A 52,168-nucleotide genomic window follows, 5' to 3' on the forward strand; every position below is an offset into this window, starting at 1 on the left:
TATGAGCGACTAGTTGGCAGGGATCCGACGGAATAAGCGCCGGCGCCGGCGCCGGAGAGAATTTTTCTCCGTTCCATTACTCTTTCATCGTATGATGAAGCAGAATATCTGCATGGAAATATCATATGTACTTCGGTACATTGAAATAATATATAATAATTATAATTAATCATAACTCATGTAGCTATATTAAATGAGCCGTTCAGAGCAAAAGTGGTGTAAGTCAAAAATGGGGTAATGAGGTTTAAAGTAAAAATTCTGTAAAATACAGCTCAAAGTAGCAATTAATATGTCCTTCTTGCTATCCACTGATTACTAATAGCTTAAATAAATTTAATATGAATTGCTACTTTGCGCTGTATTTTACAGAATGTTTACTCTAACCCTCATTATCCATTTTTGACTTACACCACTTTTGCTCTGAACGGCTCAAATGTAGGCCTACATATACATGCAAATGAGAATGATGTGGGGAAAAGCAATAAGAGATATAGTTGTAAAAGAGGTTATGTTAAAAATGACTTTAGGTGTTGGAAAGAGAGTAAAACATACAGGAAGAGGGGAAGGAAAGTGGGAGTAAAAGTGAAGCGAGTCGAATATAGGAAATCAAATTTATAAACCAACAGGCAAATAAGGCCAAGTCCTTTAACCGCGGGATGGGCCAACCACAAACTTCCTGCCGTACGCCACTGATAGGAATGCTGACGGTGTTTCCGATCTGTGTTTTATCATCTCATATATGTGTATGTATTTCTAGACCTTAAGAGAAACCGACAGATTCCCATGCGTTCAGTCGTCTTGGCAACGCAGATCCGACCGGGTTAAGCTCATTTCTGCTAACAAAACGATTCTTCTCTCTTTGTTTCGAATAGTAGACTACTTAAGAAACCTTTTTTTTTTTCCTCTAAATATAAATTGGCAGCAGTTACAAAGAATAATATAGTGTTATATACGGCTTCTATATTGGCGGCATACCTGCCTCTTCTTTCATTTATAAAACTGTAACAAAACCAAACCTTGCGTAAGTTGTTAGTGCAGTAAAGTCCAGCATCTTTTGTCAGTCTTTTCTCTCTCTGAATTACGAGACATCAAACTTACTTCTGACTCAATCCCACTGGAAGCAGAAAAGAGAGACCTTCTTTTGTTCAGTTTTGATAACGAAGAAAAAAGTGATACTTCTATTATCAGAAAAGTCCTGTTGTTGCCATGGCATTGTCTTGTGTTTCATTGCTTTACGTACACTTGCTCGTCGCCATAGTTACCGCTGATAGACGTTTTGAAGGAAGAGGCGGCCGAGCACAAAGAACCATTCTCCAGGATTCAACTCTGTACCAGCCTGATGAACGGAAGCCTCAGGTACGTTTAGTATCAAGCATAATTCCATCTCTTTCTTTTCTTCAATTTCGTGTTATTTCTCTGCAAGTCAATTTCTGTATCATTTTATTTGGTTAGACACCATCTGTTGTGAAATATGAAGTTGTAAGGAAGAATGTGACATTAAATGGAATAGATACTACTCCATTGTTAACATATAAATTCCGCTTTCACGTATAGTCTCTCAATTTCTTTTGCCGCTAAATACGTTAATCTCTATATGTCTTAACTTCTCTTTACCTTGGGAATAATACCCATTGCTGTCAGAGTTCTTTTTGATACTTCATGCGGAGTAGAAGAAACAAAACAAGCTTTCATTATTGGATTGTATTCTTCCTTGTCCCTAAAGGTGGGACAAAGTTATTTGACTTCATTAAATTTACAAATTATACGGTTCAATATATGCAGTCTAATTAATTTAATGAATTTTTACAAGTCCTTATTAAATAGCTGTTGGTATATTGTAGTCACTTCTAATATCATTTATTGTTTATAAAATCTCATTCACTAAAATTAATATAAATATTACAAGGTATGACTACATTTTATATTTCAAAATTTTCCAACACTTTATTTATTGTATTCCATAAATCTTACATCAGCAAGTAACTTTCAAGAAATAAATAATAATTAAACAAAAATATATAATACAAAGTAAACAGTTTAATTCAATTTGGAACATAATCTATAAAATTCATCAGTTGAGTAGAAGGTAAACAGTTTAATTCAATTTGGATTATAATCTATAAAATTCACCAGTTGAGTAGAACGCAAACAGTTGTATTCAATTCGGAATATAATCTATAAAATTCATCAGTTGTGTAGAAGGTAAACAGTTAATTCAATTTGGAACATAATCTATAAAATTCATCAGTTGAATAGAGAATAAACAGTTGAATTTCTTTGGGAACATGCTCTATAAAATTCATCAGTTGAGTAGAAAGTAAACAATTTGATTCAGTTTGGAACATAATCTATAAAATTGATCAGTTGGGTAGAAGGTAAACAGTTTAATTCAGTTTTGAACATAATCTATAAAATTCATCAGTTGAGTAGAAAGTAAACAGTTTAATTCAATTTGGAACATAATCTATAAAATTTATCAGTTGAGTAGAAAATAAACAGTTTAATTTCATTTGGAACATAACCTATAAAATTGATCAGTTGGGTAGAAGATAAACAGATTGATTCAGTTTGGAACATAATCTATCAAATTCATCAGTTGAGTAGAAGGTAAACAGCTTAATTCAATTTGGAACATAATCTATAAAATTCATCAGTTGAGTAGAAAGTAAACAGTTTAATTCAATTTGGAACATAATCTATAAAATTCATCAGTTGAATAGAAGATAAAGTACAGTTTAATTCAATTTGAAACATATCTAAAAAATTCATCAGTTGAGTAGAAGATACGCAGTTTAATTCAGTTTGGAACATAATCTTAAAAATTTCATAAGTTGAGTAGAAGATAAACAGTTTAATTCAATTTGAAAAATAATCTATAAAATTCATCACTTGAGTAGAAGGTAAATAGCTTAATTCAGTTTGGAACATAATCTATAAAATTCATCAGTTGTGTAGAAAGTAAACAGTTTAATTCAATTTGGAACATAATCTGTAAAATTCATCAGTTGAGTAGATGATAAAGCACAGTTTAATTCCAATAAAATTCATCAGTTGAGTAGAATGTAAACAGCTTAATTCAGTTTGGAACATAATCTATAAAATTCATCAGTTGAGTAGAAGGTAGACAGTTTAATTCAGTTTGGAACATAATCTATAAAATTCATCAGTTGAGTAGAAGGTAGACAGTTTAATTCGGTTTGAAACATAATCTATAAAATTCATCAATTGAATAGAATGTAAACAGTTTAATTCAATTTGAAACGTAATCCATAAAATTCACTAGTTCAGTAGAGGTAAACAGTTTAATTCAATTTGGAACATAATTTATCAAATTCACCACTTAAGTAGAAGGTATGAGTATGAGAAATTGAGTTATTTTTATTTTCAACCTTTTTTCATTACCCTTCAAAACTTTAAGGTAATTAGGCAATGCATTGAAGACTGTAATACATAAATAGTGATCTCCTCTTTCATAACAGCTGAGACAGCAGAGTGTAGATGTAGATATGATTTATGCCTTGTACTAAAATGATGTCTCAGCGGTGACCCTTTGCCATGGTAATCACATAACTGGAGATGGGATGTCTAGTGTGTGATTCAGTCATTTAACTTGATCTACCCGCAGTGGCGTGTAAGACGAAATAAGGGGAGGTTAATCCGGTTAAGAAAGAAAGACTAAAATTAAGATTCTATTGATTAGTACTAAATGAATCTCGGTCTTTAACATAAAATATTATCAGGGAAAGATTGGACGGATTCTGTACTTCTAAATTTTGCAAAACCTTTTTGCATGATAATGTGCTGTCTTGCACATCTGTAACTTATTCTTAAAGCTCTCTCTTGTACAAAAAAAAAAAAAAAAAAAGTGTTTAGCTTCAGATGAGTTGCTCCAGAAAATTAATCCACATTTCATTATAAAAATGACAGTATGCAAAATATGCCATTTTGAAGGGATTTATATTACCAATGAAAGATAAGAATCTTGTTACATAACAGGTAGAGCGCAATTCATGAGGAGTAATATTATATTCTATGTATGTTTTCATGATTAAGCGTTTGTCCAATTCTTAGTCAGTAGTTAGTGTTTACAAATTCTATAAAGTAAGTTCCATTTAATATAATATTATGGGAGAATTTAGAACTAAAATGTATACTAAATTTGATTACGCTGATTTTTATTAACATTAAGCGATAGTTTATTTGCACTAAGCCAATCATTCACTTATATTTAACACTGTATTAGAAGTATATACGAAATTATTCTCTTATTCAATTGAGATAATGAATTGTCTATAATTATATTATAATTAAATCCAAGTATGTTATATCAAAACTGCAGCTGAGCAGAACATAGGTTATTATGGAACTAAGAGAAAGAAACCGTGGTTTGATGGAGAGTGTTGCATGGTAATAAAAATAAGGAAACAGACAAAATTGAAATTCTTACAGGATCCTGTCCAGGCGAATAGAGATAATTATGTCAATGAAAGACGGGAAGCAAGTAGTACATTTAGGAATAAAAAGAGAGATTACTTGAAGAAAAAACTGAATAAGATAGAAAGAAACAGTAGGAATAAAAACATTAGAGATTTACATAAGGGCATAAAGGAATTTAAGAACGAATATCAGGCAAGGGTAAACATGATCATGGATGAGAATGGAGACTTGCTTGCGGACACTAAATTAAGAAAGGTACCAAATTTTGGAATGTGATTCTACATATTGATTAAAATTTGCTTAAACTAGTCAATTGATTATCATAAAAAAATGATTTTCTCCGATTTTAATGTTATCCAAATTGAATAAATATATACAGTAAATATACATTATCATAAAAATCGTCTGACATATAAAGAAGAACAACATGTTTATCCTACCAGAAAAAATTTCACATGTCCTTCAGCTGAAACTATAATATGTTACACAGTCGCTGGAATAAATCATAGCCAGAGTTACAGACCAAAGTTATACAAATCTACTTTGATAATAAATCCTGACCTAGGTTATTTTGAGTTTAATAAATTTAAGCAAAAAATTAAGCAAATTATTTAGTATTCATGTACTCTCGTCCTTGTTTATTTTTCTTAATTTCAATATATTATTTATTCATTCAAAGTTATGTTCTGTTCTTGACTTGATTCTCTACTTTTATCTTTATAATAATTGTATTGGTTTTGTAATTTTACTGAATCTTTGTTAATAAATTCTTTAGTACAGAATAGTTATTTATAGTAACCGTCCCAGAACACGAGCTTGTTCAAACGGGTGTGAGCTAAGTCAATAATATGGGTTGTATTTATTTTGCATTTTATGTAGCAATAAATATTAAATACGTAATTAAAATAAAATGGAAATTGTTATAAATAATGCTCATACACTTCTTCTTCTATAATTACCAGCCTTTCTAAGACAGTTTGCTGGGATGAGCGTAATTACTATCATAAGTCAGTGTAGAGGAAGATTTGTGATGTCATTAGAGTACTACTCTATCATAACCAAAACAATACAACAGGTTCGATATACGCGCGTAATACTTGATGCTTCAGATAATTTTATTTTGATTGCATTCGAGCTAGAGGAAAAAGCATAAACTCTATTGACTCAGAATCGCTACTTTTGGTCAAAATTCATAGGATCATGTTAGGAGTACAAGTTTACATTCCATTGTTTAGAAACATTCTTCACTTCTCCCTGATTACATAGCCAGTTCATAGTTTATTGCAATAGGCACTCAAATATTCCAACTTGTTTACTCGTTTCTCTCTCACAAAGCTCTGGGATCTCGCAAGACTTCCCTGCAGGGGAATCTAAAGTCGCGGCCGTTGCTAATTCACAAGTTCCGTATCTCGTTAATTAAGCGATAACAGCAATTAGAGGGATTTCTCGTTACAATTTGTTGCGTACGATATTTTTCTTGCTGCTGTTTCTTCCGTGCGAAAATCTTTCCTGTGAGCCTGCAGTTTGTCGAGTCTATAGCTTTCCTTGTTGCTATTAAACAGGCCTATTCCAATGTAAAATTTTGTTACCAGCCTTTATCTTTCCACACAGGGGCGTATACGCAAGGGAGTTTGAAACCCTTGAAATTAAATTTAATAATAATAATAATAATAATAATAATAATAATAATATTAATAATAATAATAATACTAATAATAATAATAATAATAATAAGTACATAGGCTATTTAGATCTGAATATTTTGTTAAATATAATAGTTTCCTTCTGTAATTTTTCATTGTCAAAATTACAGAACTTACAATATCTTTGCTTGGTGCTGCGGCACGTTCGAATTATAACAATGCTATCTTTATTATACCTCGAAATAAAATGAAAATATAGCTATAAAAATCATCAAAAGAAGTAGAATATTTCGGAATCTTCTTAGAATTCTTAATCTTATTTATTCGAAATGAAATAGTAATTCCAAATGCTGGGGGAAAAAATATAAAACCTATTTACCTTTTTTGTTGACTGTTTTTTTTCATATTGGTTAATAATTTAATAGATCTTCTACCAGGTCGACACAATATGAAATTTAATTCGGAATCTTCTTAGAATTCTTAATCTTATTTATTCGTAATGAAATAGTTATTCCAAATGCTGGGGGAAAAAATATAAAACCTATTTACCTTTTTTGTTGACTTTTTTTTTTCATATTGGTTAATAATTTAATAGATCTTCTACCAGGTCGACACAATATGAAATTTAAATTGTTCTGAAATATATTGAAAAGGTTGTTTTGACAGTTCTGCAGTGCAGATGTTAAATATTGTGCATTGTCGATTTTAAACTCTTTTAAGAATGGTATTCACCCGTTTTTTAGTTTGAGTCCTGAATTTATTGTGAAACGTTGGTTTAAAGTTTTGTGCATTTGACATTTCATATTTTAATAATAATAATAATAATAATAATAATAATAATAATAATAATAATAATAATAATAATAATGACAATAGTCCACGGCATAACGCGTCCTCAGGTTGCGAACAGAGGAAGGTAGCTGCGAATATATTGAATAAGCAGTCAGGGACAGCCGATGAGGGGTGATCCTCCAGCTTGGGGGTTGGGCGAAGGGCTAACAACCCATCATCGTAAAAAAAAACAGCTTATTACGAAACCCCAAAATAAGCCTCGCAATGAGCACGTATGGCCGAATCCAGAAATGCATATTTTTATTTATTTATTTATTTATTTATTTATTTATTTATTTATTTATTTATTTATTTATTTATTTATTTATTTATTTATTTATTTATTTATTTAATTAATACTTTACACTTGAGCTACATTAGGCATTGCAGCCCGAAAGAGCAGAAGCTCGTGCTCGGGCGCAGTATAGAGAGTTAGTTGAGAGGCCAGAGGGAAAAGGACCTTTGGGGAACCCGAGACGTAGATGGTAGGACAAAATTAAAATGGATTTGAGGGAGGTGGGATATGATTGTAGAGACTGGATTAATCTTGCTCAGAATAGGGACCGATGGCGGGCTTATGTGAGGGCGACAATGAACCTCCGGGTTCCTTAAAAGTCATAAGTAAGTGAGTAATAATAATAATAATAATAATAATAATAATAATAATAATAATAACAATAATAATAATACACAAAATTTCAAATACCGTAGAAGAGGGTAAAGTCGATCAAAAGTTTGCAATTTTTTAATGATATTGAGGTTATGCAATGGAGCGAAGTTCCTTAGAAAATAACATTTTGTCGTGATATCCTTCACTTATGAAGACACGTTACAAGAATTGAATTATAATCTATAAAAAAACTGTTTATTTTATTTGATTTGTGATCGAAGTTACCTGCTTAAATAGGGTAAAGTCGATCACCATTGAATTTTTAGTTTAAGATCGATTTTAAAATATTGCGGAGTAACTGTTTATGTTTTTAAAAACAAATTAAGTGTATTACATATATTTTATTTGTTATAAGGGGTGTAAAAATAATAATAATCTTCAATGTATGCCTATAGCATTATACATCTTTTGTTACTGTGATCATACTATTCGATACAATTAGACCTATAGTTCTCCACTGTACAATCGTGACTATGATTGCCAACTTATAAAACATAAAAATACATTTTAATACTTCACATACAAACAAACAAAGATTTAAGAAATCAAAATTTACATTAAAATACCACCCTTCAATTATAATCTAAAATGCAATTCAACATTGCTTAGGTTCATATCAGATGTTATTTCAAATCTTCCCCTCCTCATGTCACTTTAGAAACTACGTTGTTCCCATAGTCAGGTACAGAGGGGTGTACAAAGTATGTTCCTTTGGCAGTGCTTCTCTTACGCAAGAAATTCACCATAATTTCGTCTTCCTCTTTCCCCACTACCCATGAATATAAGCTATAGGCCTACTATGACACTTTTCTGTTTATAAGTGTTAGTTGGAAGTATTTCAATGAACAATTTATTCTTTCTGCTGGTCCTATCTGTTTCAAGTAGGTCGATGGCATGATCGAGTTAACCCTACAAAGGTACAAGTTTTCTTAAAATAATAAGTTTCAATACTAGGCCTAACATTTACGAACTGCAACACTATTATTTCAGGATACAATCTCAACGAAAAGTACTTACGTATACTTCCTCTCTCCTTTCACTGCTGACTACAATTAAGAGTTTGTAAGATTTTATTTTCATTTAAGAGAAAAAGTTGAAAATAACAATTTTCACTTCAACAGTTTATTACACAGTGTTCCCATTGTTGGCATTCGCAGGCTTTTTGTTGTCCCTCTCGCTTACATTTGCAATGTAAGGCAATGAAGTCAGCATAATAAAATTTTAACAAGTAACTGAGAAAATATATAATTTTTCAATAAAAATCGCAAATGATCTATTTTACACCCACTGACTGACTTTACCCACTTCTACGGTACCGATAATATAAATTGTAAACAATTTTAATAATGACCCCCTCGCCCGACGAAGTTCTGCTTACACCACTGTTTTCATGTGAAAAACTATATTATTGTTACTATTAGTAACGTGCAAGTTTTCGTTATTTGTACCATACGAAATATTTTATTGTTATTGTTAGTCCCGTGCGATTTTTGTTAATATAACTTTCCAGATGTCGGGACCATCACAGGATGGCTCCCCCAATACATGTTCCATAAGTTCTCTTATAATTTTTGGTACTATTCTTTTCCGTGTGGTACTATTTATTACTATCATACCCGTGCCATTTAATGCCACTTTATTCTTTCATGCGACTTGTTACTTTTAGTCTCATAAGATACATTTTCTTGTTGACATGCATCATAATGACCGTCAAATGTAATGACTATGTTTATAAGCTATTCCCAACGATCTGCACGGAATTTCTGCAGCTACTGTCCTCAAGGCAAACGCTATCATTGTAATATTATAATGTATTATGGACGAAGGGTAATGTGATGAACGGAGTAAATAAATTAATTGCATACAATATCTGCTACTAGATTTTCCTTACCACGAAAACTATTCGACACTCAATAAAATTACAAAACTAGATAGATAGATAGATAGATAGATAGATAGATAGATAGATAGATAGATAGATAGATAGATAGATAGATAGATAGATAGATAGATAGATAGATAGATAGATAGATAGATAGATAGATAGATAGATAGATAGATAGATAGATAGATAGATAGATAGATAGATAGATAGATAGATAGATAGATAGATAGATAGATAGATAGATAGATAGATAGATAGATAGATAGATAGATAGATAGATAGATAGATAGATAGGTAGGTAGGTAGGTAGGTAGGTAGGTAGGTAGGCAGGCAGGCAGGCAGGCAGGCAGGCAGGCAGGCAGGCAGGCAGGCAGGCAGGCAGATAGACAGACAGATAGATAGATGCATTTATTGATGCATGATAAATTACACAAACTCATGTACACAAGATCTTTCGCACGAGCCCGTACGGCCATTCGTGCTGTAACTATGCACAGTTTGAAACTTCAAAGAAAACAAAAATAATACTACTAATAATAAAATAGTAAAACAACAGCTATTATTATTACTATCGTTATCATTAATTATCACAATTACAACTAATCTAACTTCAAATAAAAATGTCAAAAAAAATAATAAAAATAAAATAAATGTAAGATATGAAAAGAGAGAGAAAAAGAAAACACAGTGAAACATATTGAGACTGCACGAAATAATCCACCTAATATAAAGGTAATACATAAAAAAACATACACACGCGATAAAAAAGACGATAAATACAAAAATAGCATTATCCACTAATTACTTCATCATTCCAACACTAATTAATAACTCTTTCCCTTATTTTCTCGGCTCCCTCCCCCTCCGCCAGTTCCACCCTCAACTGTCGAACTTTTGCCATAAATTTTCCCACACTGTCACAAAATTTACCGTTATTTAACATATTGTATGTTGCCAAGTGCCCCCTGCTAGATGTAATGAAGGACTCTGGCAGGAATCGTTTCCTCAGAGCTTCTGTGGCTTCACACTCCGACAAAATGTGGTGTGATGTCTCGCCTCAGTAGTCACCTCAAAGGTGATGTCAAGACTAACAACTAACAGCTTCCTCTAAGGCCATGAATCACATTCTAGGCGAGGGCAATGTGCATTTCTTAAATACTGGTGAAAGTACGAGTAGAGCTTGAATATTAAAAAGTGTATAAACTGGATATTTTTCCCACCTCTAGTAGGAGAAATAATAGGAATATTTTAATTGGAATGAAGATCGTACGGAATTATAATAAATATCTAAGAGAGGAAAACATGGAACTCCTAGAAAACCCCAGATTTTACCTTGTCACTATGAATTTTCATTGAAAAGACCCAGGCATTATCGAAATACGAGCCCGGACCGTCTGCATGATTTTGAACAAATACAGTGATCAGTTCTCTTCGTGATCATAATGTTCACACTTTCTCTAATAAATAATCCAACAGTATGGCTTACTAATTCTGTTTTGTCTATAAATGTTCTTTCTCTGTAACAAATCATCGAAGAAAACCATATGACCCATTTTACTGAAGATAACGAACAAATTATTTATATTTGTATTACGTTTATATGCCATCGTAATCTGTTTCAGTGTCACTACACCTTTTCCAGTTGTATTTAAGAAAATATCAATTTTGATTTTAGAACTTAAATGTATTTCAGATTAGTCAATTTAATTTCAGATATTATCAATTGTATTTTAGTATCAGCGTATCGGCCCTCACCATGCCTTTCAAATTGTATTTTAGATTTGTCAATTCAATTTTAGATAGTGTCAATTGTATTTCAGATTTGTCAATTCAATTTCAGATAGTATGAATTGTATTTCAGATTAGTCAATTATATTTCAAATGCATTTCAGATTTGTCAATTGTATTTCAGATGGTATCAAATGTATTTCAGGTTTTGTATCTTCAATTTTTTGCTTTATTTTTATCTTATAAAGTATATTGGGTTTCATATAAGGATTTTAAAAAATGTACTGTACTGTGCTGTGAATTACTGTACTTCTTAATGCAGTAATACATTTCAAAGTTATTTATCGAATTATTACATACATACGAACAATATAGTTTGATAGATGTATTACTGTACAGTACAGTACAGTACAGTATTGCAGGGGCGTATTTTGCGGACTACCGGGGCTACCGGCGGTAGCCCAAGGAAATTACAAAAGAAAAAGTTTATAATATAACATAATGTAATAATTTTGTATTACCGTATTAGTTTTACCACAGTAATTAAAATTAAAGTAATTGTTAGATTTATATGCGCTCTCTGCTCTCGAAAGAAACAAATTGTCAAGGCGGCATCACTGGAGAAACCGCTGCTACGAAGGGTAGCCTGTGACCGTTTCGCTCACGTCGCACAACTCCCCGTCCCCCCGCTCCCTCATGTTTCCATCGTGCACTGTAGGTGGGTGAGTTGCCGCTCTCGTGATCGGTTTCTTGGAAGGCGCGAAGCAACAATATGCTTAGTACGCTAGCTCATTAATGTGATTGTGTTCTTGCAGTGCATTATTTTAAATCTGTGATTTGTTCGAGTGTCTAAGAGTTATATTAATTGTGAATTATTAAGTTTTTAATTTCCCAATTAAGTGATATTGTGAAAAATATGGCAGAACAAGTTTCTGGAGAGGTTTGTGTTGAAAATGACTGTGTAATAGAAGGTTTATTAAAAGTGCCTTTTAACCGTCGTACATACAACGAGAAAGTTGAAATTGTGAAAATGGAAAGACCAACTCCTGAGTTAAATTTGTCCATGGACGTAAAAGAAAAACAGCGAGAGTACACACGCCATTTCACTTCAACATCATATGGTAAGTGGAATTGGTTGTGTGGTAGTTCTAAACTGTCTAAACTATTTTGCTGGCCATGTTTGTTATTTAGCCGCGAAACTAATGTGTGGTCAAAAGAGGGGTTTTCTAATATGAACTCCCTTCGAACGGCAGTCCTAAAACACGACAAATCAAAAGCTCATATTTATAGTAGCATGAACTTTGCAAACTGGGAAGACAAGAATTGATTTACAGCTAGATAAGCAAAAAGTTCTACACATCAACCAACACAATGCTCTTGTGAAAAAAAATCGGGAGATTTTACTGCGTCTTATTAACGCAGTCTGCTTTCTAGGAAAACAAGAATTGACTTTTCGGGGTCATAATGAGAGTGTGGAATCAGACAATAGAAGAAATTACATTGAATATTTAAGTTCCTTAAGTGAATTTGACCATTTACTGGCCAATCATCTTGAGAGTTCAACAGTATTCCGTGGTACTTCTCCCGCAATTCAGAATGACTTAATATTTGCTATAAGTGGGGTCATGATAAAGAACATAAAATCTGAAGTAGAAGAAGCACCTTTTGTGGCCATTGTTGTTGATGAAACAAGTGACTGCTCTAATCATAGTCAATTGTCCACTGTTTTAAGATACGTCGACAGTACTGCCAATGTTCAAGAACGGTTTATAGATTCACAAATGTCAGTTCGGGCAAAACTGCTGCTGTGTTATAGCAGAATACAATGTCGGCAATAAGTTAATTGCACAGACATACGATGGTGCTTCAGTTATGGCGGGAAATATTAATGGCTTAATAACAAAAGTTCAAGAAAAGTATCCTCAATCACTATTTTTCCATTGTTACAGCCATGTTCTCAATTTAGTTTTGCAACAGACTACTTTATCCATTCCAGAATGCCGCATTTTTTTCAAAACACTGTCGGGTTTAGCTGCATTTTTCTCATCATCTCCTAAAAGATCAGAAAAACTCAAGGAATTTATGAAAAAGAAACTCCCAAAAGTAGCACCAACTAGATGGAATTTTACATCTCGGCTTGTAAATACAGTAAAGTAATACAGAGAACAACTGACAGCTTTCTTTGAAAATATTATTTGTAATGACTCTGAAGAAAACTGGGATGATGATGTAATTGTGCAGGCTCAAGGATATTTGAATTTTTTCACACAGTTTCAGAATATATTTCTTCTTGAAGTCTATGCTAGAGTGTTCGCACATACAGATGTGCTCTACAATATTCTTCAGACAAAAAGTCTAGACATAGCATACTGCTTGCAAGAGGTATCAAAGTTAAAACATACTATATCCGAGTTCAGACGTAGTGGGTTTCCGTCCATATGGAGTAATATGGAAAATGAAAATTCTTCAGACAATACAATGGAACCACCATTAAAGCGAAGAAAAGGAGATGATGAATTGAAATACAGGCAGCTGTACTACAGCATACTAGATCGTATGCACATGGAAATTACTGACAGATTTTCTGATTATGGAAAGCTTCAGTTCACATATCTTCTAGATTCTCAAAAATTTTCTGCTTATAGAGAAAACTTCCCGAATGAGGCACTAAACAAATTATATCAGTCCTATAACAGTCACTTTGATCAAGTACGTTTTAAAAATGAATTAAGTGTAATATATTCAGCAGAAGTCTTTGATTTTTCGAACAAACCTATCCATGAAATATTATCTGCCATATATGAAAACCAGCTGAACCAAGTTATTCCTGAAGTCCTTAAATTGGCAACATTAATGGTGACAATACCAGCTACGTCAGCATCGGTAGAAAGAACATTTTCTGCGTTGAAGAGAATAAACTCCTACTGTAGATCACCTCATACACAAGAACGTTTATCCGGCTTGGCACTGATGTCAATTGAAAAGTCATTTCTACAGAAACTTCGCAAGCGGCCCAACTGTAATTTCAATGACGAAGTCATCAAAGTATTTTCGTCCCAATCAAGACGTCTGGAATTCACATATAAATAGGTAAGGAATTTTATTATAGGGTTTTTAAAATATATTTTGTGTAATAATAGGGTCAGTGGTAGCCCAGACCCTTAAACCAGTATACGCCACTGCAGTATTGTACATAGTTAATTTAATTTCAGAAGATAAGCAAAGCATTTAAGATTGCACATAGGTAGTCACTTTTATTTCACAAACTAACAAATGTAGGCCGACTTGAGATTTTAACATATATTTAAAAAATGCAAAATGGACTTAAAAACTCCTCAACTTCATTGCATTTTAGCGTCCGACAGGCATATTCTCCATAGCTAAAGCTGCATCATGATGAATTGTACTGTGTTGTGCTGCACGAGCACAATCATCACCAACTTCTGAAATACAAATAATAGTTTCTGAAATAAATTCACAAATCTGAAATACAATTGATACTATCTGAAATAAAATTGATGCTATCTGAAATTGAATTGACTAATCTGAAATACAATTGATACTATCTGAAATTGAATTGACTAATCTGGAATATAATTCATACTATCTGAAATGAAATCGACAAATCTGACATACAATTGACTAATCTGAAAAACAAATGATACTATCTGAAATTAAATTGACAAATATCTGAAATACGATTGATTAATCTGAAATGCAAATGATATTATCTGAAATTAAATTGACAAATCTGAAATACAATTGACTGATTTGAAATACAAATAATACTATGGGAAATTAAATTGACAAATCTGAAATACAATTGACTAATCTGAAATACAAATGATACTATCTGAAATCAAATTAACAAATCTGGAATACAATTGACTAATCTGAAATACAAATGATACTAACTAGCCACCGGTGTGGCTCATCGGTTAAGGCGCTTGCCTACCGGTCTGAAGTTGCGTTCGGGCGCGGGTTCGATCCCCGCTTGGGCTGATTACCTGGTTGGGTTTTTTCCGAGGTTTTCCCCAACCGTAATGTGAATGCAAGGTAATCTATGGCGAATCCTCGGCCTCATATCGCCAAATATCATCTCGCTATCACCAATCTCATCGACGCTAAATAACCTAGTAGTTGATACAGCGTCGTTAAATAACCAACTAAAAAAAAAAAGATACTAACTGAAATCAAATTGACAAATCTGAAATACAAATGATACTATCTGAAATGAAATTGACAAATTGAAATACAATTAACTAATCTGAAATACAAATGATACTATCTGAATTTAAATTGACAACTCTGAAATACTATTGATAATTTCTGAAATTAAATTAATATTTTCTTAAATACAACTGGAAAAAGTGTAGAAGACTTTCGACTATATCTTTTAGTTTCATTCCATATCTTCTCGCAATTTAAAGAATATTTCCGAAAATGGGACTCCACTGTTTCCTTCCAATCTCCTTGTCATGGCCTTTTGATCTGAAAGCGGTGTAATTGTGTCAGCATTGATTAATTGGTCTACTTCATATTTCGCAGTTCGTGCTTTGTATAGAATACGCTTTTCTGTCAGTTGCTAAGCTACAAATGTTGACTTTAATGACATCTATTGGCAGAACGCGAAACTGTTAGCAGATCGCTCGAGAAACGTTTGAAGAATAATACTGGGATTAAAATAATATTTGTCTTAATAATATAGGAAGTAGTATTGCAGATGAATATTAGTGATATTCGTGTAGACATCAAGTCTAGTGTTCTTCGTGTACCTCGAGAAAAATCAATGCATAATAAATATAAAAATAGAAATACAGAAGAGTAAGTAAAAAAGAAAATACACAATATATTTGTGCTTGCTTCGTGTGTGAGAACTAATAAGTACTTTCGATTGTAAATTTGATTAGCTAAGAAGAAATTACATGCAAAGTAAACATACACGCTTTCTACATAATGTCTCTTTCTATGAAAACACACAAGGGTAGTAACTGACACGAGATTAGGTCACTGTTTTTTGGAATGTCATATTTCATTTCTTCAGGATGTGTCCATCATCTATTCAAAAATATAATGTAGTTACAGCATAACTGAAACAAAGATTAAATTATGTTCATCATAAGAAGATACAAGTGAATGACGTATGGGTAATTATGTAGGTATCAACGGCCAAGCAACAACATAAACTAACCAGAAACGTGGGAATTAGGAGGTTTCGGGATGCAACAGCTATGAGCGAATTAAGTTTTACCATGTAATATTAACATAACCCTTTTTAAGTTTAACCATGTAGTATTAACATAACCCTTTTTAAGTTTTACCATGTAATATTAACATAACCCTTTTTAAGTTTAACCATGCAATATTAACATAACCCTTTTTAAGTTTAACCATGTAGTATTAACATAACCCTTTTTAAGTTTAACCATGTAGTATTAACATAACCCTTTTTAAGTTTTACCATGTATTTATTTCAAGCGATTCTACGGTTGAGACTACGTCCTGTCTTAGATAATTTGTTATTGTAATTTAAACTAGAATTTTAACAGTCTTCACTGGGCAGGGGATTGTAGTACCATGTAGTATTAACATAACCCTTTTTAAGTTTAACCATGTAGTATTAACACAACCCTTTTTAAGTTTAACCATGTAGTATTAACATAACCCTTTTTAAGTTTAACCTTGTAGCATTAACACAACCCTTTTTAAGTTTTACCATGTAGTATTAACACAACTCTTTTTAAGTTTAACCATGTAGTATTAACACAACCCTTTTTAAGTTTAACCATGTAGTATTAACATAACCCTTTTTAAGTTTTACCATGTAGTATTAACATAACCCTTTTTAAGTTTAACTATGTAGTATTAACACAACCCTTTTTAAGTTTAACCATGTAGTATTAACATAACCCTTTTTAAGTTTAACCATGTAGTATTAACACAACCCTTTTTAAGTTTAACCATGTAGTATTAACATAACCCTTTTTAAGTTTAACCATGTAGTATTAACATAACCCTTTTTAAGTTTAACCATGTAGTATTAACACAACCCTTTTTAAGTTTAACCATGTAGTATTAACATAACCCTTTTTAAGTTTTACCATGTAGTATTAACATAACCCTTTTTAAGTTTAACCATGTAGTATTAACATAACCCTTTTTAAGTTTTACCATGTAGTATTAACATAACCCTTTTTAAGTTTAACCATGTAGTATTAACATAACCCTTTTTAAGTTTAACCATGTAGTATTAACATAACCCTTTTTAAGTTTAACCATGTAGTATTAACATAACTCTTTTTAAGTTTAACCATGTAGTATTAACATAACCCTTTTTAAGTTTAACCATGTAGTATTAACATAACCCTTTTTAAGTTTTACCATGTAGTATTAACATAACTCTTTTTAAGCTTAACCATGTAGTATTAACATAACCCTTTTTAAGTTTAACCATGTAGTATTAACATAACCCTTTTTAAGTTTTACCATGTAGTATTAACATGACTCTTTTTAAGTTTAACCATGTAGTATTAACATAACCCTTTTTAAGTTTTACCATGTAGTATTAACATAACTCTTTTTAAGTTTAACCATGTAGTATTAACATAACCCTTTTTAAGTTTAACCATGTAGTATTAACACAACCCTTTTTAAGTTTAACCATGCAGTATGAACATAGCCCTTTTTAAATTTATCATGTAGTATTAACATAACCCTTTTTAAGTTTTACCATGTAGTATTAAAATAACTCTTTTTAAGTTTAACCATGTAGTATTAACACAACCCTTTTTAAGTTTAACCATGTAGTATTAACATAACCCTTTTTAAGTTTTACCATGTATTTATTTCAAGCGATTCTACGGTTGAGACTACGTCCTGCCTTAGATAACTTGTTATTGTAATTTAAACTAGAATTTTAGCAGTCTTCACTGGGCAGGGGATTGTAGTACCATATAGTATTAACATAACCCTTTTTAAGTTTTACCATGTAGTATTAACATAACCCTTTTTAAGTTTTACCATGTTGTATTAGCATATCCCTTTTAAGTTTTACTATGTATTTATTTCCAAGTGATTCTACGGTTGGGACTACGTCCTGTCTTAGATAATTTGCTATTGTAATTTAATCTAGAATTTTAGCAGTCTTCACTGGGCAGGGGATTGTGTACTAAGTTACTTTGTGAAGAACCGCTTTGAATTAGGCTTAATTAACCTATAATAGGTTAACTTATTATGATTCGTCATTAACTGTCTAAGATGGATTGAATGATTAATCACTCACTCCCTGTAGACCTAATGGTATTTATCACATTACTCGATCGAGTACTTTCCCTATTCGGACATCATCAGGTCCCTAACTTTTTACATGACTCATATTTTATTATTACGAGTAAAGGAAGGGTCTTGATGATGCTCGAATGGGGGAAAGTACTCGTCCGATTGCTGCCATCTAGCGACAAAATTCCCATGCTTTTTCATTTTTTCTTTTTATTCTAATATTTGTGCGTGACTTGTGTTCTAATCTCACTCATAGCCCTGATCACATGTATTTCAGATTGGCCATTCCCATATTATGAAATAACAACTTATAAAAGAGAACAACATTAGGATCTCCAATGTCGAAAATGAATTTTTTGGTAACGACCGCTAGATGGAAGTACTGCTGCAAACTATTACTCCATGCAATTTATTCCATCAGGGTTATAATGTGACTTCTTTTGCAGTCGCTAGATGGCAGCACAGTGAAATGATAAAAGTAGTTGTCTTGAAAGTGCATTAGGCTGATTAATCTGTTACATGTAATCAGGGAGGGCTTCTTAGTACTATACTCAGATATTTCCCCCTCCGAAGTTGAAGACATTTTCTAACAGTTGATGCAGAATGCGTGTTCTGCCATCTAGCGACAAAATTTGAAATTTTCTAACGGATTACAAGCGAGGCTCAAGTATCTACATGAAGTTCGTTACCTCTTTGGATCCGACAGATATTCCTCACCAATTTAGCATGGAAGTTGAGCCCATATTTTTGGAATATGTATGCGTAGTAACGATATGTAACCGCATATGCACCTCATCGTCGATTAAATGTGGAGTTGGACTGTTGGACTCCTGTTAAAATGCATGATTAATTTACATTTTTTGAATCTCATGAGTTAAGTTTTTTATTCGGAAGTGAAAGTGTTAACTCTCCGAAGAACATAGATATCACTAGTGGTGTATTTCTAAACAAAAAAGTGCCCTGGCTCTGGGATTTCGGTAGTACCGGCTGCAGTTGTCTTCAACGCCGTCGTTTTCTTTCTCTTCCTCCTCCTCTTCTTCTTCTTCATCACTTTTACCACCACCACCACCACCACCACCATTTTCACAGGAATACTTGTGTGATATCAGACGAAAATACATGGGTTCGAATCTAGATAAAGATGTAATAGGCCTCACTATGAAATTGATCAACTATGAAAAAATATTACTTTTTATTTATTTATTCATTCGTTCGTTCATTCATTCAGTGTTCTGCCCAAGGGCAGGTCTTTCACTGCAAACCCAGCTTTCTCTAATCTTTTCTATTTTTTGCCTTCCTCTTTGTCTCCTCATATGATCCATATATCTTAATGTCGTCTATCATCTGATATCTTCTTCTACTCCTAACTCTTCTCCCGTTCAGCATTCCTTCCATTACATCCTACAGTACGCAATTTATTCTTAGCCAGTGACCCAACCAATTCCTTTCTCTCTTTCTAATCAGTTTCAGCATCATTCTTTCTTCACCCACTCTTTTCAACACAGCTTCATTTCTTATTCTGTCTGTTCACTTCACACACTCCATTCTTCTCCATATCCACATTTCAAATACTTCTATTCGCTTCTCTGCACTTCGTCGTAATGTCCATGTTCCTGCTCCATACAATGCTACACTCTATACAGAGCCCTTCACTAGACTCTTTCTTAGTTCTTTTTTCAAGAGGTCCGCAGAAGATGCTCCTTTTTCTATTAAAAGCTTCCTTTGTCATTGCTATCCCCCTTTTGACTTCTTGACAGCAGCTGATGTTACTGCATACAGTAGGCCTATACTCCAAGTATTTGAAGTTGTTCACTTGCTCTACCGCCTATAATTGCAAAATTTGACAATAATATGAAAATTAGAAAAGTACCCTGGCGCCGCTCGATCCGAAAAGTAGTACTTTGTCGCCGCCAGGGTCCGCCAGGCCTCAAATACACCCCCTACATACTATAACACCGTCTTCTAGTTTGCCAAAGATTATGAGTGACATTAAAACGTGGTGTTTTATGTCTTTTTCTAGACGAATCCACGCTTTGCCAGAAAACTCAACGAGATTGGGTCAGTGTTTGAGTTGGCATCCCTGCTGGCTTCCAGAGATCGACGCTTTTGTACCAACAAAACAATAACTAACCTGCAGGAAGTAATCGAAAGAAACAATTATACTACAATACAGAAAGAGGTAACTAGCCTGTTTTAAAGAATACAAGAGTTTAACGGGAATTAGTTAGAATGAAGGGAGATCCTTGCATTCAGAATGTTTTCGGCATTGCAACTACCAAAGTTTCACATTGAATGAATGAATGAATGAACGAACGAACGAACGAACGCATGAACGAACGAACGAAAGAACGAAAAAACGAACGAAAGAACGAACGAGCGAACGAACGAACGAATGAATGAGCTAATAAGAGCTAATAAGATAACTGATATCGTGTCTTCCAATCACGTACATACATGTCCCTTTAAAATTAATTTTTTACCACAAAGTGACAATTTTCACACCTGTAAAACAGTTTACAATTTCGAATAATTGTTTTGAAGAAACTTAAATAAAACTTTATTTATTTTTTGTGTTGACAGGAGTTTCTAATAAATCTGAACAAACAGTGCACTGAAAACATGGATACAAGAAGAAGATATAAAATAGGTAAAAGCAATCTACATTCTAAACATTTTTACTAAGTATAGATGACATCACTTTCTGTTAAGAATTCTGGCACATGAACACTTAAATAATTAAAATGTTATTATGAGGCCTATATTTAAAAAAAATTAAGGTTTTCTTCTTCCTTTCATGGGATTAGGCCATTCGGCCTGTTCCGGCCTGAATTCCATTCTTGTCTAGGTCATCCATGGTCTCTTCATCCTATAGGTCTATAAGGAAACTTAAGTTTTGGCATTCTGTATTCTCCCATTCTTTCAAGATGGTCCTTTCAGTTATTTCAGTACTGTCCAATTTTGTCATTTATTACAAAAATGTTTAATTGGTTTTTTACGTCTACAATTTGGATCTTATCTAATCTTGGATATCTTAATAATGACCTAAGAAATTTCATTTCTGTTGCTTGAATATGTCTATGGTCTTTTTGTTTCATAGTCCAACTTTCAAAACTGGGACGACCATCATCTTATAATAAGCTTATTTAAGGTGGTGCAGTAAATTAGCCTAGATTTATAATTGATGGTTTTTTTAAAAGAAGAACCATAATCCAAAAAATGCAAATTTGAGATATTAAGCTTGTGGTAAGCGTATTGTAGCGGCCATCTACTGAATTAGTTGTTAGGGAAAAAACACCATAGTCCTATGTTATAGGAGTGGAAATGTTCAGTGGTTTTCATAAAACAACAATAGTCAAGAGACTCTTTTTGTGAAAACAGCCATTGCCAGGACGATGGTAACATTTATAAATATCTCATTCATATAATCTTGAAACATATATCCATATAATTTTAACTGGCAGTACTGTTTCTTATGTACGCGGCAAAAGCTACCTCAGAGAAAAATACTTTAAGCCAATTTTTTCTTAAAAAAAAACATTGTCCACAGTTACCTGCATTTACACATCTATTTCTATGAGACAGTTTAAGTTATGAAATACTTCAGATTTCCCAAGTTTCTACACCACCTTTAGAAACGGCACGGTGGATTTCATACTTGAACAGCACCCATGCCAGATAGTTGCTTTTTTCCTGAAAATCAATGTTTTTGGACTATGGTTGTTTTTCCAAAAAAAAAAAAAAAAAACAAAGGAGCTTCAATTATAATATACCAGCACAGTCTAGTATATACAGTCACGAAGCTCAATAGGTAGTAAATATGCAAACATTAGATAGTTGCTCACCACTAGGATCGCTAATATCGGCTCATTACAGGCAATGCAAAATAGTACCGGCACAGTCTATTGTTTCTAGCACCCTCAAAACTCAAGCTTCGTGACTGTATATAGTAGACTGTGATACTAGGGCTGTTTGATAAGTCTGGTACATTTTGATGAAAGGATGGTAATTTTTTGTTGCGGCTTCATGGTTGGTAAGCTTGATTATTCGGAAGATTGTTGTATACGTTAGGTTTACGATTATAATTGCATAGTGGATGAGAGCTTATAGTCACATAATTTGAATCCGTACTAAAACTGAACCGAATCTACAAAATTTAATTAAACATTCTGTCCACCAGTAACGCATTATTGCTCGACGGCGGAATTTGGCAGCAGGAAGTACCAGGGGAAGAATTACTTCGCAATTGTAATTATAATTGTAGATTCTGTAACATATTTTGTCAACTTCTTTCTAAATACAATCTATTCGACAACTCAGTGCAGCATAATTATCATTATAGAATAGAATAGAATGTTTTATTTTCGCTGGCAGAGTTAAGGTCATAAGGCCTTCTCTTCCACTCAACCATCCTTAATCAATGCAATAGTTACATACATATTTAAATTATGAATATTTACAATACACTTAAACGATTTTCCAGTAATATTCTTCAGTTAATTTTAACGACTAGTACATTGAGATAAACCTATAAGAAAAGTAGTAACTTAATTTATGAGTTAATGTAATTAAATTCAGTCTATATGCAATATGTAAAGAATTATAATCAAGTTGAGATAACTAGTTGGTTAAAATGATGAGAATTAATTTAATATAAGTTTACTAGAACTAGGTTATAGGGAACAAAATATAAATCTAAAATATATTGATATAATGAGAATATTAATGTAATGAAATTTTGCCATTAGAGCTTTTGTATTCTATTTAGAGAAATTAATGGTGATAATAAGAATGGACAGATGTTAGTTTCATTATAAGTAACAAATATTAATCAGTAATTAATTTGTTAAATAGGAATTTATGTAATTTTGACCTAAATGGAGTTATAGTCCAACAACCCTTTCATCACTCGGAAGCTAGTTCCAATTTGAGCAAATGAAACTATATAGGATGATGAATATAAAGATGTATTGTGGCCATCATATATACCCAGATTCCTCTGCGTTATAGGCTTTGACGGTAACAACTTTTGTCAGGTTTACTATCCTGCCATCTAGTTGTTACATAAGGAGTCACGTCATAACTCCCATTTGAATTGCATTAGCGACTGTACTGCTATCTCGTGTTCGTTTACGGCGGACGGGTGGCGATCGTGGCGGTTGTTCTCTTCAAAATGCAACCGATTTTAACAAAGGAATGAGCAATCTATATATGTAATCTGGGGTTATATAAAGGTGTAAAGAGTAAATTGTTATGATGAGACCTGGTACTTAACTGATGATATTGGGATACATTTTGAAAATGAGAAGCCAAATAGATTGGGGTCGTCGATAGCTTAGTCTTAACCAAGACAGATTTTGGAAAGACGGGGAAACATGATCATACTTACGAATATTGCAAATATAACGGACGCACGCATTATGCACACGTTGTAGCCTGCTGCTCAAATTTGCATTTAGGTTACTTAATACAGGGACATCATTTTATTTTTACTTCAATTTTTATTGTACCTGAGTTTTTTAATGTACTTCACTCCCACCCCTTCTACTAATGAAATTCAACCGTCCTCCACACAGATCCAAGACCGCATATACAGTCATAGTAGCCTTACGGTCATAGTAAACAGTACGTTCCAAAAATATGTTCGCGTTTCCAGTGACGAAAGAGCTTTCAATATTGCATCATTTTCGCACAAGTAATGTCGTCCATTTGTCTACGTCGCATTCAGGTTTCCCCCACCTGCTTCTATTCGCCTCTCTGTAAAGGCTAGTGGCTGGGCTGTCTTAGCTCTTTTCTGAGAACATTAATTTCTGTTAGGAATTGGACGTCTACGTAATATTATACCCATACAACTGTTTAAAATAACATAAAAAAGGGCCTCATTAAGTAATTAAAGCGACCGGCGTGGCTCAGTCGGTTAAGGTGCTTGCCTGCCGGTCTGAAGTTGCGTTCGGGCGCGGGTTCGATCCCCGCTTGGGCTGATTACCTGGTTGGATTTTTTCCGAGGTTTTCTCCAACTGTAATGTGAATGCAAGGTAATCTATGGCTAATCCTCGGCCTCATCTCGCCAAATATCATCTCGCTATCACCAATCTCATCGACGCTAAATAACCTAGTAGTTGATACAGCGTCGTTAAATAACCCACTAAAAATAAAATTAAGTAATTAACTGTCACGTGATTTTTCCACTTTCTACGATCTTGCGACATAACCACTTGGACGGACAATAGATAGCATGTATGAGTAATTTTATCTTTTCGGATCGAGCAGAAGTGAAGATTGAAGTTACACTACAGTACGTAAGATACTCTTTTACAGAGTAGGTACAGAATTATTTCAACATGAGTTACTAGTACGAAGGACGAAACTGGTAATTGGAATTACACACATTAGAACTGAAGCCCGTATCGTAATGAACGGGCACCATTTTGAAAAATGTGTTTAAATATCCATATTATGATTATTTTTCAATTTAACTTCATTCTATATATTGTACGCTAATGTGCTGTAGACAGTATAATATACAATGCATAATGAATACGTTCGCATGGATAATTCAGTTCGTGAGTAAAAACATTAATTGTTAATACTGTACTGTATTTTGATTAAACAAAAACCTAATGAAAATTATCATACTCAAAAGCGTGATATTTCCTTGTTTACGTAAATGAATGAACTACTTTTCTTCCCTCCTATACCTAGTAAAGCGATTTGTTTGTATATTACGCCAGTATCATCGAACTCCAGTCGTGGAAGAGGGTAGCAAACGTTGTTTCCGGTTCTCAACCGTTGATCCAAAGGTATAGCCAGGTTAATATAAGAAATGTTAATAAAAATAAAGTGATGTCCCTGTATAATATTGCAGTCGTCGAATGTGGCATTATGTTCTATTTATTTTTCAATTTAATACCAGAAAGAATTATCACCCAGCACGACCTAACTAAGATGGGAATAGTGAGTTTAGAGGCCAAAAAGATGAAGTGCAAGCCCAAGAAGACTGCAGTAGAGCTACCAGAGGCTCGTTACGGGTACACTTACTACCCTCAATGCGTGTCGCTGCAGAGGTGTAGCGGCTGCTGCAACAGTGACCTTCTCGAGTGCAAACCTACCAAAGTTACTACAGTAAAAAAATGGGTGAGTACTGCAAGCGGTTCACTTTATTTAACGTCCATAGTTTCTCTCAGCGTTTTCCAATCTTTCATATTTTCCATCTTCTCTTAGTCTCCGTAAACCTGTGATGTCAAAGAGAGCGCAAGCGTGCATCATGGCCCGTGTGCGCTGCTCGGAGCACGTACGGCACGCAGGTACAAGTCACTGGTGAACTCAAGGGTTGTACATTACACATTGAGGAAGCAGTCGATCAGTAAGTTTTAGGCTGACTGGACTCCTGACTTTTTATGAGTGAAAGAGGCGAAAATGTTCTTTGTCTGATATATGGAAAGCATTTAGTTACGAAGAGGAGCAATGTGAAACGCCTGAAATTATTAATTGATGTACATAATGATGTATTGAAATTTTGTTGTTTTATTGACATTAAAAAGTAATACATATATGTTTAGATGTACTGTAGAGATTCTTCCTCGCTGCATTGCATTTAAGTTTACAGAATAAAGTACAGAACGTATGGAGCTAATAGCGTAAACTCGTTATGAATTCTGTCTAAAAAAATTGTGAAGATATTATGTCATCCATAGATTTTCAGTTTGACAATGTTCCTTACCATTGTGATGTCCTTTGGTTAAGCCGAAGAAAAGTTCTCTCCATGTTCTTTGAATTGCGTAAACAGAGTCAAGTTGGAAGTTCGCTTTGCCTGGTAATATATTCAGGTACGAATATTTTCGGCGCAAATTATTTCTATATTTGGCAGTAAGCACGTATGTGAGCAATTTTTCTCACTTATGAGCCTCATAAAATTAATACTAATACCAAAATGATCAGAAGATAATAAGCGTGCTACGTCATGTTGCAGGAAAAATAATTTCGCCGGACATTAAGAACGTTGGTGTCGCCAAAAATAAGAAAAAAACACAATTCTGTATTAGATGAGAAGTCAGGAATTTAAATTTGTTTCTAGAAATATACTGTTCATATAATAAGTACATTATTAAGTATGTAACAGTTACATTACAATTAATTAGGTAGGCCCCGTTTTCTAAAACCGCTAAGATAAAGAAAATATAGGCCTACTATGTTTATTATTTCTTGCAAGCCTATTAGGCCTATTCATTTTTCCATATGCACGATGTCCTGTAATTTCTTTCACTTCTGTATTGGTAATTAAAACAGGAAAACAGTGTTTTTATGCTTGTTGGATTATTAGATAATTATATAAAAATTAATTATAATTTAGCTATTATCTGAAACTAAGTTATATAAGTTAAGGAGAAGCTATGTTTATTATTTATTGTAGCCTACTATTTTATAATTCATTGCATTTATTAGAGAGGTACACTCTACAAATCATGGTCTGATTTCTTGTTGTCTTGTATGAATGTAACACGTTATCTATTATTTAAAAACAGTTTAATTCACCTTGCAGTGACAGGCCAATAGAGTTCACTTTGCTCACCCCTTCTTATTCTTTGCTGCTGCCTGCAGAATAGCTTCATTGCAACCAGTGAGCGCTTGATCGCACTTAGAACCGTCTACGTGCTCTTGACCTTGACATCGCTACCGTAAACGATCACTATATATATATATATATATATATATATATATATATATATATATGAATGTTGTCTATCATCTGCAATCTTCTTCTGCCCCGAACTTTTGTCCCGTTCACCATTCCTTCCAGTGCATCCTTCAGAAGAAAGTTCCTTTTCAGCCTTGACTCAGCCATTTTTTTTTTTATTTTCCTGATCAGTTTCAGCATTATTCCTTCTTCACCCACTCTTTCTACCACAGCTTCATTTCTTACTTTGTCTTATGTCCCTCTCTCCTTTTTTCAACCACAAAGGGTGCATACAATATCTTATCTGTTTTTTAATATTAGCGAGTTGTACGAGAGCCAGGGCATCCTCATAGTCTGAAGAAGACATTTTGAAAGCTGTGCGACGTGGAAGTTCACAAGGATTTTTGACTCTTCAGTATACTTTGCTCACGTCATGTCTTCACCCGACGTCCGAGTCACGTTCTGTCTATAATCCGGGTCAGCTTACTTCACACCCCAAGGGTGAAACCTAACCATTTTCCCCCCATTACTACATATGCTAGTTGATTGTGGTGATTTTCTAGTTTGCAGGTTAAATTTTCTTTTGCCAACTTCGTTTCGAATTTTGATACTGACAAATACTACAAATTGTAGTGATTTTGTAACTGGTATGTTGAAGCTGAGGCAAATATCGACAATATTTGTCTGTACTGGAGTTCCATGAAATTGAAATTGTACTAGATTATCTGAGCCGGTTACTGGAAGCTAATGAAATTTGAACATATTAATAATTAATTAATATCAGTATTAATACATAATAGTTATTTTATATGTTGCGTTGTGGTTATAATTCAAGACTATAGTCAGGTAAGTTTTCGGAGTTAGTACTAATAATTTCATGTTGACAAATAAAATACAATTTTAGGTTAGGTCTCGTCAGTCAGTTGTTTAGTCAAACCAATGAATTTCGTATTGCCAGACAAAATACTTGACATATTGATCCCTTTCTCGTATAGTTTGCCTATGAAAATGTGTTACAAATTATTGAATTACTTAGAGTAGGCTAACCTTCCAACATAAAGTACGGTAAGTAAATGATTAGTAGTAAAGTAAAGTAAATTAGTATGTAGGAGCGTGTGATATCTGGTAACAGTTGGCAACACTGATAAGACGGCAATATTTACTGTTTAGCAACTGTTCTTATGTGACCCTCACTATACGTCATCTCTGTGTAAATTGCGCCTTAAGTACATAGATTCGTCCCGGATCGGAAATGGAAAATCCAAACTAAAAGTTCAGAGTTCAAATAGTTCAGGCATAGATGTAGGTATGTACGTCAATTAAGAGCATTATTATTATTATTATTATTATTATTATTATTATTATTATTATTATTATTGAAATGACGCAGTGTTGTTCAGTTTCAACCGCATTCTGAATTAATATTTTACAGCGACAACTACAGTGTTTTAAATCTGTATAATGATGTCACTGATGATGTCAAAGGCTGTGATGACGATGGCCCAGCCGTAGTTCAGTTAGCTGACTATTTCTTAAATTAAGTCTAAAAGCTTGATCTCATTTTCATTCTGTGACATTTATAATTCAAGTAGGGTATAGGTCAGAGGCGTTCAAAAGTGAAGTTTTAACTCCAATCCCGGGAAAGAACAAAAAGCTGTATACTACGTAATAGTGACGTAGTACGTACCTCATTCCACTCCCTCCGGGTAGCGGAAGGTGAGTAGGACTGGAGTAGGACTGCAGTAGCCTACAGAAAAAGGAAACTTATTTCTGAGTTGAAAGAAACGTTCTTTTGTCGCAAGCATGAGGACAACATCCGATGCCTTATTTGTTCTAAAATTATACGTGGAATATATAGAACTAATATAAGGCGACATTACACGGTCGGCCATTCTATATGTTCACAATTAGAAGGTCAGCTCCAAATTATTTCTTGCACAACTGCGTATTGCTGTAACCGACACAACACCTGATTTTGAATCCATAATTTCTAGTCACTGAAGCTGCGCGAAAGAATGTGAAGAAGAAAACATGACAATGAAAAAGAAACAAAAGAATAAAGTGAAAATGAAAATGACACTTTAAGGCCATTAAACATTTTCATTTTCAGAAATTATTTTATGTTAGGCTAATTACCACATGGCTATAATTATTAATTACGTTAATGAATTTACAAGTTAGTGAACCGTTCATAAACATAATTAATTTGTTTATTTTGTTTTGTTTAGGTTAAAAATTTAGGGGTTTATATCGAAGAATAAAGTTTTGCTGTATTATTTTCATGCAGGCATTTAAAATGTTAGAATGTAAAAATGAATGTTTTTTGTTTTTGTAAATACAGAGTCCGCAAAAATATTTATACACTCTTTAAGGAACGAAAACTATTTATTATGTGTTTGTTTTACACTTAAATACCGATCACACATGTAGTACTGTCTTCAGTTAAGTACATGGTTATTTCAGATGTTCAAAATTTTCGCCGTTGGCGGCCACACACACCTTGCAGATTGGTCGCCTTATCCACAAGAACATACGGATTTTCCGGCGTCCAGTAGACGAAGTTCTGCCGAGTCACTGTTCCATTATGGTTAAACTGGGCCTCATCAGACCACACTACCTTCGTTACAAATTGTCCCTTTTCAGTTACCATTCGCTGATACAATTCGCAAAATTGCATTCCACGATCAGGATCGTCATCATTAATCGAGTGCAGTAATCGTGGGATGTAAACTTCCTACTTAGCAGCTTTCAGAATTCGTCGTACACTAGTACTGCTAATCCTCACTTCACGTGCACATTGCGTAGCAGACTTCTGTGGAGAAGTAACAAACCTTTCCAAAACGAGAGCCGACTAAGCAGGGCTTGTAGCTGAACACGGTCTTCCCGATCTTCCTTTGTGAATATAATAAATCATTCCATGCGCCTCAAACTTGTCAATAATGCGTTTAATTGTTAGGCGGGTTGGGGGTTCTGTTTTGTACTACCGTCTTCACTGACGCTGTACTTCAACGGCATTATCAAACCACATAAACCACTTCAGAATACATTTTCGCTGCTCGAACGTCAAGCGTGCTCCAGTCATTTTATTTTCTCACTATCGTGATGAAAGTACCGACATCTGTTGAGCGAAAGACCATACTACAACATACTCGTAATTCAAATCAATTGACAATATCAATATCCCGATGCAGTCTGACAAAGAGTGTATACATTTTTTTTGGCGGACTCTGTAGTACTTTATAATTATCTATGCCATGTGAGTTCATAAAGGTTTGTCACTTATAGTCGCGACGTTGTTATTTCCGGCGTGACTCCTCTTTGCTTACGTCTTAGGAAGTGAAGGCTCTATAAATTCTAGGTAGGTAGTATCGTTCGCCATTTTTGTTCCTTCGTTGCCGAGCTACTTGACGAGGAATCTATTTGCCACACCGTTAAACATTATCATGTCGTAGCTCCTATGATAATAAATCAAACGCAGTGTAATTGAGCAAATAATTGAGCGGCAAATAACGTCCTCGTGTGCTTTCTGCGAACACCAAAGAACGAGCCAAAATGGCGGGCGATTATATTAAGTATTTATCGAGCCTTAGAAAATGCATCAGCGAATCACAAGACGCACGCGTTTAAATGTAGCCGACCTTCAACGTGATTGGCAGCCGGAAATAAGAGAGACGGGACTATAGTTCACGACACTAAATACGTTTTATTTTCAAACAGCATTGGCTTTTTTAATACATCTTAACACTAATGCAATGAAATGTTTCATACTATAACTTTATTCTATTTATGGTAATCTTATTAACTAGACACATAAGCACTACAATCCGCCGCTGCTTCAGTTCTTTCTTGAACTCGCCTTCTACACCCACGCACGCTACTTGTGTGGTGCGAGATGCATTTCTTTGAATCTCCCCTGCTTATCGTTTTGAGCACGTCTAGTATAGGGCATTCGTTATCTCGTGAAACCAAATGCATTAGAGCGTCGTAGCTTACAATAAGAACTTTATGGTGGGCGTTAGTGAGCTAGCTATAAGTGCAAGTCGAAGCATAGCGAGGGAGGGAAGCTTCTCAGTCCACCTTCTTCTTCCCCTTATGCGCAGGTTGGTTTCACGAGATACCGAATGGCCTATGTCTGTGATGTCTGTTTTATCTAAAGCTCTTAGTGCACCATTTCTCTACTGTTGCTACTGTATTTTATAATATCATTTCTAAGCATTTTTCGTAGTTGAGGAGTGATATATAAAATCGTAATAATAATAATAATAATAATAATAATAATAATAATAACAATAATAATAATAATAATAATAATAATAACAACAATAATAACAATAATAATGTAAGATTTTAATTTACTTCGTTGTTTAATTTGAGTTCATGTTACTGCAATTCCAAAAATACTTTTGTTTGCAAATTATTTATTTATGAACACATACTGTGATTGTTATAAACAAAGCAAATGACATGTGAATGGGCATTTGAGAGTTTGTTTATATAAAAAGAATCGTTCCTCTTTGGTTATAGGTTCTGGAAATGAATTCACTACTCGACTACTCCAAACCCGTTGTGCTGTCACTGAAACAACACAAGAAATGTGTGTGTGGATGCAAGGTAAGGCTAGGATTCTTTTCTACATTACTTTCAATTACGTTTGTACACTAGAGTGGAGTGAATTTATACATGAAATTGTTTTTTGTCTGTTTTCTAAATGTAATAGTTGCAGAAATCTGTCTTTTCACTTAACTTAGGAATGTGAAAAATATGGAGTTCTTATATTTAATTTTTGAAGTTTCTTAAAATTATAATTTTTTTTTGCCTTTTTGTATATTTGTTCTATTATTTTGTTTTTCATTATACAGCTAATGAATTGCTTTAAAATCATATATTTAAACTTTATTTGGACGACTCTAAATTGGGGTTGCAGTATACAGTATTTTTCTGCATTCATCATGGTAAGCACGAACCAGTTGTACTATTGTTGTATGACTGATTGTCGGAATAGATGCCTTTACCCAGATTTCCTAGTTTTGATAGCAACTCTCTCTGAAATCTCTCTTTTGATTCTTTTGATTTAAAATCAGATTTTAATTCATTTTTGACCCATAGATAATATTTCATTACATGACAGGTAGGTAATTGTGATGGGTTCAGCCCCTCGTCATTCGAATACAGGGTAGAAGGAAATATTTCTTGTCTTAATTAGAGTCATTGTTCTGATGTAAATACCTCACAACATAAGAAGAATAAATTTCCATTAATTATACCATACCTAAGAATTTTGTGATTATGCCCAATTTTCTTATAAATTGAGGTTTCTGTGACACTTCAAGATGAAATAAAATATGCAGTGTCTTTTAACATGTGTTCTTTTAATATTATCCTGGTATCTTGTTCAGATTAAACCACTGGAGAATGTTTTCTCGCTAAAACATCTGAACCTCAAAATTTTGTGAAAATTTGAAAATATGGCGCTCTTGGGGCATCTCTAAATATTAAGGTAGAAGGAAAATATTTTGCATTGTTCTTTATGATATCATCCAACAACTTTTCCCTGGTATTACATTTTGATTCCATAAACTTCATATTTTCACTCCACCCTACTGTACACTTGCATTGTACATAATAGTTGAGGCCCTGAGATCAAAAATAGAACTGGACATATAGAGATCATTTAGAGGTAAACACAAAATACTTCAGAAACTGCACTGTACTTACTTTATTTTACCTTGTATGTAGCCATAGCTACATGTCTTATGACGGAAAACGGAACATATGGAAAATAGGTTTGAAAACAGTTGACATGTCCCTTTTTTTATCTAGGAAACAGTCTCTCATAAAAACACTAAACACATATGGAAAACTCCTTTCTCCCTTCATTACATGATCTTAGTTCAAAATAAGAAGCAGAATGTATTACAATTTGTATAACTGTTACAGATATTGGCTAGTCACTGCAATAAGGCCCAGATATACGACGAAGACTCCTGCCAGTGCAGATGTCGACTCGACTCGGAAGAAGACTGCGGGGACGAGAAGCTGTGGGACCCCACGCTGTGCAAATGCGTGTGCAAGCGCTCGTCGTCCTGCTCCACAGGTGCCGATTTTGATTACACTTCTTGCAGGTAATTCACACTCGTTTTCCAGCTCCAAGCGATTATGTACGTACGAGTGTGCTCACTTGGTGCGAGAGACTTGTGACGGTTCAAATATACGAAGAGGTTTCATCCCTACCCGCGGGGAATTCACTCTCCCGTCTGTCGGGCGAGAACGCTGCGATTCCTGCCACACGGAAGCAGTAGGCGGGCGAACACAGCACGTGTTATTCATAGACTAATTCTCACCTCATGGAAAGAATATGAGGCACTCTGGTGAGCAAGCAGCTATTTGAGTGAACTTCCAGTGGATAAGGAAAGACTTTCATGCAAACTTGGATTTAATATTCCAAATTTTTCTATCGTAATTCCGTCCATTTCATCGCATATCTCATACAGAGCTTCTGATTTTCGAATCACATTTTTAACATCGTTGAATTTTCATATAATCGAATCGGATATTATGTAGGTAACTTACTGTAAGTAAAAATTTTGTGCGTTTTAGAAATCAGTCAAATTATGTCAGTATAGGATAGAGAATTAGATTTAGATTTAAATAGGTTTTGAGCGATAAATAGCATCGGACAGTAAAGTATGAAATAGACGAAGTGATAAGAGAAACGAAAGGACATAGAAGACACAGTGTAGAACAATGGGAGATAAGTGAATGAGTCGTTTAAATTATGTAAAGCAGCGGTGACCAAAACTCGAACGGCAGCGATTACACGCGAGAGATAGTCTAAGAAGTAAGGAGACGGGGGAGAGGTACATGGCATGAAAACTACAACCAGTGGTTGTTCGTGCACTAACATAGAGTTCTTCATCAACCCGCTAATAAAAATCGCAAGCTTTGCTGTATCAGTAATGCCATTACTGTCATCAAGAACCAATTAAAAATATATACAAATTTTCTTGCTTTTTAAAAATATTCCTCATAAACACAATCAGAAATTTCCTGAATTCTCTTCTGGATATTTAGTCGAGAAATGCGCAGTTTTTCAAAATTAATTAACAACTTTCATTGGACAAATTATTTCATTCACCTTGATCATTACGCTTTTATAAAACTCTCCTTCGTTGGAAGGCTTAAGAGAACGAGCTATTTCGTTCGCCACTAGATAGCTGGCTTCCTTATATTTATTTATGTAATCTTTCTCTTCATGACGATGTTTTAAGGCTGATTTCAGTTCTTGGAGTTTAATAGCTCACGTCATTACTACACTAGCACGTAATATTCAATCAGTATCTCTATATTATTATTATTATTATTATTATTATTATTATTATTATTATTATTATTATTATTATTACTACTACTACTACTACTACTACTACTACTACTACTACTACTACTACTACTACTACTACTACTACTACTACTGATATAGCTATCAGTATATCAGTATCATGACTATTAAATCAATAACTAGTAAATAACTGATAATAGTATCAAAAGACTAAAAAGAGAAATTAAAATGGAAATATGGCGTAGTAATTATTTGTCATTTAAGGGAAGATGTAGGCCTATATATTGATACAAGTGTATAAGGATTATGTTAACACTTGCTGATAAATAATAATAATAATAATAATAATAATAATAATAATAATACTATACCTGTTATGCCTGTGTATTCAGCGTAATGCTCTGTAATGTCGCTTCTATATACTACTACTAATTGAACCGTTGAGCATAGCAATATATTACATTTTCTCCGAGAGAACAGAGAATAAATTCCTCTTCCCATTCTGTACGAAATCCTCTGTTCTTGCTCGTGGAGACAGAGGGTTTGTAGAGCGACATGGTACCGACACTACTTACCATCAGTACGTGAGCGAGACAGAGAGCAATGTACAGGAAACTTCCCTTACTAATATGAATGTCTTTGATTACACGATGTAATCACGATATCCAGTTTGGTCACCGCTGATGTAAAGTGTAAGAAGATTGTGTAAAAGTAGTAAATTAATTAGTGAAGTGATGTAAATAGCAAAGTGAGCGAGGATTCTGAGTAACCATGTTACATTTCAGTAAGGACTAAGAATTAAGGAAGTAATTAGGGAAGTAAGGAATGTATCAAGTGGAATAGAGAATACGAAAAAAGATTTTCTATGTCATATCAGTATAACAAGTAAGAGATGGAAAATGTAATGAAAGGAATGAATAGTGAAAATAGAGTCTGAAATAAGTAATAAACTTAATGGTAGGGATGGGGAAATTAGTTTTAGAACGATATACAGGGTAATTCACGAGGATTTACCGTCCCTTACGGAGCTTATTTCCGAAGACATTCTCAACAACAAATGTTATATAAACATTTGTCCTAATCTCAATATTTTCAGAATTACATTAATTTGAAGTTGTTTGTAAATTACCATTATTTTTTAGTTTTAAGGGTAAAATAATATTACAGATAAAGAATAAACTATTCAGGAATATCATTTTTTTAATTAGCTAATATTCTGAAGCTAGAAATGTGTTGTGAATTCCATAGTTGCTTCGTACAGAATTTTTTTTTTTCGATTTTTAACTACAAAATTACATTTTCTTACGCATTTACGACAAAAATTGTTACAAATCACACCACTCTTGTAAATTCTTTAATACTGTACATTAGGATGCATAATTAAACTGTAAAGAATCAAGTTCCTAAAGTCGTATGATTTGTAACAATTTTTGTGATAAGTGCGTAAGAATGATGTAAATTTTAGTTGAAAATTGAAAAACAAAATCTGTAGAAAGCAATTAACAAAACAATTTTCACTTCAAAACACTAGCCAATTAAACAAATGACACTTTTGAACAGTATATTCTCAATTTGTAATGTTCTTTTACTCTTAAAACTAAAGAAAAGAGGTATTTTACGAACAACTTCAAATTAGTGTAACTGAAAATACTGAGATTAGGACACATGTTTATATGTCATTTGTTGCTCAGAAAGTCTTCGGAAATAAGCTCCGTAAGGGACGGTATATCCTCGTGAATCACCCTGTATAGTATCAGATGAATAACGTGCGAAATGGATGAAGTGATTAGTAAAAGAATGGACATGGAAGAACACAGCATTGAATAAAGAAAGATAAGAGCAAGAGTCGTCCACTAAGTTTAAAATTGATGTGAGTATTATAAGAATGGGAATGCTTGCCCGAATACAGGAATGTAAAGGGTCAGCAGAGCCAAACGTTTGAGTGACAATAAGTTATATCATATCATAATCATGATCAAAATCATCTATTTAACGGCGCTATATCAACTATTAGTTTATTAGTGCCGATGAAACTGATGATACGAAATGGCATTTGCAGAGATGAATCAGGGTATTCTTCATGAGATTATCTGACATTTACCTTACAATTGGGGACAAGCTCGGAAAAGAACTAAAACAGCTAATCAATCCAAGCGTGAATCGAACCCACGCCTAAGCGCAACTCTGGATCGGGGGCAAAAGTGCTCTTGCCCGATCTCTGCCGATAACCAACAGAACTTATTAAAAGCAAATGGAATCTACGTCTGTTCATGAAATCATGGTTACTTCCCAGCTTGTAAAACAATTGATGCTGCGATCTAACCTAATATAGTGTTTGTTTCTTTACAGGTGCAAACTAAAAAATAACGGATAAAGAAGATAGTACTTCATAATTTGACGAAAATAAAGTGACCTCAGTGTTATCATTTCCGTGCGACAATTATCACCACCATGACCACACGATATTCTTGAATGTAGTGTGTGTGCATGGTACAATGAAGGACAACAAATGATAGTATGGAAAATTTGCACTTTATCTCCACGGACCTCAAGGTGACATAACCAAGAAAAATGACACACAGTGGCCTTGAAGCATGTGGCAACAAGCCTTAAATCATTAGAAACCACCAGGAAAATGGCATAATGGTTATATTTCTGAAGGAACAACAGGTTGTACATATCTTCGTTATCGTGATAATGCAGTCTTCTGGTTTTATTCAATTTGCAATCTTAACACAAATAATAATTTATTATTAACATTAGTAACAGCATAGTAGAAATGTTAACACATTATTACTTTAATAGCAGTAATTGTAATAAAAAATGTTGTAAACATATTTTTGCTATAAAGTACATTAAATTATGTTATAGATTGATGATGATTATGATCATGAGAGTATAATAATAATAATAATAATAATAATAATAATAATAATAATAATAATAATAATAATAATAGCCGAGTACAGTGGAGTATTTAAAAAAATATATATAATTCCTACTTTTGTAATTGGAATACACAGGGTTCGATCTGGAGGCCGATTACCCAGAAATGGGTTCTTCGTGGCTTCCCAATAACCCCCATACAAATGCTGGAATGATACAATTTAAAGGACCACGACCCGACTAATTTTCAATTAGAATTAATCCTTCACAATCAATTCTCATCTATCATCTGCTGCTATAGACCTGCCACCTATCCGTCGAAGTAACGCATTCGGCAAAACGTGCCCTCTGTCGATATGATGGCGAACCACAACAACATGGAGAAAGCTAGGAACAGCAATAATAATAATAATAATAATAATAATAATAATAATAATAATAATAATAATATTAATAATAATAATATTATTATTATATAATTATAATTATAATTATATTATATATTATTATTATTATTATTATTATTATTATTACTATTACTAATATAACCATGACAAAGGAACTATATTGATAAGTAAAATTAATATTAATGGTTATGATAGGAATAGTATTAATTCATAATATTATATTAAGTAATAATTTGAAAAATGAAGAATTAATGAATTAATTATTAATGATATAAATTATTAAATAATAATAATAATATACATTAAAGGTGATATGTTTCAGTTGTATGAACACTATATATATATATATATATATATATATATATATATATATATATATATATACATACATATATATTTAAAGAAAATAATCTGCCCTCAATAAGGATGACCATAAAGGTCCAGAATAAAAGCATTACGGAATAATTGAGGACCGTTTTTGCAAAACTTGCTAACTGCAAAATTTGCAAAATTGAGATTTTATTGGATTCGTTAACATAAAGCAGGCCTCTACATGATGTTCAAAGCGTCTTAGTAAAATTGGGTTATTTCTCTTCATTGTAATGTGTCAAAGTGTGATAGTTTTTTCAAAACTTGTTTGCTGCTATAAGTGAGAGATACAGCAAAACTTGCTTACTATAGTGTTTTGTCTCTCCTGTAAAATTTAGTTTTTTCAGTTAGCAAGTTTTGCAAAAACGGTCCTCAATTTAGAAAGACAGTAATTGTTTAGTAAAAAATTCAGAGAAATGCAAACCCAACACAATCATCAATGGCCAAAATATATATGGTAATGTAATATTTGAATTGAATCCTTAAGAATATCCAACAAATTTTTTTTTAATTTAAAAAAATCGGAATCCGAGTGCTTTTAAAATATCACATATGAATTTAGGGAGTGTGCCACGTGCACCAAACAAAAGACCAGAAATACTCCACTGACTAGTGGGAATGTTATATTTCTTACTTAGATAAGGGATGCAGTGTTCATGCACCTGAAACATACCACCTTTAATGTATTTTATCAAATCAGTGAACACTGTATTATTGACCTTAACATGTGTGTTTTATCTTTAAATAATAATATTTGCAGGACACAAAAGGGAAATAACACTGTAGGAGGAGAGTTCGTTCCGGTGCTGTGGATTGAATTCGACGTAACTTAGTGGTCAGAGCGCTTGGTACGTAGAACCAAGGACCCGGGTTCGATCTCCGGCGCCAGAGCGAATTTTTCTCCTCAAATATTAAAGAAATACATTTGTTTCCTTTCAATGAATAATTAATTCTTTTCGCTTTGAGTAGAGTTTTAAAAGACCCTTGAGTCTACGGACAGGAAGTTAAGTATTTTGACATATACAGGGTGGAACTGAAATAATCTTACAGATTTTTAGAAGGAATAGCTCATGTTATATGTAACAAAGACTGTAATATCATATTGGTGGAAAGTTCATAGTTTTCTCAGAAAAAAAAATTTTCCCAAATGTTTAATACCCCCTTATTTGGTAACTATTGTGAGTTGGATCTTGATTTTTGTCCGCATCGATAGAAAATCTAATAAAGAATCATTTGCCCTTCTGTCATATTTCAATAACGTGGTCGGTTTTCGTGTAAATTTAATTTAAAAACCACTAATTTCAAGCCATTCAACGAACCACATCGCAACGTTGTAGCCAGAGAAGAAGACGCGAGACAGTACACGTATAGTACGTTGAGTTCGTTGACCTCTTACGATTGCGATACGAAAGGAGACTTTTAGCGGCGATGTTACCGGACTGCTTGAATTTTCAACTTAATTTTCTAATTAACCGTGTAGTTCATCACAAAACGTAATTAGATTTTATATTAATTTAACTGTATCCTATCATTCCTTTCAACCTGCAGGACTATTTCACTTCAACCTGTATATTTCCTTCTGTAAAATAACCTCTGTTTGAAACAATAATTGCATTGTGCCGTGAATACATTTTATCTTTCGACGCTGGCATGCGTGTAGCAATGCCGACTCCGCTCTACATCCGCGAGCGTGGAAAAATATAATGTATGCATTATATTTGTGTAGTGAATATGTAAAATGTAATGTTACGAATGTGATTGACTTTTTCATTATTTTATGAGGAACTAATCTATTAATTTTCTTATGTTGTTTTCATTCGTTCAATTCTTTTATACAAAGGGAACACTACATATGAGTGCACATCAAACAGAAAAGATGTAATATGCATAATGTATTTATTACATCAGTATGTACAACATTTCTAAAAATATGTATCGGTACCACTTTTGGCCCTAGCTTAGGATGACGGATTCAATGCCACAGGTTGTCCTCACTAAAATATGCAAAATGTATGGCTCACTTCAGTTAGCCGTATTTCCTCATACGAGAAACCATAATGATCACCGAAAGATCACAATCTAAACCTCAAAGTGTTGAAGAATAATCAACAGGACAGCATCTTCGGTGCTCAGCAGATCACTGGTTTCAGTTGACTACGGACCCGGTTCGAATCCTGGTGATAGCAGAAATGTTCGTCTTAAGTTGCCCTGTTGTTTAAGTGCTATATATATGTATTTCGTTGAAGACGGAAAATTATAAGTGAATCAATTTTGTTTATTTCTACTAAATTGTTGGGCTGAAATATTATTTATTACCACAATGTGTCATTATAGCTAATTTATTTCGATAAGTCTACATTTCTTTGGACTAAATTCAGTGCAAAAATGTGTTATACAATATGTGCACAATGATTCCATTTCCCTAGTTCTAGGCTAATAAAATGTTTTAATCCTATTTGTGTTTACATTTACTGTCTCTCCCTCATCTCCTGATTCTAGTAATATTTCCTGTTTCAAATGCAGAATTTAAATATGTATTAATTACAAGCATCTCCAAACTTGCAAATGGAGTGAGAAGAGTATTTTTTGGTTCATTTAAAGGGTGCTGTAATCAGATACTGTCAACTTGCTGAACTCTACTACTTTATGGCAGTTTTTGGCTTGGTTTTCTTTGCTTTTCAAGGGCCAGATCCTGGACGAACCCTAGCACTTACACTTATATTACACCATTGTGCGAACTATATATGCAATGATTGTCCAATCAGACAGTCGTGAATCCTACGCTGACAAGTGGGACATCATGCTCCAGAAGTGATAGAGCCAGGTTCCATTTTCAGAAGAGTAGCCTATCTGATAAGCCTCAGAAACCCCAAGCTCTTTCTATATCAGCATAGGAAAGCTGTACTACCCTCAAGAATTTACTCCTGCCTATTTTTAACTATTATGAATGTAAAAAGAAATGGCGAAGATGGAATGACAGAGGGATACAATGTACTCCGAGGAAAACATTCTGTAATGTTTGCTTCGTCCACCGAAAATTTCATCACCACCTCGTCGGGGATCGAAACTGATCGCCTAATTGGAAGACCAGCTCTAGCACACAGACGCGGAATGAGAAGTGGGCACTTCTGAGGTATAATTCGGTACTCGGGTATTATAATAGGATATGAGGATGATTTAATTAAACATTTACGTTGATGAGAGGTGGTTCATAAATCTTTTATGGAGGTACCTCATTCTGAGACTGATTTCCTCCACACTCTGTAAATCTGCGGTACGGAATCTTCAGTTGTAGACCTATCTACGTTCTTCTCTGCACTAGGTACAGAGGAAGGGGAATACAAGGAGAACAAGAGGAATACAATGAAAGCAAAGGGAACACAAGGAGAACATGGGGAAGGCAGGCAGAACAAGGGGAAGACAAGGAGAACAAATAAAAGAGAAGAAGAATAAGGATAATGCAAGGAGAAAGGGGGCAATATAAAAAGAATGAGGGGAAGAACAAGAAGAAGACGAGAAGAACAAGCATAAGACGAGAATAACGAGAAGAACAAGAGAATTACAAGATGTACAAGTTGAAAACGAGGAGAACAATGGGAAGGGCAGAAAAACAAGGGAAATACAAGGAGAAAGAGGGAAACAAGGGGAATACAAGAAGAACATTGAGAATACAGAGATGACAAAGGAAAGATAAAGCGAAGAAGGGAATGCAAGGAGAACAAGGAGAATATACGAAGAACAAGAGTAATATAAGCAGAACATGGGGAGGACAAGGAAAAGAAAGAGAAGGCACTGCATACAATGGAAATATATGGAGAAAAGAGGAAGGCGAGGAGAACAGTGGGAACAGAAAAAGAACAAAGAAAAAAGGAGAACAAAGGGAATATAAGGAGATTAATGGAAATATAAAGCTGACAAAGGAATGACAAGGAGAACAAAGTAATTATTGGAAGTACAAGGAGAAAATATTGTTCTATGTAAACATATTATAAAGCATAGTAAAGATTGTACCTGTCGAATTGTTATAATCCTTAAAAATCGATGATACCATATGTATATAGTGCGTGTACTAACTGGCTCCGCAGGAGAAGTGGCAAGCAGAACGCGGGGACTCGAAGAGTTGTGTTGATATCGTGCAGGTAGAGTCAATGACCTTGGCCGCATTAAACGGTGGAGAGTGGGAAGGAGCGAGAAAGGAGCTGTAATATTCTTAAGTGTTCAAACCAGACGCTACACAGTACCAAATTCCCATCGCTGCCTGGTCGAATATATATATATATATATATATATATATATATATATATATATTTGGTAAACATTTATTATAAATATAAATCATCCATAAACTCTTCATTGTATAGTTGTGACTTCAAAATAAAATTATTATCAATTTAATGCTGTATGTAGTATTTTTAATTCTTTCATCTCTTGTAAAATAATTTTGATCGACATAATCCTAATTCTATTCTGATGAATTCTTCTTTTTTTTTTTTTTTTTTTTGTAACACCGATATCTAGAATTTAAACTGTATTACACTAGTCTGATAATTTTAATGTAATATAGAGTTACAATATTAATTACGATATTATCTAATAACGTGTTTTAGAGTAGTACAAAAAGTTGCATTTTAACCCAATAGAGTGTACTGTTAATTATTATATAGCATATTTTGCAGTGTACAATTATCCGTGAATTCCTCTGCACCTCAAGCAAAACTGAATTGTAGTTTGAAGATGAAGTCTTGGAGTCAAGAGCGTGACCCCAACACGCAGTTCATCAACACCCATTGAGATATGATCCCCTGTAAAGCTTCTTACTCTTCTTTCTTTTGTAGGAATTGTAATTATCGCGTAGTTTCATTCATCATCGTACGTCATTTAAATTCTGAAGGAAGCTCTGTTAAAATGAAACATTAAAATAATAAAAGGGTACGTTGTGTTATGTTGACCTCTGCAGGAACTTCCCAGTTACCATGTTGAGAGTTAAATCTGTACTATGGAAGTAGATTTGAGAATTTATATTGACATCATCTTCTTTCTTGTTTTATGAAGAAGAGTTCTTTTTAAAGTACCACACGGTCCTTGAAATGATGCTATTTTTGTTTCAGCGTTTAACTGTTTGAGGGTGCTCGTATTATATATAGCCTAGATATTTTAAATTTAAAACCCTCTACAGCAGAGTCATTCAATATTATTTTAGTTCCTATTGGCTTTTTCTCACAGAATGCCATTATTTTAGATTTATCTTTTGATGTATTTAGATTATATTTTTTCATTGTTTTAGATAATATGTATATTGTTATTTGAAGATCATCTTCGTTGTAGACTAGTATTTCTTTAGCATCTGCGAAAAGCAAGTTCAACAAATGTGTCTCCCCGTCAAAATGTAAGTTATCCTGCCAATCTCTGACGGCATGGTCTAAATATATATTATACAGGGTGTTTCAAAAATACGAGGCATAATTTCAGGTATGTATTTCCCACATGTAGACAATCAAAATAGTTCATTACAACACGTGTCCGGAAATGCTTTATTTCCGAGTTATGGCTTTCACAACATTGGCATTCACCGGAACGTTTCTCTTTCCGCAATTCGTTGCCGTCAAAGGAGACATTAAGAGGGCACTCTGACAGTTCATTCCGAGGCGAAGGTTACATTCAGTGTTGTGTAGGCGTTAGACTGTGCGACATGTATTCAAATCAAGAGCTGGCAGAGATACACTTCATGTACGGTAAGGCGGACGGCAATGCTGCGCTGGCTCGTCGTTTGTACCAGGAGAGGTACCCACAGCGACAATGCCCAGATCGGAAGACATTTGTACGTCTCCATTACCGTCTGTGCGAGTATGGAAAATTTAACTCTCCTGGTTTGGGAAGGGGACGTCCAAGATCTACAACTCCAGAAGTACAGGAGGAGATTCTGGAGGCTGTGAACATGACTCCTTCTATCAGCACACGAAAGGTAGCGTTGCAAGTCAATGTTCCTCATATGACTTTATGGAGACTGTTGAAAGAGTATCAATTGTATCCTTATGATTTGCAACGTGTACAGACCCTGTCACCAGCAGATTACCCTGCACGAGTTAGGTTCTGTCAGTGGTTCTTGCAGCAGTGTGGTGTAAATCCGAACTTTCCTGCCTTAGTATTATTTACAGATGAAGCACAGTTCACACGAGATGGCATAACAAATTTCCACAATCAGCATGTATGGACGAATGAAAACCGATGTGCAACTGTTCCATCTCATCACCAGGTGCGGTTCTCCCTCAACATGTGGGCCGGTATCATTGGTGATCGATTAGTTGGACCCCATGTACTTGTAAACAGACTTACGGGGCAGGCGTACACAAACTTTCTGGAAAACACCATACCTCATGTTTTAGAAGACACTCCACTGATCAATCGCCAACACATTCATTTCTTGCATGATGGCGCTCCTGCACACTTCAGTCGTACGGCTCGCCGGTACTTGGATCGAAGGTTTCCTGATCGATAGATAGGTAGAGTTGGCCCAATTGCTTGCCCTCCACGCTCACCTGATCTGAACCCTCTCGATTTCTACTTGTGGGGCTATTTAAAATCATTGGTTTATTCGTCCCCGGTGCCTGATTTGGAATCCCTTCGGAATCGAATTGTGGCATGTTCTGAGGACATACGCAATACTCCTGGAGTTTGGGATCGTGTTCGCAGGTCAATGAGACATCGATGTGAGGTCTGTATTCAAGCAGGAGGTGGACATTTTGAACATCTTCTGTAATGACAACGACCTGCGGAAAGAAAAACGTTCCGGTGAATTTCAATGTTGTGAAGGCCATAACTCGGAAATGAAGCATTTCCGGACACATGTTGTAATGAACTATTTTGATTGTCTACATGTGGGAAATACATACCTGAAATTATGCCCCATATTTTTTAAACACCCTGTATAAAATGGGAGACAGAGGGCAACCTTGTCTAACTCCTTGATTTATAACATTTTTATTTTTACTGCTTTCTTTCCCAGTCGATATAATAATATTGGTTTCCTTATATATATTCTGAATGGCTGTTATAAGATGTTGTGGGAAGACTTTAATATGTAAAATATCCCATAAACGGTTTCTTCTGACCATGACTCGTATTAGAAGACCAATTAATATCCCATTTGACAACTCAGTCTAGGTTACAGCAACTGCTGCTAAGGGTACGTACGTACTATATTAATTGTATTTCGACAAACACAAGTAGGTTCTGTGATTTGTACTGAACCGATGCGTTTCGCTGGAAACAGACGCATGCTGTGCGGTGAAGTGCAGATGTTGGTTGAGGGGTTCATCAGTACTTTGTCCACAGTTACAGATTTGTTAAAATAACGAATTACGAGGATGTATATGAATATATTTTATATAGGTCTGTGTATGTGAGTGATACTAAAAGAAGACATCACGAGTTTGTGCCTTGAAAATAGTGACGATGAATAACATAGGAAAGAAGTGAGTAAATTATATACAATACATTTTGTATGTATCATACTTTATATAATCATATGTGTTACTAACATTTAACGCGATTTATATGTTCATTTCCTATGTTGTTTCTACTTTAAACAATTTTGTGAATTGCATATCATATTTATGTCATATTACAGGGGCCGGCAAACTTATTTTTCCAATGGGCCAAATAATAACTATATTAGTCTCTGCGGACCAAGAGGCAAACGCGAAGATATTAAGTCAGCGTACTGCTGGAGAGGTCCTGGCATATGACATCAGGGCAGGCAATTTTTAATTGTACTTTTTTTTTCTCCTCTAGCCGTTCTTACACATGTGCGACAGATCTAATCTAACTGCACTTAAATAACCGTAAAAGTAATTTTAACAAATTAATTGAACGGAGAGTGTAATAATAATAATAATAATAATAATAATAATAATAATAATAATAATAATAATAATAATAATAATGAGAAGAAAACAATTGTTAAAATAAATGTCTACTAATGAGAAGAATGAAATTTATATTATTATAGATATTTCACCAAAACAATAAGGACATGGGACGCATAGTAGTTATAATATTTTGTAGTAATAGTAGCAATATTACTGGCAGTAGTAGTAATTGTAGTTGCAGTAGTAATATGGGTCAATGTAGAGTATCCACCGCCCACTGAACGAATGTTGGTTAAACGAGCGTTAAGCGACTTCCGCCGATTTTGGAATAGACACCGACGCACTTAGGTTAAGTTAGGTCAGATTAGGCTTTAATTATCCCGTCAAGATGAAGGTGAAAGCGATTGAGTGTGATTTTTTTGTTTTCTATGTTGGCAGTTCAAGTGCGTCGGTGTCTATTCCAAAAATCGGCGGAAGTCGCTCAACGCTCGTTTCACCCACTGCCTACACAAGCAACAAGTCATACAGGGACATCATTTTATTTTTACTTCAATTTTTATTGTACCTGAGTTTTTTTATGTACTTCACTCCCACCTCTTCTACTAATGAAGTTCCAACTGCCCTCTACACACAGATCCAAGACCGCATATAGTAACAGCACTGAATTAGTGAGTATAGTACGTTCCAGAAATATGTTCGCGTTTTCAGTGACGAAAGAGCTTTCGATATTGAATCATATTTTCGCACAGGTACTGTCCGTTTGCCTACGTCGCATCCCTATTTCCTCCATCTGCTTCTGTTCGCCCCTCTGTAAAAGCAGGGCTGTCTTAGCTCTTTTCTGAAAACATTAATTTCTGTTAGGAATTGGACGTTTACGTAATATTATACAACTATTTAGAATAACTTAAATAAAAGGGCCTCGTTAAGTAACTGTCACGTGATTTCCCCCCTTTCTACGATCCTGCGGCATAACCACTTGGACGGACCGTAGATAGCATGTCTGAGTAATTTTATCTGTGCGGGTCGGGCAGAAGTGAAGATTGAATTTACAGTATGTAAGGTACTCTTTTACAGACTAGGTACAAAATTATTTCAACATGAGTTATTAGTACGAAGGACGAAACTGGCAATTGGAATTGGAATTAGATGCAATAGTCTATAGTGCGATAATATGCACTAAAGAACTGAAGCCTGTATCGAAATGAACGGCCACCATTTTCAAAAATGTGTTTATATATCCATATTATGATTATTTTTCAATTTAACTTCATTCTCTATATTGTACGCTGATGTGCTGTAGACAGTATAATATACACTGCATAATGAATACGTTCGTGAGTAAAAACACTTATTCTTAATACAGTACTGTATTAAGATTAAACAAAAACCTAATGAAAATTATCGAACTCAAAATCGCGATATTTCCTAGTTTACGTAAATGGATGAACTACTTTTCTTCCCTCCTATACCTAGCAGAGTGATTTGTTTGTGTTTTACGCCAGTATCATCGAACTACAGTCGTGGAAGGGGGTAGCAATCTGTGTTTCTGGTTCTTTAAAGGTATAGCCAGGTTAATATTAAAAATGTTAGTAAAAATAAAATGGTGTCCCTGTACTAAATGTTTAGGATTAGTGTAAAACAGGCCTATGTCTCCTATAGTGGGCGGGACATAAATAACATTCACCTATTTTAGTGTCGGCAATTAACACACGTTATGAAAATAGTCTTATTATGAAGTTTTACTTCTTGAAAATGAATTTGTAACAAGGTTACATGACTCACTCTGTCCAGTCATACACTTGTCACAGTGACATACAATCGCATACCGTACACCTGTGACATTCGCTTGAGGATTTCGGTCGGTTTGACATCTTCTGGTTGCAAAAATTGTACAATATAGGCCTAAGGTATTTTCAAATTACTGACAATTTCTACACTAGCCGTCGTGTTTGAAAGTAATCGTTGTGACAAAAATGCATGCATATTAGCGGACAGAATATTGTCTTATACAGGCTGGATGATAACATCTGCACTAAAATTTAAGAGGTGATTTTACATGTTAAATATAACACAACTTATATTACATTTTTCCTTCGTTGAAGCACCGTTAAGCAGGAAAAAATAGTCTTTGCCCAATGTTTACAGCGCTCTATTGCGGTAATCGCCAGAGAGAAATGGCTGATAATCTGGTCAACAGCAAAATTGCGACATGAGTGGTATGTACAAATTTTGATTAATTGGGCACCCCTTATGACGAAACTGTTACTGAAAGTTGCCAGTTGCTTCGTATTTTTATAGTATGGCATATTATACTTATGACAGGAAGTTGTAACTAGATAAGAATGTAGAGGAATATAGGGGATGAATAAACTCACTTAGGAGGACGAGCTGGGTTTATCTTAGGTTTGTTATTGTAAGGAAAGGACTAAGTTAAACATACAAAACAAGAATTCATTTACAGTAGATCTCCTCAGTGCCTGAGAAGTGTTTCGGAGTGCAGATGTGATTTACTAACAGATAAAACTCAAGTAAGAACCTCGTCTTAAAACGCTACAAAGAAATTTGTGACATAGTGTAAAATTAATTTATAATAGTAAATAGTAAATAAATAATAAATAATAGTGATAAAATTTTACGTGTTGTTAACAATGCCACGTAAGTGCATAAATGATCCTAACAGTTGTTACATTTGCGGCGAAGTGGTGTTTGCTGTGCGGCGGAGAAATATCACTCCTGTTATAAAAACAGCTTACAATCTTTATTTTGGTGAATTCTGCAAATTAGGAGACCAAAATAAGAGTTGGGCTCCACATATCTGTTGTAAGACTTGCTACACAAATCTTCTGGATTGGTTGAATCACAGGAGACCTTCGATGCCTTTTGCCATTCCAGTTATTTGGTTGAAGCCAAGAAATCACACTGACAACTGTCTATTTCGTATAGTACCACCACTCCGAGGAATGACGAATTATAAAAAGAAGACCATTGCTTATCCCAACATACATTCTGCTACTCGTCCTGTAGCCCATAGTGATGAGCTGCCTGTTCCTACACCCTCTGAATCATATTCCATAGATTCGGAAGAAGAGCCTTGTGATCCAGAAACATCCACATCTACAGATCCTGACTTTGCACCTGATGTTAAATCTGAACATCACAAAATTAGCCAAAATGAACTAAACGATTTAGTGAGAGACCTGGAACTTTCTAAAGCCAAGGCAGAGCTGTTAGCCTCCAGATTCCAACAATGGAACTATCTTGCCGAAAATGTGAAAGTGACATTTTTTCGTGACCGTCAGAAACATCTTGAGATATATTTTTCTGTGGAAGGCGATTGAGTGTTTTGTAGTGATGTTAGTGGCTTATTGAGTGCTCTGAACATTAATCACATTTCTGATCAGTGGCGGTTGTTTATAGATGCCTCAAAATTAAGTCTCAAAGCTGTATTACTCCATAATGGAAATCAGTTGCCGTCAATTCCTATTGGTTATTCAGTGCATATGAAGGAATCATATGACAGCCTGAAACTCCTTCTTGAATCAATTCATTATAACACTTACCAATGGAAAATATGTGCAGACTTCAAAGTAATGGCAATATTAACTGGACTCCAAAGAAGTAGGCTACACTAAACACTGTTGTTTCATATGCGAATGGAACAGTAGAGATAGCGTTTCTCATTTCATTAAAAAGGAATGGCCTTTACATCAAGCTGTGGAAACTGGAAAAATGAATATTAAACATGAACCTCTGGTGGAATCTGAGAACATTTTAATTCCTCCACTACATATAAAACTTGGTCTCATCAAAAACTTTGCTAAAAAGTTGGACCGAAATGGACCGGCATTCAAATACCTAGTTTCAAAATTTCCTAAAATGAGTGAGGCCAAGTTAAAGGAAGGAGTTTTTGTTGGCCCACAGATTCGTCAACTTCACCAAGATGAGATATTTTAATACCTTTTAAATGAAGTTGAGAAGTCGTAAATAATTTTTTGGGAAACAAACGAGCTGAAAACTATGAGGACCCTGCTACGAATTTGCTGTCTTCTTATCACAAAATGGGATGCAACATGTCCCTTAAATTACACTTTTTACACTCCAATCTGAATTGTTTTCCTGTAAGTTGTGGGGAAGTAAGCGATGAACATGGTGAACGTTTCCACCAACAAATATCATTAATGGAAAAACGTTACCAGGGAAAGTGGAGTGCAAGAATGCTTGCTGACTACTGCTGGACAGTCATCAGAGATGCTCCTCAACTCGACTACAAGAGGGAAGCAAAGAGAAAGCACATTTAGAAAAGGTAAGCGATGTTTTACAAGACATCAGACAGATTTTCATAGAAAAAATGACTATCGAATTTTTCTTAATATTACTCTGAAACCAGTACCAACCTAGCAGTTTTGTTGTCATATTCGTGTTCAGCATAGTGTGATCCTTTAGAAAAGTGAGATTTCATTCATGTCGCAAACAAAAAGTCTAAATTTGTTGTCCAGTGTTATTATACAGGGACATCATTTTATTTTTACTTCAATTTTTATTGTACCTGAGTTTTTGAATGTACTTCACTCCCACCCCTTCTACTAATGAAGTTCCAACTCCACACAGAACCAAGACCGCAGATAGTAAGCAGTACTTAGTAGAAAAGTTTTCCGGGCTATAAGGCCGTGGTCTGTTGGTTGTGAGACCAAACGTTTCGTTCACTGCTGCGGTGAACATCTTCAGTGGTGTGTATTGCTGGTGCGGCTGGTTCTACTGCGTGTGCCGATTACAGTCTGCGCTCGAAAAATCGAAAAAATCGAAAAATCGAAGGAGAATTGGGAGGAAAATTTAAAAGGTACGCAAAACGCGTCCTTGCAAGGGGTTGGGGGCTGTACAAAACTAAATATGTGAGCTCCAAGCCTGTTGGCCACTAGTCTCACTCCGGGTTACGCTGCTCCCCTGAAGGAGCTCTAGAAAATTTTGAAGGGGAAGCCACATACGCGAGGGGGGCTGAGATTGATCAATTGATCACGGAACGGGGCGAGGAGGAGTTGGCTGGTGTTTGCCGTTAGGATGGCAAGACGCCGTCATCTGTTGTTCGATGACAAAGCAGGTGAAGGCCGTCGGAAGAAGCGCCGTGAAATCTAAGCTGCAATTTAAGAGGTCCCTGTCCTTTCAATTTGCGACTTATTGAGTGACCTCGTATGTTTAATAGACTATTAATATTATCTGAACTAGGGCATACATCATTTATAATAAAGGTGAATATATATGGGGAAGAGCATATAGGTCCGTGGCCCATTTCTTATAGGGCTCATCCCGACATTTGTCTTACGCCTGAGGAAAACCACGGAATACCTTAGGCAGGATGAGTTGTCTCATATAAGAGACTAGCCAATTTGGCTATTATGTAGGAGGTCATGAGCCTTGTTGATTTGTCTCAATTTCGAGACCAGCCATTTGGCTATATGATGGCTCAATTGCGAAGAGGGGGGAGAGATGTAATTGTTAATTAGGGAGATTCATGGGGATATGAGTGCAGGTCCGTGGCCCATTTCTTTTAGGGCTCATCCCGACATTTGTCTTAGCGCCTTAGGAAAACCACGGAAAAACCTTAGGCAGGATGAGTTGTCTCAATATCAGAGACTAGCCAGTTGGCTCTTAGGTTGAATGACTCTATGAATCGATGGATATATACTAGCCAATTGGCTCTATTAGATTTCCATCGATCAACAAAAGTAGATAATGTTATGGAGGGATTTTGTTTAGCCCAGTTAAGACAAGGTCATTTTACAGCGGTTGCACTATCCAAGGAGTCTCATGGAGTTGAGTCGTGGCTACCAAAACCTGGGAGTAACGCCAGCCTCCCTGTCCTCCTGTCTCAATAGTATAGCTAATGGACCTGTCTGGTGTCTACGCCGTAACCTAGGATCATACTGGCCGAGGCCAGATATGAGCGGGTTGGGGTTAGCACGAGCTTCCGCATACAGGTTCCTAGCCAGTCGAGCAATGAACTCGTCTATGGTTGGCAACTCTAGTTCATCATGGAACTTTCTTCTCGAGGCGACTCGGGGGAGATGGGTAATGAGTCGAATCACCTGGTTTTGGACAACTTGGAGTTTACGGAGATGGGACACTGCCGCAAACCCCCATGCGGGTGCGGCATAGGTAATG

General features: G+C 34.6%; 1 protein-coding gene across 2 annotated transcripts; it reads left to right on the forward strand.

The window, feature by feature from the left end:
• Positions 1-712: 712 nt before the first annotated feature.
• LOC138696549 (vascular endothelial growth factor C-like) lies at positions 713-37,822 on the forward strand. 2 transcript variants are annotated; one of them, XM_069821648.1, is made up of 7 exons: positions 713-1,356; positions 20,493-20,651; positions 21,053-21,119; positions 25,383-25,603; positions 31,668-31,754; positions 33,081-33,237; positions 36,832-37,822. In XM_069821648.1, exons 1-7 carry the CDS (start codon positions 1,207-1,209, stop codon positions 36,840-36,842), a joined length of 852 nt encoding a protein of 283 aa, XP_069677749.1. In that variant the 5' UTR covers positions 713-1,206; the 3' UTR covers positions 36,843-37,822. The 2 variants fall into 2 exon arrangements, with proteins under 2 accessions (XP_069677749.1, XP_069677748.1); XM_069821647.1 differs by having other exon boundaries at positions 715-1,356; positions 33,081-33,265; positions 36,832-37,820.
• Positions 37,823-52,168: the final 14,346 nt, after the last annotated feature.

The sequence above is a fragment of the Periplaneta americana genome, chromosome 3, assembly GCF_040183065.1.
Source record: "Periplaneta americana isolate PAMFEO1 chromosome 3, P.americana_PAMFEO1_priV1, whole genome shotgun sequence".
NCBI lineage: Eukaryota > Metazoa > Arthropoda > Insecta > Blattodea > Blattidae > Periplaneta > Periplaneta americana.

Bases quoted from the DNA above. Each gene is read 5' to 3' on its own strand.
- LOC138696549 (XM_069821647.1), top strand. From the start codon at position 1,207: ATGGCATTGTCTTGTGTTTCATTGCTTTACGTACACTTGCTCGTCGCC. The intron at 25,604-31,667 runs GTGAGTACTGCA...CTTTGGTTATAG, and splicing joins TTACTACAGTAAAAAAATGG to GTTCTGGAAATGAATTCACT. The intron at 33,266-36,831 runs GTAATTCACACT...GTTTCTTTACAG, and splicing joins TTTGATTACACTTCTTGCAG to GTGCAAACTAAAAAATAACG.